Source organism: Opisthorchis viverrini (assembly GCF_000715545.1).
Source record: "Opisthorchis viverrini unplaced genomic scaffold opera_v5_653, whole genome shotgun sequence".
In the NCBI taxonomy this organism is placed as follows: Eukaryota; Metazoa; Platyhelminthes; class Trematoda; order Opisthorchiida; family Opisthorchiidae; genus Opisthorchis; species Opisthorchis viverrini.
In genome coordinates this window covers 815-72903 of record NW_008752323.1, presented here as the reverse complement: position 1 = coordinate 72903, position 72089 = coordinate 815, and the positions used below count along the sequence as shown (strand labels likewise).

At 42.5% G+C, this 72089-nt stretch overlaps 4 protein-coding genes across 4 annotated transcripts in view; 2 read left to right on the top strand and 2 right to left on the bottom strand.

Moving 5' to 3' along the window:
* The window catches only part of T265_11935 (hypothetical protein), a gene marked incomplete at both ends in the record, with an annotated part of 5329 nt that extends 1026 nt beyond the window's left edge, over positions 1-4303 (bottom strand). The window contains 5 exons of the mRNA XM_009178768.1: positions 2807-3101; positions 3484-3652; positions 3691-3841; positions 3891-4186; positions 4222-4303. Coding sequence (XP_009177032.1) covers positions 2807-3101; positions 3484-3652; positions 3691-3841; positions 3891-4186; positions 4222-4303 — 993 coding nt within the window. The remainder of the gene's footprint in view (positions 1-2806; positions 3102-3483; positions 3653-3690; positions 3842-3890; positions 4187-4221) is intronic.
* A 28390-nt stretch (positions 4304-32693) lies between these two features.
* On the bottom strand, positions 32694-70723 carry T265_11934 (hypothetical protein; the record flags this gene model as incomplete). Its single annotated transcript, XM_009178765.1, has 15 exons — positions 32694-32885; positions 33487-33632; positions 36462-36660; positions 46018-46154; positions 47776-47974; positions 48643-48785; positions 52839-53037; positions 54032-54177; positions 60458-60645; positions 62057-62236; positions 62290-62309; positions 64709-64854; positions 66654-66844; positions 67249-67385; positions 70694-70723. 15 exons carry the CDS (start codon positions 70721-70723, stop codon positions 32694-32696), a joined length of 2253 nt encoding a protein of 750 aa, XP_009177029.1.
* T265_15612 (hypothetical protein) lies at positions 34256-35292 on the top strand (the record flags this gene model as incomplete). Its single annotated transcript, XM_009178767.1, has 2 exons — positions 34256-34695; positions 34872-35292. Coding segments are annotated over 2 exons (861 nt in total), but the record flags the coding sequence as incomplete, so codon positions are not given.
* Positions 35529-47008, top strand: T265_15611 (hypothetical protein; the record flags this gene model as incomplete). The annotated part of the gene is made up of 4 exons (XM_009178766.1): positions 35529-35591; positions 35762-35843; positions 44143-44186; positions 46958-47008. Coding segments are annotated over 4 exons (240 nt in total), but the record flags the coding sequence as incomplete, so codon positions are not given.
* Positions 70724-72089: the final 1366 nt, after the last annotated feature.

Genomic DNA, 72089 nt, shown 5'->3' with positions numbered 1-72089 from the left:
TACGTCAGTCTGCGGGAACATTAGCCTCCCTTTGGTGCAGTGTTATTAACTGCTTCCCAAAAAGTATAATCTTTCAAATGGAGGTTTATCAACAAGTGTGTTACTATGAATACAATAATAAAATTATAAAATTATATAAACCTCAAAACGTGGGATTACGCCAGCTTCTATACACCGGTTGCGAAACTGCTCATTCCAAATGGGCTCTAAAATTTAACAGCGACTCAAGGCAAGGTGGTCACAAGATAACGATACCAATGTATTGATTTAAACAAGACTTGCGATAACAAGGTCAAAGGGCGGTTTGCGTCAAAACAAGAAAGGCGGCACGGGACAAAACGGAAACAACAAGGAACGGGAAATCGCGTTGAGAGGAGGAGAATCAACAGATGTCTCTTATTTCTTGTGGGAATAGCCAGTCGGGCCACGAAACATTCGGTTACAAGAGGATTTTGGCTGATATTGTAGCTCACAATGTGGGCGTAACCGATTTGTCAGCATCATTGATTGGTAGGTATTCGTAAGTGACAAATCCACACCAGAATTTGGTTAGAAAAAGAACCTCACTGTTCACGTCGAAATGAGCACGTGTGGCAGATCGATGAGGACATGTGCTACCCAGACTATCCAATGAAGTGTTACAAGACGGGATCTTATTTGCCCACAGATGAGCCCAATTGAGGATGAAAAGCTCAATGTGGCTTTGTGTTCAGTCATCCAATGAAATTCTGAGCACCCGGGCTGAATCCCATGCGAGGGTTCACGAGTTAGTTGAATGAAAGAATGGTGAAATACAGGAAGAATCAATAGATATCTCCTATTTATTATGGAAATAGCCAGTCGGGTCACGAAACACGAGGATTTTGGCTTATATTGTAGCTCACAATGTGGGCGTAACCGATTTGTCAGCATCACTGATTGGTAGGTATTCGTAAGTGACAGAGCCACACCAGAATTTGGTTAGAAAAAGAATCTCACTGTTCACGTCGAAATGAGCACTAGTGGCAGATCGTTGTGGACGTGTGCTACCCAGACTATCTAATGAAGTGTTACAAGACGGGATCCTATTTGCCCACAGATGAGCCCTATTGAAAATGAAAAGCTTAGTGTGGCTTTGTGTTCAGTCATCCAATGAAATTCTGAGCACCCGGGCTGAATCCCATGCGAGGGTCCACGAGTTAGTTGAATGAAAGAATGGTGAAATACAGGTTCATATCGGCCTGTGACTACAAAAAGTTATTAATTTTTATCAGCTTTCGGGTTTATTGAGGGAGGGACATACACCAGCGCGATAATGTCTCATTCAATGTTCCTGGAATTGCTGTAAGGGACTTTGAAGCCCTATCGGATTAAAGAGTTGACTCAAGAGTTGACAGTCTTGCAACAGAATGTACACGTGGCACCGGTAAAACAGGGATGCTGTCACAGTACTTTGCATTATGGATTTTCCGTGGGAAATAGTCTCCTGGTCATGGGTAACTTTAGGTGGTTATCCAGCATTCGTGGTTCTTTTATTGTAATAAGATGTCGGAATTACCCGCTTGACATATACCTTACAGTGTGGTGTTTTACGCATTTTCCACTTACGCCCAGATCCAGTTGTTTATTCTCGATCAAACTTGAGAGATCCTCATTAGAATTATCTCATTGATCCGTGTTAGTGATCCGCTTCAGCAATCCCAACAACTCTGCAGACTGTGGTGTCTGGACCACAAACTAAACCCCCGTGTGTGTCCGGTCTTCAATGGCGTCACGTGATTGCACAAGACTAAAATCTCAGCCATCACATTATCAGATTCGCAATAATCAAGCACCATGTCCCACCGGGGATGAGCTAATGCACATGGACCGCTGTTACACAAACAAATTGTACGCTTCTGACAGTAATTAAATTACCTAAAATCGGATCGCTCGTACGACTTTGATTTCGACAAAAATATTTTTCTGAGGTGACTGTGGCATGAACTAATCTCTTATGAAAGAGTTGTTCTAAGCAGAATGAAATGATAAGGAAGAGTTTCATGATAGGGCCTAGCTGAAAACTAATAATTGACGGTTTGATGTTTGTTATTCGCTTATTAAAGCGTGTCCTTCTATCTATACTTTTAATGAAAAACATTTAGCGGTGCTTTCCCTCAAGTGTTCTAACGAAAAAAACACGTATCAGTTTTCATAGAGGAAACTACTCACAAGGTTGCTGAAAACTCTTCGACAGCCCACGACCGGTTTTGCCCTTCTTGGGGCTCATCAGGTAGGCAAAGTTGCCGGGTTTCCGTCGACCTTATGCTGTACTTGCAGTTTGCTTCGATACATCATCCTTTCGAGAGACAGTGCACATAAATACACCAGATCACTAGAACGTTGACATTGGTTTGAGTATTCCAGACTTGCCTGTCAAGGGTTCTTAAGTGTATCGCCAAAAGCCAGGATGTAAAAGAACGAGAAATCATCTCACCAGGCTTACAACGCTACTCGTGAAAAGCTGTCAAGATCGATTGTAGCTTATACCCTGCGTTTATCAAGTTTCAATGACGTTTACAAATAACATCACAGACTGTCAGTAGGTGATCCAAGGTGCAAGGAGAGCAAAATTGAATGTTGGTACATTCTACGAAACTGTTCTGCGTGTGTAAATGTTAAATTCGGCTAGGTTTAGTTCAGCAAGGTAACACTAACTGAAATACTTGACTGGTTTAACTTGAGGTACTGGTAATGGTATGAAAGAGTGAAAGTAAATCGGCAGACAATTGTGTAGCAGCTATAGAACAAGAAAAACAAGAAAAAACATGGACAACAGATCGCTCACCTCCAAAACGCACTTGTGCAGAGCATCGGATATAAATAACTGTTCATTCGTACACATTTTCGACAGATTCGCCTTCGCAGAGTCGAATACATCGTGGATCCCACACTGAATTAACAACTCTTTGACGTCTATTGGATCGCCCTCTGAAAGCTTGAACTTAGGTAGATGTACAGCAATTTCCTGGTTCGAAAAATCCGCTTTTAGTAACGCTTCAAGATTTCCTGGTTTACGGAGATGATCAACCACTTTTCTGAGTCCTTTGTTCTCTTTGGGTAGCACAATTAGCATATGCCAGCTGAAATCGGGACAAACAATCGATGATGCTTCGTATCACGCAGTCGGATATTTATGTTCTATGCGACATCATCTGACTACTGCTAAGCTCCCCGACGTCAGAAATCCGCTTAACCACCCGCTAGATGCAATTCTCTCCACAACACATGCAAATCAGTCTTGAACACTCGCCCAATCTACATGTGAATAAGGAAAGTGGGATGATAAATACTGCCAGCTGTCGCGTGATAAAAGTTCAAGTCTCAAATACCCGATATCACGAGACTAAATGTCTATGAAGTTACTTTAAAAGTAAAATACACAAGAATAAGCACAGTTTATCTGGCATAAGCTAAGTTCCCTGTGAATAACCACTTAAATATGATTTTTTTTCGATAACTTACTCACTATCTTTGAAAGGTAAACGGATGGCGCGTGCGTCACACACATCCCAGCGTATGTAGGGGAAGTCAGCTTTCACATACATCATTTCCACCTCGAACGTCTTACCGTCCAAGCAGTAGAATTCCCAGGGATACGAACGATTATCCAGGAACTCTGAATGCCATTTGCCTGTGCAAATTCAATAAGACGTTTAGGCTGTAATTTACCTCTAAAGTATAATGCGTTGATTAGGGATAGTACTGTCTCGCCAGATACACAACCATGCGGGAGTAGATTTTTGATCTTGTCACGTGTGTTTACCGCCACCCAGTTATTAATGTGTTTTCTTTTGCTCTCAACATCTGGCATCGATGTCAGCTGCAAAGCAGGAGTGTTCAGTAGGACATTGTACGCCAAAACAACTCACCAGTTCCGTATCGGCACGATAACTCTTCTGAAGAATCTGAGAGTATTCCGCTTGAATTTGTACCGGTCGCATCACAAATAGACGATTAGCTAACGATAATTCGACCCCGGTGGGTGTTTCGAAATATTTATGTATAATGGCACGGATATGTTCATGCTGCTGGTCTGTGGCCGTTAAACCCGAGAGATGTAGTGTTTTTAAGATTTCCTGTTTGGTGTTTCCATCTGATCCGGCCATCGTCATTGCGATGGCGGTATAGATACTCAACGGGGAGAGAAACACATTGTTCAGATGCGCTTTTGCACGTATTAAAGCGTGCGATTAAACCTACCACCACCTTTATTGGCCACCTTCTCATACAAATCAACCGCAAAACGACACAGGATGCTCCTCATATCCACCTCAGCGGCCATCTTCGATTAACCTGCGCGGTGAACAATGACGGAGGCATCGGCTATCGGCGATTTTATCAGAAAGCCAACCAATAGACTAGCATGTGGTGTGGGCTGATTGGACAGAATTTTGCTATCGATCAGTTGGAGGCTAAAACCTTGAGCGTTGTCGCCACAGTCAGTGCAGTGCGACTGCAGTGCACACTTACGTGAAGATCACCTCCATAGAGGTTATTTTAGTACCTTGGTATCTTATCAAAAATTTGAAGTATTAATTCAACGTAGTGAAGTACTATCCTGTCATCCAGCGTTTTGGATACGGCAACGTATTCATGACTCACTACACAAGTAGATAGTGGAATAGGGGAAGTTAGGGAGGTGGGGACACTAGGGCGATTCTACTAAGTCCGTTCTATTTAGCAAGCTGGAGGAATTCTGAGTTTGGCTTTGGTTATGCTGTGGAGATCGAGATCAGTCAGTGTTTAGGGTGTAAACTTACTGACCGGGGGACTGGTGTGTCGAACCCAGCACGTAGATATCGACTGCCCCTGTTTATTGTTTGAACCCTCATTTTCTCCTCGGGTGGCATGGCAGCTAGGCACCGGAATAGTGTTACCACTGAACGGTGTTTTGTTTTATTGAACTGCAAAGATAGGACTCACATCTAGGGGGGTTCTTTTTAAGCAAAATAAATGCCGGCAGGGTCCAACGGCGAAATCCACAGCTGTGCTCGGCAATACTTGTAACAAAACTTGATGGAATGATGACTATAAAAATAACACTGAAGTGGTTACTGGATCAGATCTGGGGATGTTCAATGAACTCTGCTCGTCGACGTGGGATTAATCTGACATCCGCGCGGTATTTGTTTTCAAATGTTTACGGGATATTTCGATGCACCCACCACATGATGAACCAATCACGGTAATGTTCACTTAAGAGCCAAATGTAGAACAATCCGTTTGTTTCAGGTGGGTCGATTTGTATAAGGTCACTGAAGAGAGTTTGAGGGTGAAATTGACCTACGCTACAAGGCCATGACTTAATGCGAAACCCTTTCATCTCTGCGAGAAAAGGTAACCAGGGAGTATCTAATCAATACAGTCACATTCCCGATAAAGTATATGTCCAATTCGCAAGTATATTACAGCGAGATGAATCTGCATTGAAATAGAAATTGTGGCCTGTTTCATTTTGTAGTTGTGTATAATTTGCACACTGTACATATCCCGACCTAAAGCTGCAACCTGACGTGGTGGTCGGGCTTGAGTGCTGCAATGATCCCGCTGGCTACACCCGCTGGAACTCCATTCCACAGGGTGAAACCATCCAGGAGGGCCAAAATGGAGCAGCCAGACCCAGAGTAGCGAGACCCCGTACTACGAGTGATCGTGCTACGAGGCGGTCTGGGGGTAAAGTCGTATTGTCCTCTGCGACAGGAGTGTGAAGGCAGTAAGGTTTTTCCTCCAGTATGTCCATATTATTCGAACCAGCGATGCTACCTTCTTATGAGGAAGGACGGGTTGGAAAAGGTCGGGCTCAAAAACCGCACACTCCGATCACCCAACGGTTGACCGTGACCGCCGGCGCATTACCAATGCGATCGAAATACTTTTAAAACCAAAGTGCCTGGTGCTGCTCAAAAATCACCTGCCGTACGCAGCTGCATCAGGGTTAGGCAAACCCCCTGCATCTGAGAAGATCAGACTCCGGGCCCGGCTCCGGGCATGGTCTCCAAAGTAAACCCTACTCTCCGCTGCCTTGTGGGTCAGGCTTTTGAGTCAAAGGTTCAAGGTGGGATACCTCACCCAAACTTCTTTCCTCGGCCTGCGCAACCGGGAACTATAATACGCCTGCGCAGTTCAGTGTCCAGCGATATCCCTTCCTAACCCCTTCCAACCACACAATCAAAATTTGCTTGGTCATTTGACTGTTAGTTATCTGACCGTTGGGCCTTATGCTCCTTGCTGCCTACTAACAAGAAACAAAATAACATCTTTCTAAATCCACGAGATTCTATCTACATAGACCTCTCTCTATGTCAAACTGGCAAATAGGCGATGCTTGCTGAGACATTATACTACCGTTAAATGGATGTTACCTGTGTCTTTGAAACACGCATACAAGACCCGAGCGTGGTTGTTTATCTCAGAACGCCTTAATGTGCTGAACGCTAACTCCCGCAGCCGTGTGAAGGTCTATGGGAAGCTCTCACATGACTTCAGCACATCAAGTGGTGTCAGACAGGTCTGTCCGCTTCCACCTTTCTTCTTCAACTTCACCATTAGGGCGATCACGGAAGACTCACTACCAAACCAATGCCAGTGGGGTCGAAATGCTCCTGGGGCGTCCGCTCACAGATAGCGAGTACGCAGACGACATAGCTCTTAATAATTCTGCCTCCGTACTAACGCAAACTATATTAAATAATCTGAATAATTCTGCCTCATGGTCTGGCAAGCGCTTCACACCTGCACAGTGTGAATTGTTACTGCAAGACTGGGTGAGCTCGAACCCTAGCTTCATGCTTGCGGATGAACCGATTGAGGTAGTAGATAAATTTGTTCACCCGGTTGCTGTACCAGTCCAGGTTGTCTCCAAAAAGGTGATATTTTCATCCGGATCGGGAAGGCCGGAGCAGCCTTCGTGAGCCTGCGTCACCTGTGGCGTAGGCGTGACATCAGCTTCTTGTTTAGGGGTCGAGTTCACAATGCTGCGGTGCACTCCATATTACTATATGGATCAGAAAAATGGCCGCCGCTCGCCGAGGACGTCAAAAGACTTTCAGTGTTTGACCATCGACATCTTCGGAACATTGTCCGAATCTGGCGGGAACACCGGATCAGCAATGCTGAAACAATTTGAATGGTTTTCGGAGGAAGTAACGCACCGAAAGTTGAGGAATTGATCAACCTGAATCGGCTGCGCTGGCTTGGTTACGTGCTGCGTACGACAGTCGACCGACTTTCTCGAAGAGCTCTTTTCGTACAACCACGTAAAGGGTGGAAGAGAGCCAGAGGCGGTCAAACAATGACTTGGCAGAGAAGTATGAAAGCTATAACCAGCAAACTCACCTACGCTGGTCATTAGCGTCTATCCGGTCGGGGACCCGGGGACGGGCCACATCAATGTTTAGAGACATTGTCAGACGTGGCCCATTCGCCCTCAATAGCAATCATGCACCTAAGCTATTGCCATCAATGCATAGCTCACTCCCTGATTCCGTCACTTAACAGTCCACTGACAGTGCTGTATTTACGCACTAATTTATCAGCTCCCACCTCCAATGCGTAGCTACCTACCCCACCTCCCCGAATCATCGGTGAACGAAACTGTGGCAGCTACAATCACTGTACGACAAGTACGCGGTTATTACAGCTGACAGTGATGATGACACTGCAACTATAGACGGTGAAAATATTGATCACGATGTCAATGATATATTTATCATCCGTACTACATATATGTGTCGTCACACTGTTATTGTTATACTGATTTCCATCTGAACGGTACCATTACGAGAGACTGTATGCTCTTAGTTTCAGAATGAGTTGGTGGGCAATCGCCAGATTCTTTCCTTGGGCAACGTTTCGCTTTTGACACAAAGCTTCATCAGACCAAACAAGCAGGCCTTCAAGCTGATAAAATTTTAAGGCAGACGGAGAACCAATCAGTAAGGCATCTTCATAGTAGTCCGCTAGATCAGTGTTGAGTGTCAGCTAACGGCTCTCGGTTGGTGTGGTTGCCGCAATCTTGCGTTGATGGGTTGAGGGAATTCCAGATTAATTCCTTCGGTTTCTTTTGTTCTTTAATCTTTCAATTCATGGCGTTTCAGCTGGTGATTCCAGCCAGTTTCACTGGTAGATTTCGTTGGTATTTGGGAGCTGGTTGAAGTTTCGACAATTTAATTAGAGAGAGGGAAAGTGGGTGAGCTTAAGCGCAATTCGAATGATGACTACTCCTCTTTCTGCTACCCGCACACGGACGCATGTCAGCTCGACTGGTCCAAAACTGTCCACCACAAGCTCGCCAATGCATGCCTTCTATTATGTTAACACTGAAATTTTTGACTATTTTTACCGTCCCGGCCATCAATCTATGTGGCATGGACCGTAATCCTCGCCTCGAACCCTTGACATTTTTAAAGTATATTTTGTGTCCAGTGTCCAGTGCACGTTCCAACTTTGCCGAGTCCTTCAGTAACGTTCGATATTCATCTGCGTTCCTCGGCGGCCTGTTTATTTTCCTCACACGCTCTTCGATTCCGGTGTGGAGGCCCTTGCCGCCTGTCATCTACAGACATTAGTGCAGTGGTCACACATAATTCCTGGTTCTGTTTGCCGGGAGGCTATCCTTCAATCACACTAGTGCAGAGCGTGAAATGTTTCTCCTCTGAAAAGCTACTCTTATGTTAGCCAGATTTATGGTCGTTCGTTTGATTTTCAATGTGTAATAACAGCAGACCCAATCCATTCCCTGTTGGGTTTCGCTACTGACACCAACACCTTTCGCAATTGACGCCAGACGGATATCTACTACCCCGAAGTTTGTAATTTACTTCAATTGGGGCTACTTTTCTAACTGCTTCTTTTGTGCACAAGGCCCTCACACACCTAAACTTTGATGAGGCAATACTAGAGAATGCCGATTTTGCATTGGCAGACAACTACCGACCATTTGTCCGCAAATCGTTAAGCGTTTAAGCTTGATTGGCAAGGCTAAAGGCAATCTGGGTGAACCACTGCATACCTTTTCCAATGATCATTCACTTAGTACCACCTAAAGTGTGACATCTGTTTGCTTTCGTAAGCTATGGCTTGGCTTCCTTATATCCAACTGCGGATAATCGTACAGTCTGCTGTCGATCTAACGTTCTTTGTCAAGGGACCATCTACGTTTTTGCTCGCCAGTGGTTTCCAGAATAGTGCTTCTAGTGTTACAATATGGTTCCCTCGACCCTTCACTCAAAAGAGGCGTACCGTTTTAAAGCAATCATACTCCAAAAAACCGAAGGACATGCCGAGGACCTTGGACAACGTTAATTGAGTACGAACAACTTTTGCTAGGAAAGTGCATGAACTTAGAGAACGCGGCCTTCTCTGAAGAGAACTTCTTGAGTTTCCGATCTGATCATGATATTCTGTGCAATACATCAGCCATTTTCAGTGTGTCAAGAGGACACAAACTGTTTCAAAGCTGTTATACCGATGAAAATCAAGCAAGATGATCTATAGTGAGAACGGCTTGAGTTCCGCCCAAGAAGCCGGCCCAAAGATTGATCGTTGTGAAAAGCACTATAAGTAACATCTGTGGCACAACCTTTTGTGAAAACGCTTGGAGATTTCAGAGTCCCGTATTTGCGGAATCCTAGACGGGATCTTCTTGAATTTTGATGGATTCACCGGATGCTGAGGCAAAACTCTTTTGGAAGAGCGAGGAAATTCATTCTGATCTTCGGATAATTTTGGGGCGAATACGACTGAAGGCATTACTTTGGAGGAACACCTCAAGGGCAGTAAGTGCTTCAATTCCATCTTATGGGACTATATTTGAATTTTGGACACAATAAACCATGATTAATTTGGACGAAACTTCAAATTTTATATTGGCGTTTCAAAAGTCTCAACTTCAATTACAAGGTGACGGCGCGCGTAGGCAATAACAGTATTTCTGTGATCCTACCTAGTACAAGCTATCCAATTCAGAATTTTTTTGAATAAGTTCTCGCTGGAATTCGGCTGATATGAAAACAGTATATCCGAATACGCTTTGTCAGTGAGGCCCATACCTGCAGAGTTCCCCAAAATGGCCTCAGTGTTCGGGTATGCGGGGAGTCTCAATGCACACCATACCGATCGAGAGCTGGAATGAAAATTTCAAGAACAGGAAAGCCATTATGCATAGCACACTGAGGGGTTTTTATAATGTAAAACGGAGAACCGAGAGCGTGGTACAGTGGAGATCAGAAAAGTCAGTGGAACGAAATAAAAACAGCACGCTTACACCGATTGTTCTGCGCTGGTCGGTCATGCATTAGGAATGTTTACCACACAATCACTTTACGCCTACTGATTCAAGCGATGCCACCTGCAATACAAAGCCAATAACGGGTCATTTCACCATGTGATATATATCTCGCAACACACAGTAGTTGATGTACATTGTTGGTAGAAAACGTTCATCCGTGCTGTAATAAACGGAGCTACCGAGCACGCATTTGAACTACCGGAATAGAGTGGACGTGAATGCGTTTTCACTGGCATTACCCGGTTACCAGCCTCACCGAGTTTGAGTCCAATAATATACTATTTGTCTCGATGAACCTGTTGCGGACATGCGGTGAAATAGTAAGAACATTCATCATGTATTTTTGGCAAAACATAACGCGATTTTGGATGAAACTAATGTAAACTGGTGTGGATCAGAAAAGCAAGGTATTCGATAAAGGAAAAAGAGCATAGAATTTTCAGGCTACCTGCGAAAATATCTTGGACAATAAAAGGTTGGAACTTTCGTCTTCCCAGTGAAAAGAGGGTGACGGTGTACTCTACAAGTGTTATTCATTGTTTATTGTACGAAAAGTCGCTTTTCTGTGTGTCCTATCCAAATTGTTTTGTTTATGTGGTAGAGTATATTTTTTGAATTGTATCATGTTCATTGATTGCCCGAATTTCTTTACCCTAGTAGTTTACACCAACTGTGCTTCTATTCGTTGCCAGTTGCGGGCAGTCTTAATTCCTATAAACTTCTGGGCTATGAAGCAAAATTCACTTCTAACTTTTCATGTACAGTCAGAGTCTTCTCTTATAGGAAAGTACAGAGCTTAAAACAGAAACAGATTTCAGATTCCACATGGCCAAATTCCTTAATCATTACTCTGGTTGGATAGGCACTAGTGATATCACGTTTTGAGTCCCTGTAATAACCCTGAAAGTATGCGGCACTATATCAGTGCACTGATATTGCTTCGAAAGATTTTCAAGCTAACTGGCATGCTCCGCCAGTTGATCGACCACCAGTGGGCCACCAATTCTCCGATACTTGGTCAGCAGAACGATTAATTCGCACTAAAGTACGCTACGGCACCATTCATTCTCCGGTCGAGGAACGCATCTGTTGCGGTCGCGTTCTGAAGATCATTGGGGACACTAAGGGAAATTTGCGACAATCTCCAGTTGATTTGCATGAAAGGGTCGTCAGAAACCAAAGATGTTTGCCAGCTCTAACACGGTGGTGCTCACAGAAAGTACTTCTGCACAGTTTATTTATCCTACCGTTGAGTATTTATAACGTTGCATCACGGATGGATGGGGGACAAATGCCAAAGAAAATACACTAACAGCGCTGCATGTCTCTGACCCAGCGATTTCGGTGGAGTCTCTCAAACGTCACCGCCACGCCGAGATTTGGTTGCTCAATGTCTTACGTGGTGAGTACGAGAACAACCCACAGGAAAACTTCCACGTGTAATAAAACTAAGATTGACGTTACCATTGAGTAATCAAGTGTGATATTGGAAACAAGACGAATTTCAATAGCGTTATCTGATGGCCGCTGGTGCGTGGGCTGGGTAGTATCAGTGTTAGTCGATGAACTAGTATAGGATGTAGGTGTTTAAAGTTACTTTATTAAGTAACTCAACTAAATTCTGATTTGATCAAATAAATCTTGATTTCTTAATCATTATGTTTGTCCCTTCCAGCTGTTAAGTGTGCTTGCTATCCAAGGAGATTAAGGGTCTCGAGAATGTCGGTGATTAGATGAGCAAGGACGTAATCGCAGAACTATTGCTGAAGAACGGAATTTTGCAGTAGAAATCGCCCGACACTTTCCCAATTTCGAGTTTGTTGGGACTGATGCAGGGGATACCACAGACCTGTTGATGCAATGAGAAAATGAGTGCATCGATAGTGTGTGAGATTAAATGACATGCGGTATTCACTGCAGATACGTATATACTAATAGGTCAGTGCAAGAAGAAACTGTGATAATTTGCCCAAACTGCGACATCTCGTCACCATGTTTATGTGGAACCCTGGTGACTTATGTAATAGGCAGAATGATCACTCGATTAAATCTCAAGAGCAGAAGCTCTCACGTTGCAAACGGCCAGCATCCGTGGCAAAACGGCATCTGAGTCGTCATGGAAACTCCCTTCAACAGATTCACTGGTGCAGTGGGTCTCAACCTCAAGATTTCGTCACAGATACTACCGGAAGACACCGAAAAAGAGAAAATCAGCGGGTGCCCACTCGTGCAGTGCTGCTTCCGCTTGATGACTTAACAAAATATTCGCCCTGATATAAATCACTCTGTAGTAACCTACGTGTCAGCAGTCCCGCGCAGTCGGAAGCGGGAATATGGCGTGTGGGTAATCACTTCAGTCACGGTACTTGTGTCCTGGATTCTTGTTTCGGAAATGCATGATGCTCCAATGCAAAGGAGGTCCAGCGTGTGCCCAAGGGCCACTTGTTTATCCCATCGGTTAAGTCTGGGTCATTATAAGCAGCTAAGTAAACTAGCATTCTGGGCTTGAAAAATACCTTTGAACTGTCTTGGAATTTAGTTCAAGACAGACTTACAGAAACCGTAACTGAAGGTGATGGAACGAGTACAAATCAGTCCTTCCTAGTGCTTAGGTTTGTAGAGAGTGGAATGAAGAAAAGAAGGGGAGAAGGTGCAAGGAAGGGTGCAAGAAGGGCGACAATAGTAGCGTGCTACCGCTTATCCGACACGCCGAATACAGAAACCCGGCCGATGATAGCACTCGACGTTTTTTAGTTGTAAGGTTCATGTTTCTGTGAGAGTTGTGATAACCTTGGGGTGCGCACGTCTAGGCTTGAGGGTGATTGGAACCCTCCTTCGAAGCTTTTGGCTCAAACGTCTGACGCAAGGCGGCGGATGGATGCTGAACAACCAATATCATAGCATATGCTTTTTAAGGAACGTTTGGTCATGTCTGTTTCATCCACAACCAGGAGGACCAAGAAGCTATGGTTGTCAGACTTTTATACACTGACGGACACAGTATGAGGGAATTAGGGAATGTCTAAGTGAATCCAGTGAATGTAGATCAATGAACCATAGAGGTACACATACTGCCGTGTCTTGATGATTTCAAACCTTTTTCCATAAAATGAATGAACCATAGAGGTACACATAATGCCGTGTCTTGATGATTTCAAACCTTTTTGCACCGGAACGATTACTGTCAGATGGTCAGCTTATTATGTCTCACCAACCAGTCAGCATTTTGTTTCAGTGGTATTACAAATCTTATTCACGGGCTGAATTCATACGTCGACATGGCGCCAGACTTGAAACGAGACACATTGCAAATAATGCAGATGAGGACGCTTCATTCATTTAGGGTGCCTCGTGAAGAATACCGCCGCAGGTGGTGCCTTCGAATGGCTTATCAGCTGACTGGATTAAGTAGACCGAAATTCCAACGGGGAAGCATCAATTTAGCATATTTAGACCACTTTAGTGAATCGAAAATTATGAGACAAAGAAAACTTTCTTTTTGATGAGATAACTTTGATAGTGACCAATGCCGTCAATGAAATCTTGTGACAAATGATTCACCGTTCAAATACGACCGCGGACATTCTGAGGAGAGTCAAGGTACAGCGGATACTTTGGGCGGAATTTCATTCCAAACAGCAAAATACTGCAGCAAACAGCTTGACCGTGTAAAAGTGTTTTCACCTGCAGATATTTAGCTATCCAGCTTGACATTACTCTAATTCTTTTGAATTGAGAGAATCTAATCTGTTAAATGTTGAACACGAGTTGTCATAAACAATGTGCGTTATCCTTTTGAGCCAAGTTTTTCGTTCATATGGACGTTTTTGATGATAGAAACTCTGGGCACGTAGCATTCTCAATAAATTAGAAAGCTGCTAAGAGTGAATGGGCGACTTCTCCACCTGAGTGACCAATGCCACTTCTGACGTCAACTGAAGCGGCAACAGTAGCATCCTTCAGTTAATGCGCGTGAGTTGGTTGTTCTGAGGCGTGCCAAGAGTTAGATGAGTGACGATATTTGAATTGGCGCCTGTGGATGTAGGCTGCTAACAGCGTAAGGTGAGAACTTCCTTGTCGGAGCTAAACCTAGTACTATGGCCAGAAAAAAAGATGAAATGGTGTCCGAATAACCGACTGATGAAAAATAATGAGTAATTTGACTACTGGATGTTTTGTACATTTGGTCCAAGTCTGAGAACATCGCCATCCGAATAGCACCACAGGATTTTGGCATTCGTTTGTCTAATAGTTTTGCTTGGTAGCATTTTGGATGACTTACATGCTGAGCATGTAATGTGGAGCCTTATGGTGAGTAACAAATCTAAAAGCTAAGCACATTCGATTTGTGACAGCTAAAGTCGCTACACGGTGTTTCTTGTCACCGTAGTCAAGGCCCAGTTGATGGTCATACTTACCAGAAATTGAAAACAAAGTCTATAAGGAAGTAGAAAAAAAGCTAACACCAATAGACTTTGAGCTAGAAATCACAGCCTCTGATGTGCTGGACAAAAACACCGAGTATTTTGTTCATTTTATAAGGACAATAGTATTAGTGAAGCACGTGGATTGGTGTGGCCTACTTGTACCATGACATCTAGAATATTTCAAATCAGTGATGGAGCAGTTTTCACGTCATCCGTTTTTTCTATTTTTAACTTCAGCGTACAAAATGCGCGTGGATTTTAACGAAGACACATTGAACTATTGTGAATGTATAGTTGAAGGCAACCCTGTGCAAGCTCCTACATTGCTAGGAAGTGGGAAAATGCACAGGAGTAAGAAACAGACTGTAGATGAAATTCAGTCTCCAAAGTTACGCTGAGACGTGCTGTGTATTGCCCACACAGTCATATTTCAACTCCTGTCTTTTTGGCTAGCTGACCATACAATAAAATTGAACTTCCCAAGAAATTCAAACCCCGAGGTTTTCAAAGGTGTGCATTGTCATGGCCTCAAAACACTTAATTTTGACCAGTAGGACAAATAGCTCACTTGATGCAGTCTTGGGAACATGCAACAAAGAATCTTCAGTAAATCTGTCCAAAGGAAATAAAATAGTTTTTGATGCATGTCTAGCTGCACAAGTGGTGATTTGACCTAATCGATATAGACGCGGCAACCTCAGAGTCTACTTTGAAAGTACCTAGTAAACGTAATACATTACTCGCAAGGTTGCTGAAAATTCTTCGACAGCCCACGATCGGTTTTGCCCTTCTTGGGGCTCATCAAATAGGCGCAGTCCCCGAGTTTCTACTTGGAACCAAATTGCACGAAATTAACAAAATACACTCATTTGTGAACAAATTTGTTTCTTAAGGTTTGCAAGCTTACAGACACGCTGGAATACTTTCAACCGTTTATCGAATTTGCGTTATAACGTTGTGCGCTCCAAACACATGTAAACAAATATCGTATTGACCATGGTAACCACCTCATGAGTAGTGTATTATGCTTATACATGTATCGGCCTGGTGCAGCACATTCAGTTGCTTAAAAATATCCTAAATGAGAGATTCAGCTTGGATCCAGGTGAATCGCCCACAAAACCTAATTTGTTTTCAAATGAGTGTATTTCGCTACCCAGTAAACTGTTTGAATTGCTCAGGGCATGCTTTTGGTGGTGGGATTTCATTAAGTTGTTCACTTTTTAACGTGGAGGTGAATATTCATTATCTCTGTAATCAGATCGGCTTTACTTTCTGCTGTGGTGCCGTGTGAAAGAATCAAAAGTGGCGAAAGATCGGGACTTGAGATGCCAGAATTCCGTGCGACTTTCAGCTAACTGGAAGACGTTCATCATTGACTGTGATGCAACACGCGCTTACCACTTGTGAAGTGATCTGGGAAACATTATTTTCTATGACAAGTATAAGCATAGCTGGTGGCAAAAACAAGGATAATTGAAGAAAATAAGTTGATTTTATGTCCGAATACGGAGCCAGCAAGGCTTACAGTACCTGCTCTGTGTATGCATACAAAAAATCCCCTACAGTTTTGTAACCAACTTGAAGCATTGGTGTGAAACATTATCCGATGTTGTTTGCTCGGTAAATATTTACTTAGGTGTGCTGACAGTAATCCCGGATGAATGTTTGTACGCGGTTTTTGACAAAGTGCCATTAAAATGACGTACTTACAGTCAGCTAAAGCTGGATTATCGGCCTGAGTTTTGCGGATCCAAAGATTTAGATAGAGAATCCAGTTTCCGTGTCTCCAATAGTGAAAGTACAGCACGTTAGAATTTGCGCCCCAACGAGAGCCACCTTACGCAGCCTTAGACGGAAAGGGAAAAATTTCATATGACACACTACTCATAGGGTTGCTGAGAATCCTTCGACAGCCCACGAACGTTTGCACCCTTGTTGTGGCTCGTCAGATAGGTGCAGTACCCTAGTGTCCGTCAACCTTATGTTCTACCTGAAACCAAACCTTACGAAGGGAGCCAACCACAATCATTTGCAATCAAATTTGGTTTTGAGAGACTCACCTAGAATTAAGTGATTTCATTTACTTCGACTTCAATGAAGCCTTTGTCTTTATTGTCCAAGACAACCTGGTTGCTGTGCTTGTGGGCCGAGATTCCAAAGCACTTAGTTGAGCGAATAGGGGAGTTCCTCCGTAAGCGATACTCACCTATACTTTTATAGCGTCTGGCGACGGAAGGCAGTAGCTGTTTTGAGTCCAGGCGAGTCTCTCGCAAAACCAAATTTTTTTTGCAAATGAATGTGTTTTGCTAATTTCGTGCAATTCGGGTACAGTTAAGAGACAAGTTTGACGGAAACTCGAGGACTGCGCCTAACTGATGAGCCACAGCAAAGGCGGAACCGTTTGTGGGTTGTCGAAGAATTCTCAGCAACATTATGAGTAGTGCGTTACCTGTATACATTTATCGCGATATCTGGAATATCATAGCAAAAAGCATGAGGCAGCACACTTACTCGCCTGGAAATATCACAAACGAGAGATTCAGCTGGGTTCCAGGTGAGTATCTCGCGAAACCAAATTTGTTTGCAAATGAGTGTGATTCGGAAATTTTATATTGGTTGTGATAATTTGTGACAACCGTGAATCATTGAATGTGCAGTGACGAATACGAAACCCAAGATTTAACCTTCCATTGTCAGAATACCAGCACGGTTACCATGAAAATTTTTTGGTTTCCTAACTCGCATGGCAAACGTCCTAACCACTGTACCCCCTACAAAGAAAGGGTGGGTGATTTACCACAGCATTTGGAGTTCTACCAACCTCCAGAAAGTTTCACCTGCTTTGATCAAATTGGATTTGAAGAAAACCGGAAAACATGTGGTTCTTAGAGTGAATTGGTAGTGCCCGAATTTGGACATAACGACAGTGTATGACAATCAACAATTTTGTTCAGGAAAACTTGGATATATCCAAAGCCTTTGATCGAGTAGACCAGAGATCACCGTGGAATATTTGGGACAGCAGCGAATTTGTTGAGAGGCGTTCTCTCGGCATTGAGATGCACATGATATCCCTTTACTGGCTACCCTGTGCTTTGCAAAGGCATTATCCATTTCAGTATAGCAATGGCTTCTGCATAGTTTCAGTCAGCTCCGCCCGTTTGAGTTTTCTTTCCTTGCAGGAAGATCAAGTTGTTCAATGTTCGGTTTTCTCTTGGTCCGATCCCTCGGAATAATTGTACTTGTCTAGCTCCGTTTTCACTGCACCGAGAAACAAGCAATCTGGAGATAGTGAGCTAGATCTTGGAGGTCATAAATGGTGTATATGAAACTTCCTTTATACAGCACCACATTTAAGCACATTGAATTCTCAGTTTGGCCATTTATGCCATCCAGTTACATTCATTTTCTTGTACACTGCTAATACTCATATGGTAGAAAACTTTCAAAAACTAGCAAACTTCCTCCGTGAGAGTCTCTGGGCTCCTACAAGGTTTCTTTTCTTTTGATAACAGTCAGTTTTAATGAAGAGCCTACAAACATAGCAAGTGTACTGAAGTCACAGTGAAGATCCCTTTCAGGAGATCTGTGTGGATTGTTCAACAGACTTCTGCGGTACAACCCGTAGGGGCATATAAAGGGCTTCCCTGTTTAAAACGGAACTTCACAACGTCAAAACCCCGCTATGTATGCATCACATTACTTTGTACTCAATAATATTTAAGATTTCTGTTCAGGGAACAAAATGACTTAGAATAAAGTAGTAGTTGTCCGGGAATTCCTTTTACAGTTGGAATCATTTGCTCTGCAAAATTTTCTCTCCACGATACAATTTGATCGGGCTTAAAGTCAGTCTGACGTGGGGAATGTAATTCCTGACCGAATATTTCTTGTGAACGTTTGTTGAACTCTTTTTGAGACCTAAATACGGTTTTTCACTACTTTTTAAGATAAATGTGCGTACTCCCCAAATTTCTAGTGACCTTGTTCTCTACTTTAACAAGGAGTGATACAAAACTGGTGGGATACACTCGGCTGCGTCGATAAAAGACTCAAGGGAATATTTCGTTCATGGTAAACCTCAATTTCGTTTGCCGGATAGAGACGCCCATCTCAATAATTGGTTGGTGTGATCCTTTAGATGCTAAAGTTATTACTTTCTACTAGTGTAACGGCGGATACTACTGATGAGGCACGCGAATAGTATGTCGTTTCCTTGAAACTCCGCCTCGACGAATTTGGGCATAACGACAGTGTATAACAATCAACAATTTTGTTCAGGAAAACAGCGTCATCGAAGTGAAACTGCTCGAAGTTGGATGCAGTTGTTTTATAACAAGAGACCAGAGATCACCGTGGAATATTTGGGACAGCAGCGAATTTGTTGAGAGGCGTTCTCTCGGCATTGAGATGCACATGATATCCCTTTACTGGCTACCCTGTGCTTTGCAAAGGCATTATCCATTTCAGTATAGCAATGGCTTCTGCATAGTTTCAGTCAGCTCCGCCCGTTTGAGTTTTCTTTCCTTGTAGGAAGATCAATTTGTTCAATGTTCGGTTTTCTCTTGGTCCGATCCCTCGGAATAATTGTACTAGTCTAGCTCCGTTTTCACTGCACCGAGAAACAAGCAATCTGGAGATAGTGAGCTAGATCTTGGAGGTCATAAATGGTGTATATGAAACTTTCTTTATACAGCACCACATTTAAGCACATTGAATTCTCAGTTTGGCCATTTATGCCATCCAGTTACGTTCATTTTCCTGTACACTGCTGATACTCATAGAGTAGACAACTTTCAAAAACTAGCAAACTTCCTCCATGAGAGTCTGTGGGGTTCTACAAGGTTTCTTTCCTTTTGATAACAGTCAGTTTTAATGAAGAGCCTACAAGCATAGCAAGTGTACTGAAGTCACAGTGACGATCCCTTTCAGGAGATCTGTGTGGATTGTTCAACAGACTTCTGCCCCGTAGGGGCATCTAAAGGGCTCCCCTGTTTAAAACGGAACTTTACAACGTCAAAACCCCGCTATGTATGCATCACATTACTTTGTACTCAATAATATTTAAAATTTCTGTTCTGGGAACAAAATGACCTAGAATGGAGTAGTAGTTGTCCGGGAATTCCCTTTACAGTTGGAATCATTTGCTCTGCAAAATTTTCTCTCCACGAAACAATTTGATCGGGCTCAAAGTCAGTCTGATATGGGGAATGTAATTCCTGACCGAATATTTCTTGTGAACGTTTGCTGAACTCTTTTTGAGACCTAAATACGGTTTTTCACTACTTTTTAAGATAAATGTGCGTACTCCCCAAATTTCTAGTGACCTTGTTCTCTACTTTAACAAGGAGTGATACAAAACTGGTGGGATACACTCGGCTGCGTCGATAAAAGACTCAAGGGAATATTTCGTTCATGGTAAACCTCAATTTCGTTTGCCGGATAGAGACGCCCATCTCAATAATTGGTTGGTGTGATCCTTTAGATGCTAAAGTTATTACTTTCTACTAGTGTAACGGCGGATACTACTGATGAGGCACGCGAATAGTATGTCGTTTCCTTGAAACTCCGCCTCGCGTCTTACTACAAAATCTATGGAACTAATTTAGAGGGGTCGTTTACAATTGTGTGATGGTCAGTGAATATCCACGAAAGTTCAAGAAGGCGTGTGAAGATGTTCAGTTTATAAAATCAAGGAGCATATGCCTTTTCGCTTTCATGTCCATTAGCTTGTAACTGGTTGGTTAGTGTTTGCTAATAAACCAGTCAGCTGAGAATGGCTTTCGTTATTACGCTAGGATTAATTATAATCCTTATACGTTTCTAGTCTGTCCTGTAAAAATATACTGTCGCATTACTCATGAACGCGTTATGTTCAGGATTTCTTTGATAGGTGTGAATATCACGACCACTTGAGCAACGTCTGTTCATTGGCTGATTATTGTAACTGAAAGACAACAGAGTGAAACAACCAATAAAATATTTTATTGTAAAAGGGGTGAACTGTAGTGCGGGATCGTAGTATTCCGAGTAAATTCGTTCCATCCAACAGTCCATTCATGGCCTCTCCTCAGGAGGCAACGAAACATCCGAAGGTAAGGTACCAAACTTATCAACGGATCAACAGTCACCTTACCAACTACTAACTGCTGAGCGCAAGCTTTCAATATTCCAGTCATTGCCAGTGACCATTTTATTTCTGTAACTCACGTGTAATACACAGTAATTTGGCATAGCACATAGAACGCAAGTGATCCACAAAGTTACAAAACGGGTGTCCAGTTTGCACGAAATCTACGAAACATATAGTATACACTGAGAATAATATTGACACAGTGCAGATTTACGTCACAACACCCGCACAGCCCCAATTTCATCATTACCTCGAGTTTTGGATCGCCTTAAGGTAAATGGATCAGCCCTTCAAGGTGTGATAGAAAATCCGCTCCAAAATATCCTACCAATAGCGTGCCCATCTGCCGAGTCTATGCCTCGACATTTGCAGAGGGCTCTACGTAGGAGACTTTCAACTACTTGTCGTTGTGTAAGCGGACAGCCACTGAATAAAAATAAGTGGTGACATTCATCTTCACGTTCTTTTTTCTACAGCGAAAACAACACTACGCTACTTCAAACAGAAGACAGAGATCTTCTCCCGAACGAGTCTTCGTAAAAATTTGTCGCCTCCACTAATTCGTCGGTCAAATCCAAGCAAATGTTACAAGGTGGCTCCACGGATTCCGCAACAGATCTCCCTTTTTCAATAGACGCAAAGCGACATTCTGTGAACAGCACATACTACTCGCATGCCTCCCCGCCAGTAGTATCACCGTTACATCCATAGCGTGTCCATCTGCCGAGTCTATGCCTCGACATTTGCAGAAGGCTCTACTTAGGAGACTTTCAACTATTTGTCTTTGTGGAAGTGGACAGCCACTGAATAAAAATAAGTGGTGACATTCATCTTCACGTTCTTTTTTCTACAGCGAAAACAACACTACGCTACTTCAAACAGAATGATTTTTGTTTGTCACCTTGAAATTTTCTTGTAAGGCTGATGGAATGACTTTGAACCGTTGTGATTGGAATGATTCAGTAACATGAGTACCTGTTTCTTCCTTAAGGGAAAGAAAAAACAGTAACGAGTATTCAGCAAATTCAGAGGTACTTGTCAGTTTGAGATACCCTCTACAATGGAACTTGCTGCATCCTAAGCACTGGTCGGACAGATGTAGAGAATGACACTATTCCCGGAAACGCACAATGGCTTCCGCAGAAGGATGACAGCCTGTTTACGTATGAAGTAAAACTCTACCCAAAGCAGCGTCTAGTTTCCAGAGATCCTGTAGATAACATTTTCTATGTTTGTAAATGTAAATCCCTGATATCGTCGGCGAAACCCACCTCCCTTGCATTCTGCGCCGTGTATAGGAAGCTGTACTGTGTCAGTCACTAGAAATTCTCCCTCATTTTTTGTCAGGTGACAAAAGTTTTACAGTACAAGGACTCTAAGATTTCAAGGGAGATATTCAAACTGAAAGGTCTTGATGCTCAAATTTTTCACGCAACTCTTTGGATACCCAACCTAAGTATTCACTTCTTGTATTCCTAATATTAACCTGTATGTTAGCTGTGTCACCGACAGATCTACAAGATTTTCTCTGCTGTGAGTTCAACAGTGAAAACTGCAGTCGTTTAAGTACTCTTTCTGACCTCAAAACCGTTGTCAGTGCGCATAGTACGGACCACTAGACGAGAGGATATTCGACTGAGGTTGAGTAAATCATAAACTAAGACATCTTGGGCAACCAGCATTTCAATGACTGAAGGCCACCTCTGCCTGGTTACTTCATTCTGCTGATCCAAGAAAAACAGTATCATTTTTTCATTGGTTACTCATAGCTCACAAGTTTTGGGGTGTGCACATACCCACTAAAGCTATGCAGCAGTTTTTGGAGAGCGCTATTCAGTTCACCCACCGATCAGGGTTGCATGAGTTTACATTTCCACAGTGGTTCGTAAGATTCACAAGGGTGACTTTTTACAACTGCTACCGCATAGAAACTCTCGGCGGCTCTGCGATGACTGAAATGGTCTGAGGAATAATATATCATGACGCTAGCAAATAACTATCCGCAAATAAGGTGCTCCAACCAAATGGTATCGATGATTCGTGCAAAACTGCAGTTTTTGTCGTTTTTAGGAAAAAAACTGGGCATTAAGATCCGGTCTTCAGATGCTCATTTTTTTGCTCAATTCATACGATTGTGTCTTAGTATATTTGGCATCCTCACCATTTGTAGTCTAATGAGGGCGAGAATAGGAACGCTGACCGGTCTACACGCTGATTTGTCCTTACCAACACACCAGGTTAGCTCCATCTCACGCGGTAGTGAGTAACTTTATGACAAAGTACCCTTTTACAATAGGAGCCTGTACCATTTATACCAGAATTTGGAAAGCTGTTGAAAAGCAACTTGTGGAACACCCATGGCTGGGGCGGTATGTTTGATTTGCAGTCAGACTTTTACGATGACTTTCCACTAACTTCTTTGGCTCTCTATGGAGGTGCTCACATTAATTTTGATTAAATACCAATTGTAGTAAGATTTCCACATCCAAACTGCTTTTAACCTGAAACAATTCTTCTGCAGCCTGAATGCAAGCTTACTGCTTGCTAAAACTGGGATTTCTAGGTGAACTTTAGGCTTTTTCAACGGAAGCGTTTGAGAGATTTTGCCAAGATGTTCGAACGCGACTGCAACTCGACTAATGAGAACGCACTTGTTGCCAAATAAGGCACGGTTGAGTGGAACTTTAACATTTCCGGGGTCCTCGTTCGCCATCGTCCGTTATCTACAAATAGGAAATTCTATAACTGTCTAAATATACGTCAAGGAACCGGAATCCTTACACAGCTGTATTGAAGGCTTTCAAAAAATTTATTTCTGCCTATTGATTTATGCAACTGGTTTTGTCATAACTGTTGTGGAGTGACCTTACTGGGGAGTAACGCGGTAGCTGGGTTAGCGACATCATCGAGGTTAATAAAGGGTCCTGTCGCGATAGATCCTCGATGGTAGGTCAGTTTTTCTTTTGATGGAAAATTTAACTGAATTCCACCCAAACTGCAACGTATGCACAAAGTAGATAAATAAGCTCGACCAAAAATTTGGTCAAAGAGGTCAACTGGTGTAAAAGGATTAGTGTGTTGTTCTTGTCTGGTATTGTTAGTTTTGTTTAAAATTTCAATAAGTACCAGCAACTGATATTTAAGAATTCGGAAAATGTTTCCGATGAGCTGGTAGAGGACCTCTGATTATTTGCCGGCTCTATACGTGATGAGGCTCAACAATTCTGAAGGGCTGCAGGTGTTCACTCTGGTCTGATACCTTTTCCTATGTGTTGGTAAGGTCTCACTATTGTTCCTTCCTCAATAGGATTTTATATCTGGTTGGAGACCCGTCATTTACTAGCGACTACTTTCAATTAATATTATATTCTGAAAATGTATCAGAGTTCTACAAGGAAAGCTTTGGAAGGCCAGAACGTTTAGAATGTGTGTTATTTCGAACGATGGTAAATGGCGAGAATGCAGCCCCAATAAGTCAAGCAATTGAGGCAACAGCTCCAAATGGACTACAAGGTTTTACCGGGTCACACGGCAGTTTGAGTGAGCGTTGCATGCATACGATTCATGCCTGTGCACGGCACTTTTGAAGGGCGATGTAAAAACGACAACTGGTTGCAAAGGCAACGAAGACTGACTAACATACTGATTGAACGTGACTACGGAATTCATGTTCGAAAAATGCCAACCTGATAAGTTCGATTGGCGGGATCGGAAGAAAATAGGAGAGCCATCGCGTATTCAACAGGAGATGCTTAAAGCCACCGGAAACGTCTGTTGCCAAGTAATCCCGCAAACAAAGGATTTATATAACCAGTCGGCGATTAGTCAATATACGCCGTCACGTCATTTGACTCAGTCACGATATTCAGACCGCAATCTCACCCACCGACTTCCAGATGCTCAACACCAAGCCATAGACGTGAAGCTTAGGCAAGGCCGGCAGTGCAAGGACAGACAGATACATAAGCCAGGGCTCTACATAGGTCACAGAGGTAACGAAACCGCGCACCAATTCTTGTGGTGTAGTTAACTTGTCAGATAGACCTGTGAGTAAAGACGAAGGTTGCCTGTTGGAAAAAGACGAAAACGTCCCTGTGAGCAAAAAATTAATAGGAGTGGAGGAAATAATTCCCAGAGTCGAATCGGTGTTTCCAAAGCTTCCTTCGGGGAAAGCTGGGAAGCTAAGGGTATAGTTGGTCACGGTCCAAAAATCCGAATATTGCACCATCAGAGCGGGCAGCGTTGAGTACACTGAGATGGGTAGACAGTATCGTCATCACGAGGCTGACAAAAGTAAAGCCACAGTAGTAATGAACAAAGGCAACTATCTACGAACGGTCAGATAACACCTCACCGACGGACCCGATCAACAAATCTCCAGCTGTACTAATGCTTCAATAATAAATAAGAGCAAGGTTGAAGTCGGTAGATAGTTAAGATCCATAATAAACTATCTAGAGGACAAGGCAAGTGGCACGGGTTGTAACCAAAAAGTATGATTCAACCATGTCTCTACGGAATTCCAAAAATCCACAAGGTAGACTTCCCAGTAAGGCCAATATCGCGTGGTATAGGCTTGTCACCAAATGAGCTAGCCAGATACTTGGCTGGTGTGCTAAAACCACTCATGGGGAAATCATTAGGAATTCGTACAACACTGTCCATTAGACCGCAGGGCTTCCTTTGGAAATGGACGAAGTCCTCGTGGGTTTTGACGTAATCTCATTGTACACAAACGTCCCTAAGGCGGATGATTTGGAGGTAACTGGGCGGTTGTTCCTGGCAGGTACGACATTTAAGGAACGGACACGGCTCTCGGTAGATGAAATAGTTGAGGACATAAGTGTGTCTGAATCTCGATCAGTTTGCTTTTGAAACAACTGTCTACTAAAGAGAACAAGATATTATAGTGGAAACTTTAAAATCCCCAGTTTTAGCCAATATTTATATGGATGTTCTCAAACAAATGGTCTTGGCCGGATATCATCGTCCACCGAAAGTTTTTAGAGTTCAATTGACGATACCCTTATTGTAATCAAACGTGATGACGTGAACAGCTTTCACGACTTTTCCAGTAGTGTGAATCTTTACGTCCAATTTAGCATGAAGACAGAGTCCACCTCGTACAAGTTACGTTTCCTGGACTGCATAACACATAAGAATGGTGGAGAATTGAGTACCCACCAGGAACCAACGAAAACAGGAACCGTCTTAAACTACTCAACAGCACACTAGTAGTCCGTGTACGCTAGTTTTGTCTGGTCGATGTTTAGTTGAATCAGGGCTCTGCGCACAGAAGTGAGCGACCGAACACCAGCTCAAATCGAGATTGCCAAGAAATAGGCTATCTGGTGGTTCTAATTAGGCGACAGTTAGAAAGAATATTTGCACCGGTATCTAGACCTTGCATGGAATGAATTGACGCAGCTGTCATTCTACATAAAGAAGGAACACGGGGGATATTCGAAGACTGCTAAAATTAGCCAACATTCAATTAGCTTTCCAGAATGAGAAAACGCTACACTCAGTTTTGGTGCAACCAGAAGACCCCCATTTGGAGGATTAGGGACTTAGGGACCTTATTGAAACGATTGCACTAAGGTTTACATAGGACAAACTGCCGGAAATGGCACACCTGAATTGGTGAGCACAAAAGGAGGATAAACAGACCAAACGTTGCTCAAAGACTCAGTGATGGACATAGGAAACATTGCTCAAAGACTCAGTGATGGACATAGGATATAGAATGGATAGGATATAGAATGTGTAATGTGGAAATCTTAATATGGTGACTGAGATTCACACCATACCGGCTGATAGCATAGGCAGTGGAAATGACCAAGCGCAAAAAGAATCGAGACCGTGGAAGTGGTGAGAATATGGAAAGCGGCCTTAAATAAGCCGAGTTGGCACGTGACTGTGTGGTTGTCGAATTATTAGAATTACTAGCAAATACAGGTGAAGGGGGAAATCCCAACACAATTTCAGTTCATAGAATCCCTCTTTCTTACACAACCATCGTAGCACCAGCTTATCCACACAGACGGACGAAAAGTTCAAACGACCTTCAGGGGAGTTATCATGTGAGCCGATTCGGGCACCATTCCATGTCGCATCCCCCATCAACTAAACACTTGGTCGCCCATCCTAACACACAAAATCCCTTGGCCGACACCTAACACCAAGTTAGCTTGACTCAGCTGATTGGTTCTCCTTCCGTCCGAACTCTCGTAACCTAGTCACTTGGTTTGACGGAGCTTTTGTGTCAAAATTAAACATTGGCCTGCAATACATCTACCGATTTTTACCATACGTTTCCGAGAATAAGGACTAATGAACGCTAGTCGTTCAACATTGCCGTTCCTGTTCAGTGTTTTTCAATGCCAATTTGCTTGAGACCACGATATTATTTTGATCAGGGACCCGCTCTGCTGTAATCGTTGTGTGGGACAAAGAAAGAAGTGCAGTTACCCAGCTACGTTCCGTGCCCGTGCCAAAACGTGTCGGTAGCATGATAGAGTACCTGAAGTTTAAGAAGTAATCGTCAGATCTCATGCGGCTTCTTTGTAAGGTCTTCCAGAGAAGTTTGAAAAACGCACGGTTTCGTATACAGATGAGAAGAAAATCAAATTCCATGGTCGCACCTGGCCAGAAAAGCCCAAGTTACGATTGACAGGCATGGTGACTAGAGGATTCTTGTATGATGCGAACGGGTTGGGTATGGCGTTGCTGTTTTGTTTTGGTTAAATACACTACTTGCCTAAACGTTATACTGTAAAACGTCCCCACATTTTTTTCCAGCTGGTGAAAATTGAAGACTACTTTATGGACAGGTACTCAGCTTAGTCTCTCAGATACGGACGATCATTCATCCTATCAGGGAAAGGATATCATATTTTACGCCTATCCTTTGCAGCATAAAACTGTGTTGCAATTCATAGAGACCTGCTATGTTTGGGCAAACAAACTTACTCCACACGAGTATAAAAATGCATGTACCCATTGACCTAAGCATTCCCGAAGTTGTGTGCATTTTCTTTGTTTCTTTCGGTACCATATGACTTGCGGAATACCGACAAGGAGTAATGAAACCAATTTAATCATTTCGAGTATTTGTAGTACACTACTCATAAGGCTGATGAAAATTCGTCGACAGCCCACGACCGGTTTCGTCCTTCTTGGGGCTTGAGAAACATCACACACGGGAGACTCAGATGGGTTCCGGGTGATTTTCTCGAAGAACCAAACTTATTTGCAAATGAGTGTATTTCGCTAATTTCGAGCAATTTGGTTTCAAGTAGAACATAAGGTTGACAGAAATTTGGGGACTGCGGCGACCTGATGAGGTCCAAGAAAGGGCGAAACGGTCGTGGGCTGTCGACGAATTTTCAGCAAACTTATGAGTAGTGCTAATCTCGAGTATTTGTTGCCCGCGACATTTTTGGGAGCATTACTGGTTGAACGGCATCATGTTTTCATACCTGGGGCGTTGAAAGCGCTAAAAAGTTACCGATTCGTTGTCACAAAATTTGCTGACATATTCTCCCGATTGTCTATACTGAATCTTGCTGAAAAGACCAAAATGTACAGTTAGTCCTGATACCATAGTTATAAACTGTGGTGTGCACGTCGAGGGTCGACTTTCCAACTCACGAGGGCTCAGTAGCTTTAACTTGTCGAATAGTGAACCACTTCTTCTGACTTCACAGTCACTCCACATCCGTGCGAGATTATACTTATGTCTGTCACAATTGCTCGGCGCTCTCGAACAGCATTTAGGTCACGCTTGATGAAGGACGTCAACATGGGTAGTCTCAAGTCCATAAAGACGGTGTATCTCAAGAGACAGAGATGTTCTCGGAGTTACCTTGGTACCATATTACGGCGAGCACATCGAACACTATGAGTGATTCAGCAGAAATGCATAATATGCATCAAACTCTCCGGTTGACCCTGGTTTCCACCACAGAAGCTCGTTTGGCCATCATACTCAAGCTGAGCGTCTCTAACTCTCGTCTTCTCCGGTTGCATTAGAGCTCTTCTCACGAAGGGCAATAAATAACCTCAGTTTATTACACCTGAGTGCGTGATTGATGACCAGTTATAGATGGTCTATTAGTATTTGAGCAAATAATCCGCTAACAAATTGAGCAATCCTGATAGGGGTGTTAACTAGTCATTGCGACCAAGACACTGATGTTGCGTTTCAATAGCTGACATTTACATATCCAGTGTTATTTCTTTTTAGTGCCAACTAACCGGAATGGTTGTGCCGGAAATTGCCAGTAGTTCCCATAAAACTAGACTATGTATAATGTGGTCATCAGTACAAGACCACTTGTGGTCTTTTAATTACGAACAACTGATCGAACTTCCCGTTACAGATTCTACAGAACATGTCGATTCTGAAAACCTGACGTAGGCTTTTCTTGCCTGGATGCAACTGGGAATTCGACGCCCAAACGTCTCACTAGAGTAGCGAGTTAACTGTGGCTGGGAGTTTCTGAAGACCTTATAAGTTTATTGTTTCCCGCAGATGCGTTAATCATACAAGGACTTTAGGTGTGCTTTTAAATAGCTGAAGAATCAATCTGGTAGTTTTTGAAGATAAAATGGAATGTAAACGAACAAAAGTCGCATATGAAGTACAAGGGATGTATTTAGCTGGTTAACTAAACAGCAATATATATCTATATATATCCACATATATATACGGCTTTGCAGGATTCAACGCCCTTTAACGATAGGATATAAATTAGCTGGGATTGCGGATTATTGAAAGCGGAGTACAAGCGCGGAATCTCTGGTGCAATCAAGACCAAATATCGGACGCCGGAAACTAAGTGCAAGCAAGGGGAGAACAAATCCGATGGTGCTTTGATGAACCAACAGGGTTACACTCAGCAGGACTGGATGAATTCCACTTTGTCATAACCGTTTATTCAATCCTTCAGGGGCCTTGAACGTATAGAAAATAATGCTTGACAATCAATGGGTGCGACATTTGGTTTGTTTGCATTAACAACCATTATAAAAAATTAACGATATCACGAACCGTGTAATTTTGTGAACAACATTCGAAAGAATATGACTTCATTCAAAATACAAAACATACAACATGATTGGTTCCGTCGGCAAAAGATGAACTGTTCCTCGGTCCATCAGAATTACAACGCATTCATGCATGTCCAACGGGTAAGTTGTTTTGAACCAACGACTGCGGCTGTCACTGGTTTCAAGGACCAACATATGTAGAAGGAAATCCTCTACATTACTGATGAAAAGATAAAAAGAATCTCACTCCGTGAATCACATGCCTAATTGGTTTAAATCTTGTAGATATGCGAATTCGGTTCATCAAACACCGGTGCGTTCTGCTGAGAAACCTGAGTAATGGGATAAGATATCAGGATATTTCTCGTGCGCACATCCAAGATGAGTTTTCATTGCTGTCTTAACAACAGTTTTTGCAGGTGCCTGTATTGAAAACACCATTTGCACCAGACTGTCGGAGTTCAGCTAGTCGTTGCTTTCCTGGGATAGATGAATCTATCAATCTTCCACACTGACATAATTTATGGACAGAGAGAGATCCATGATCCATGCCGTAATATAGTTTAATGGTTCACCTCTTCATGGACAGTCATATGTTTTGAAGGCAGTCACCACTAAATCTATGATGTCACCAGTTTGAACCAAACCATATGGACAGACAATGAGTGGGGCCAAATTTTGTTGGAACCAGTTTAAAATTGTCAATATCATGTTTGTGCCATCTGCTATGGTATCCCACCTTCTAAGGTGTCGTGGGTCATAATGGGCCATTCTTATTTGTTTCGTTTACTAGGTGGGAGCCTTCGTTACTTTTTTCATGGCAAAAATAACTCGATGCGAAGTGATGACACCAATTTCTACCATAAATAGGAATAATTGCAGTGAAACAGTGGAAATAAGCCAGTCATATCGTGAGTGTATAAGATTCATTCGTCAGTGTCCAAGATCAGCTTGCTTCTTGTAAACAGTTGTCTTATTTACGGTGAGAAAATTATTTTGAGACGCTTCGCGTAAGTTCATACGTGTTCAACTAATGCGTAATTCAACGCAAACGTTTGTGAATTAGCCAAATAGATCATTCATTCATCGGTAACATCCTTTCAGGGCTTAACACATCCGAAAAAGCGCGGGGGCTTTGATACTGCCCCCAAGCCCAGACAGGGGCAGTCGAGTTGCTGAGGCTGAGTTCGAACTATGGACCTTCCGGTCAGTAAATTCGTTTCTCAAACGCTGATCTATCTCGAGAACACAAATTGAGTGAAGAAGACTGGTTACAATAGGCGGCGCGCATTAGGGAGTGGTTACGATGTGAACGGGATTATTTTTGCGGCCAGTTACTTACGACTGACCAGTGCATTCCGTTTTTGAGGCATGGCTGTGGTTAGGTAATCTACCTTAAACATCAGTCTAAAAAAAAACACCTTATGACATGACGTACTATGTCGTACTACCATGGCGTATTTTGTAAATTTCACACACTTCACACTCCTCTGCCAAGTCAAGGGTTGGCCACCTCTCTGTTTACACCACTCCGAATTGGGCATGGAAAACAGTACTCTCTTCGGCAAACGATGGTTCGGCATACGTAACACATGTCCCAACCAACTCAGCTTCTGGTGCTTGACACGTTTTTCAATGGAAGTACCCGTTACACAACCGAAAACACGCTTTCTAACTGCCCATCACGGATTCGCTGAAACCAATCCACACGAGGTATGGTTCTGTCGAACATTTAAAACGTCTCAGTTCCGCTGCTCGAATAGGTCAAGTCTCACAGCCATACAACAAAACAGCCCGTACTGTAGCTTGATGCACACGTCCCTTGAGATTCAGGGATAAACCGTTCTGACGCCACTGGTGTCTCAAATTAGCAAACACGGCCCGAGCCTTGCAGATTCGTGCATTCACCTCATCTGTCACACTACAACCAGAACTAATGCAACTTCCAATATACGTACAGCGCTCCACAACTTCGAGTACCTCTCCCTGGATCGTAAGTGGCCTGTACGTCAGTGACTGTACGTCCACAAGCATGACCTTACACTTTGTAGATGCAAAGTGCATACCAAAGGACGGGATGACTTTGGTCAGTTCATCCAAGAATACTTGCGCCTTTTCCTCCTCTTCGAACATGAGAACGATGTCGTCTGCATATTCCAGATCGACAAGGTTTTCTTCACAGGCTACTTGGAACACCAGGTTTTGGAGACCCTCTAGCGTTCGTGTGTGAATACATAGGGTTGAATACACCAACCGGAATTACGACGCCTGTCAACCAGTTGCTGGCGGCAATTTGTAGCATACCATACAAAGAACAAGACGGGATGAATTTTTGTTTATAGTGCCAGACATAACTCGGAACACAATTGGGCTGCATACGATAAATGTTATCTTAAATCGAATGGTTTTCAAGCGCAGAAGAAGAGAATTGGTGCACAACTGCGCGTACAAAACTGAAGATTTCAAGAGCCATTGCCACTTTCAACTATACAAAATTGGTTATGAAAAAGTTTATTCTTGTGATACTGAGTTGTACAGAGGAATATATTTAATGAACGTGAGTTTTTTCCCGTGACCATGAAATCGTACTAATTAGATGTAGTAGATACTGTTTGGAGCAGTGGAAATATGAGTGTTCAATCTTATTGAAACTGCACCTGAATTTCCTGGGTTATAAAAAAGGCTTCCTTTCAGTAAGTGTTTGGAGTGGCTCACTGATTGTTGTCATTTTGCAGGGTCCCACCTCTGACAATTCATGTATATTCTACTACTTACCAATCGTGTATGTGCCTTGAAAGATGTTCGCAGGAGCTGACACACTGGTGCTCAAGTATACGGTAAGTCCCATGCCACTTGATCTAATCGTTTGATCCAGCGGCGTACCACAGTAACTGCCAACTTCATTCAATTGACCGGACGTTCCCTCGTACACCTTCACAACCCCCTGGTTACAGCCAATCTGTATGGATACAAAAGTCATAAAAACAAGGGTGAATAATTTGTCCTTACATAACCATTTATGTACTGAGGGTGACAGTGAGAAGTCAAGAAGCTCATCACTACGTTTTTATCTTACAAGACATTCATATTTTTGACCGCGTTTAATTTTAGCGCCACAACATTCAAGTGACGCCTCAACTAGGTTTCTAAATATCCGGTAGCAAAAAACTAGTAGTGATTTTGTCCTAATTGAGCAAGTACACAATACAGTTCCTGAAAATGTAAACAAAATTAGTTAACTGCTTACAGAAGACTTGCTCGCGGACAAGCAACCATCAGCGTCCATCATTTGGGGTGAACGGTTGCGCCTAGCACCAGTGACAATTTCTGAATCGACTTGCCGTAACACGATATACATCGTACCAGGAGAACTTCGCCGATGCACGCATTCTTATAATAACAAGGGACTCTTGTGACGCGTCTTGAAATCTACTGCTTTTTGCCGTCAGAAGTACATTTTTGGATTACAAAATCCTTCTAGAGTTATCATCTGTACTGTACTGCACTGTGCCCTGAACACCGCATGATATCTTTCCAACTAGACATAGGAGAAAGCTTACTTGAATGTTGGAAATGTGTAAGGACACCGACTGGCCCTCAGTTGGTATGATCTTCCATAGACATCTCAAATAAGGCGTGTGCTCGAAACCTGCTGGTGGGCCCACAAATGAGCCTGATGCCTCCGTTTCAGTAAACTGACACTCAGCTAGAAAAAAGAAAACAAACGGAATCACCACCAAGTAGTGAGCTGTCTACCTCAAATATTAGTAAAATAGAATAGCAGGTGAGAACAAGACTTTGAAGCACTGATAGAACAGCTTGACTTCTAATTGTCGTTCACAATCATATTTTGATTTTACTGCTTGGTTTACTGCTGTCTCTTCTAACTGGCTGACTAAACACTCAAGACACCTAAGAACCGTGTTACTTACTACTAATTCATTACCTATTTATTCATTATCCACCATTTACTAAGAAAGAGTCACCCGGTCTTAGTATCATTTGGAAGCCAGTAGCTAGTGTGGTAATAGCAATTTAACCGTCCTCTCCGTACCAAATAAGTATGATGCCCCTCAAAAATTAGTTCATATTTATCCTATTCGAATTTGAGAATTTTGCATATTCATCCTAAGTGGCACTCTTTTTCCAAGTGGATAAAGGACAGGCTCCACGCCTTACTTGCGTGCTTGTGGAGAACAGGCAATATTTTCCAAACGTTGAACATCTTGGATAGGAGAAGAGGTCAAGCGGTTTGCATGAAAATTCCAAACGGGTCGGATTAGAGCAAGAAATAATGAATAAGAACTAAAAGTGCACGAAATTATTAGCCTGCAAATTGGACAAGCTAACTTGCAACTTGGAAATGCATGCTGGGAATTATTCTGCTTGAAACATGAAGTTACGCCAGATGGGCGATCAAAATCACAAATGAGGATTTGGGATTATTCTTTCATGAAGACCATTTGTTCCCCGTGCTTGGAACCGACGGTCAGAGATGAAGTTCGTAATGGAACATATCGTCAGCTGTTTCACCCAAAACAATTTATCACAGGCAAAGAGGACGCAGCCAACAACTATGCACGTGGCTACTACACTGTTGGTCGCGAGATGCGTAACCTAGTACTTGATAAGTTTCAAAAGTCTGCAGACCAGTATGATTCACTTCAAGGCTTTTGGTTTTACAATGCGCTTGGCGGCGGCACTGGATCTGGTCCGAACGCATCGCTTATCGAACGACTTGTCGTAGATTATGCGAAGAAAACCAAACTGTAATTTCTGATCTACCCATCGCCTCTGATCTCCTCGGATGTGGTAGAGCCGTACTGCTCACTGATGAACACCAAAGTTTAGTTGCTACATACAGATAACTGATTTATGCTCCAGTCAGATTGCGATTGGTCCTACCAGAGCTGTTTGCTTAGGAGTTCAGGTAGCTTAAATCCAGTACGGATTCCAAGATTCTAACCCAAAATGATATTCTGCTTAAACTTGAAGTTAAGCCAGATGGGCGATCAAAATCACAAATGAGGATTTGGGATTATTCTTTCATGAAGACCATTTGTTCCCCGTGCTTGGAACCGACGGTCAGAGATGAAGTTCGTAATGGAACATATCGTCAGCTGTTTCACCCAAAACAATTTATCACAGGCAAAGAGGACGCAGCCAACAACTATGCACGTGGCTACTACACTGTTGGTCGCGAGATGCGTAACCTAGTACTTGATAAGTTTCAAAAGTCTGCAGACCAGTATGATTCACTTCAAGGCTTTTGGTTTTACAATGCGCTTGGCGGCGGCACTGGATCTGGTCCGAACGCATCGCTTATCGAACGACTTGTCGTAGATTATGCGAAGAAAACCAAACTGTAATTTCTGATCTACCCATCGCCTCTGATCTCCTCGGATGTGGTAGAGCCGTACTGCTCACTGATGAACACCAAAGTTTAGTTGCTACATACAGATAACTGATTTATACTCCAGTCAGATTGCGATTGGTCCTACCAGAGCTGTTTGCTTAGGAGTTCAGGTAGCTTAAATCCAGTACGGATTCCAAGATTCTAACCCAAAATGATCGATTTTCCCAGTATTGTATCAAACAATGAATGACAGAACGAAAACGAAAAACAGCAGCAGCATTTTTGGGTAAAAGCAATGATTCGACGATGGTGAGTGAACATATATCAGCTGATCCGCTATTATCCCGTGAACCGGATCTATCAAGGCACCACTGGGATGAAACGTCATTTATCTCTTGTCTGTGTGTCAACCATTTATTTTATTTCCTGTTTTTATTTTTATTCTGTTATTTTTATTTATCATTTTATTTTACCTCCAGCTTGGATATATTTTGCAAAGGTTCATTGAGGCGCTAGCCTTTTTTTTCAGTTTCACACATGATTTGTTACTCACTGGTCTAGGTGAGCATACGATTTAATAATTTCCGCCTGTTTGAGTAAATAGTGGTAAGAAACGGAGGCAAAATACACAAAAAAGGGTCACCGAATCGGAGGATTCTTCCGACTGAGCCATTAAACTAATAATAGATCACCAAAGATCCATGACTTTGAATCGTAAGAGTTCCTTTTTAGAAGAAGAACAACAACAGGTCGACGAACTTGTGTTCGACAAACTTCTTTTTAAGACTTATAGTTGCAGAGGGGAAAACATCAATGTGTAACCGTTTAATCAGCATGTTGAAGCAGAAAGTAGAAAGAATGAAGGCACTGGATACTTGCCAAGGAACGGTTAGTCAAGCCACCAATAAAATGAATTGAGTTTATCAGTGTAGGCAGTGCTATGGTTGTATGTTCAACGCAGGATGTATGTGTGGGGTAAGTGAGCCAGAGAAAGCAAGAGAAAATGTTTTGCTTACGAAGGGATGGGTCGCGAAAATACGTGGCGATACCTCCAGGCATTGTAATTGTGCGGTGCTGTACCGATCTGGGTAGTATTCACCGAGACCAAATTACTGTCACTGAATTAGAAAAAACAGCTGTGTGCATGAACCAAGTATCCAAAAATACGCCAAAACTTACGTGCTTCGTACTCTGCAGTAAACTGGTCTCCAAAACGATATTTCAGGTTGGACAATTTCAGCTCCATTTTGTTTTCGGAGGACAGAAAGACCAACTCCCGTGCGTGTCCACAATAGGCTTTCACCAAACAGCAACTCGTGCTTTCTCCGTTATACACTTCTAACATGTTTCCCTCACAAGTTTCCTTAGCTCTTCCCACCTGAAAGTTCAAGTATAATGAGATTTAAGTGGGTTTAATACACTCAGATTGCAGGTAGTCTCACAACAAATACGTGAATCTTGTTGTATCTCCATCGGAGTGACCTCTGTCTGCAATATTTTGCATCAGTTTAGTGCTCATCTGGACAATTCATGTGGCAACATTGAGCGATTCATCACTTTTCGAGAGAATGCTCTCCAAGTGGTGTCGCACAACAAACGCACTGTGAACAGTTGAGTTCCATCTCGCTAAGAAATTGCGTTGAAATCTATAGTTCAGTTGCAGCTTCCACATTTTCTTAGGATGGCCAAGCTACGTGGCAGAAACATAAACGAATAGTTTAGGAAAGTGGCAACCAGTTGGTTAGCAGTAAAATGAATCACATATCTGAGAGCTTTTTGTAACCTTCCTATATCCCATTCAAGTAAACTCAGTGATTCTTCTTATGTGAGTAGACGGAAGGGCCCGATTGAAATTGTTGTCCTATGCAGGAGGTCCCCCTTGCATGACCAGCACTAGTTACAAGAAGCACGCTGGTGATTCCGAAATAGTGTATTTTGTCCTTCTGAGCTTTACTCTCGCTGTGTTTCTAGTTGGTAGTCAAGGTTAAATACCTGAGCCTATCACCCAGAGTCGATGGCAACATTTCCTATAAGGACAGCGAGGTTGTGGTAGGCTTATTTGGAATTATAACTGCTTTATACATTTGCAGACCATAGATGCCTTCTAAAATCCAGCAGGTGATGATACATTTCCTGACTGCTTTACAGCCGGCAATGTGTGACTGGAACATGTTCAACGTCACCCTCTCGTCCGACGTAGTTTCTGTTGCTTAAAAGGCCCATCAAACAGACTTTGAACTTCAGATAATTTTCAAGAGTAGAACCCAAAAAGTAGGATGCATGTTAAATTGGATCTTGAGGGCACCCTAAATGTTTTTCAAGCAGTCCTGCTCATGTCCAAGTGGAACTCCCACTGAGCAGCACTGGATCGGCCTTACCTGGTTAGGCTAGTTTATTTACGACTTTTCGCTTCTTCTAGGATTCCTAGCTGAGTAAAACACTTTGTAATCCCTTGATTTGCTAGCATGGCTACCTTGTCTTGTCAGCACCAAGCTTTCCAAGTCTTTTTAAAACTTTACCAGTAACTTTTAGAAAACGTGAGTAACGAAAATAATAAGAGAGGTATGTGAAGGTACCCTCCGGTAAGAGAACGACTTCCTTTGTTCCATTTGTAACGTCTGAATCTCCTTTCCAGGAACGCCGCTCAAAACACAATGGTGAAATATATCAGTCTGTGTGGGTCAAATACATTGCTGAACTGACCACAGGCCCATGCGAAATGCAACAGCGAGCAGACATTTTATGCCGCTGCTAACAGCAAGTTTATAAAAATACCGGAATTCAACCTGAATACCCTAGACAGAACCCAATGAACCCACCTAGAGAAACGGTCCAAATTATGTTGGTTTTTCGGTAAACAATATTTTTTCAACTGACCGGTAGAATAGTGAAGACTTTGGACTTAATGTCATTCTGAAATTAGTGAATGTGGGCAGCTTCAAAACGGTATTATTTAAGCTAGGTCTGGTCAGTCGAATAAGGTTTCTTCACAAGTCAGCTGCTAGTGCTTGGTGATCAATAAAACAAAATTGTACCATAAAATTAACTCTATCTTTGGGGTGAAAAAAAGTGAGGAATGAGGTTTGAAACTTGAGAGCGCTGTGATTAGGACCACCAGCTGGCGATTTTTAATGCGCGAACGGTAAAAGCGCTCAGATAATCAGGAAACATGAAATATCAATTAACCATCCAACTAAGGGTCATGTATGGTCACTATGAAAGGAACCGAGTACCTGGGAACAGAAAATACTACGCTATCAGAATTCCAAACCCGACTATTGGCCGGAGAACCATAATCTTGTAGACGGGCAGTTCAGCAGACAGCTGTTCTTTTGAAAGCTTTCTGTTTAAATCACGTATGGAACGTATGAAACACATCTGAACTACAATTCCTGGTAGACATATCGTCCTCAGAATACACACATAAGGTAGCCGTGTAGCACCACTATTTGCACACAAAACTCCATTTGTTGGAGTGCAAAACATTTTTATTCTTTGACGGATTGTTCTAAAACATCGTAATAATGACAGAACATCTGTAGCGGTGGATTAAGGCGCCAGCCAGCGGAGTGATAATGCATCATATCGTGACCAACTATAGGGTGACAAAAACGATCCCAACCGATCAGGGGCCTTCCTTTGACAGCGAAGAGTTTCGTAATTGCTTGCAGAAGCTAGGTATCAGACGGCTAAAGACGGCACCATACCACTCACAAACAAATGGCCTAACCGTACGTAATAATCAAACGATCAAAGAGCGGCTGGCGGCCAAAGGAGGTGACTGAGAAGTGAGCTTGCCAGTGGTGCTGCTAGCTCATCGTAATTCCATACAGCCAACCACAGGGAAGTCCGCGTTTACACATACTTTTTGCTCGGTGGTTATAGATATCACTGCATTCCCCTCCGATGATCTGATCGTGGAAGTAGTCCATATGACTGATGCATGGATACACTCCAATGTGTGGACTTTCCACTTTGGAGATCAGGAATTGGGACAATATGTATTTGAGGCAACAGTTTAGATGCATGCGCGACACCGACCATGCAAGTAGGTCGTGTTGAGTCTTCTATAAATTGTCTCTGCTTTTTGCTTATTTGTGAGAAAATGGCTCTTTGAAGAAGTTGGTCGACTGACATACGTCAACAAGTGACTCAGGCAGCAGAACTTATGAGGTGTGATCTGTCCATCTATCGATTTACATATTCAAAAAGCCTTTCAAGTTATTTCAGCATTATTACTTCGTCGTTTTGACCACACGCGGATAGTGCTGGTCAAATACTGAAATTTTTTTAGCATCCTATCTGACCAGTAATACACAAATGCGTACTCCACTGGCTGCTCTTGGCTATAAATGCTGTCACTAATCGAATAGATAAACACAGTGTCCCGAGAAATAAGCTGTCCTTGAAAATTTGAAAAAATGAAACCTCGGAGGAATCTTAGCAAACGTCTGGATACCCATTTGCTGCAACCCTCTGCCAAGACAAGACCATATTTTCAACCCGTCACCTTTTTTTTAATCTTCCAAAAACAGACGTCACCTACGTCGAGTGGATGCAAAAGTTTTACATCCCATCCACAACTTGGTGTACGCAGGCCGAGGAAAACCCACCTCTAGTCGTGGCTAAAAACCACTTATACAATGTTATTTCTTGTTTAAAGTTACCACTCCATTACGCAGCGCGGCACATTAAAAATATGGTAAAAGTTGTTCAGTCACATACTGCGCCGCTATTAAAGTTCGTCTAACTTACGTAGAATGAGGACAGTCGCAGAATGACAGACTTTTTGTTTTTCGGTTGGATCATCCACGTGCATGTCGTTTGAAAGCCTGGAACTGATAGCCACTCGAACGCACCACTTAGTGCTTGAAATCTGTGACAGCTTTCCACTATAATTTCAAGAAGAATATGTGCGCATTGAAAGATTTTCTGGAAAACGCCAACTAGTACAGTTTGGTAAGGTGGAAAAATAATATTTCAGGCGAAATTCTTCGCTTGGGTGCGAAATTTCGACTTCACGGTTGCGATGATGGAAACGGTTCAACGGAGGAAGTGTCCTGAGTGAAACAAGTTATCCGTATTTACAACAGGAAAGTAGTTGTAATAGCTAGTACTGTCAGGAAGAGGTAACAAGACGTCTGTATTCTGTCGTTTAATTAGGTATGGTAATACTGTTTAACTGATGTAGGCCTGTTGTTGTGACTGCTAAACGGTTGGTTTGGAGAGTAAAACAACAATTAGTTAACAGACTGAAGCATGAACGATGTATGCGATCGGTTGATAAGCATGATATGAAATAAAACAACGTGAATGAGTAGTAGATGGTGCGTAAGTTTAAGGACTAACGGGATTCGCGTGGACAAGACAACGCACGTCACGAAGAATGGACAAAGAGGGGGATACACACAGGTAAGAATAAGTCAGGGGATATTACCTGGTACACTGGTGATCATCACAATTGTCTCCACACGACAGATTATGTTATATTGACAATGATGTTGCCACTGCCTCAAAGTATCAAACATGCTTTATTAAAACAGTGACACACTATAGATCGCCTCTGGTTTTCCAATAGGGACTGAATATACTTGAAATACACTTGGTTAGGTATTTCTAAACCTACTAACTTTGAACAGCCTTCCGCAGAAAGAAGAAAACATGTGAGAAGTCGCCAATCAAAATTTTGTTCTCAGAACTGCTGAACTGGAAGATAATGGTTCCCCCTGTTGGCCAATAAGGGTTAATGACTGCTTGCTAGCTATTTGTTGTCTTGTCTTATCACGTTATACGGCCTGCTCAGAGGTCACGGTTTCTAACCAACCCAAGGATTTGTGACGTACCCAGTAATCATGGTCACTGGTTAAAATGAAACAGTTGGGTTGTCATGCTGAATTTATCCCGTTTGTTTAACTACGTTTTAGACAATTTATCTAACCAGCGTTCGCCCGAAAGGTTGAGGATATATTTGTACATTGGTCCCTGTTTTGTTTAAACATGGCATCTGACCTTATCTTGTTTAAAGCGCAGTATTTTCAGATCTTTCAAGGTCAAAAATTTATTGTGGTAAGATCTCAATATAATGAGCAGTATTTGCGGTCTGCGATTGCTTTTCTACAGAGAAAAATTATCATCTTCATGGTCGATCGTAAGCAGTGATTAGGTGTATTTATTTTCGGTTAGAAACCACTTCAAGTAGGAACTACTCCCTTAAAAAGGGTCACAATTTCAGATTCAACTTTGTGCGCACCATATCTGAGTTAGTTACATCTTTCTGAGAGAAGGGCTTGTCCCATTGCTCTTCACAGTTTGAGTCCGAAGGATTGTTGTAGTTATAAGGTAATTTTTCGTAGGGTTACCAACACTCCTTGGAAGATCAATTGGAGGAATATTGGTCAAACGATAGGTGACGAGTTAAATATGACTGGACCTACACAGGGCTTTTGACACCTCATAAAAAGTCAGCGCACTTAAATCTTAGTTACCAAAATCCAAGAACGCATCAAGTTGAGTTAATTTATTTCTATTGACAGGTGTGTCCCACAGCACACGGAAGACCCAAAAGTGAAAATTCCGAGCAACGTAGTAAGAATGTGACTTTCGAATGAGCAAAAACACAAGATGGCCAAAATTATTAATTCCCACTCAAAAGTACTCGATTATCTTCCTGCTCAGTTAACTGTCTATCTATTCATCTATCAATCAATCAATCAATCATTCTATCTATCTATCTATCTATCTATCTATCAATCTAATCTATCTATCTATCTATCTATCTAATCTATCTATCTATCTATCTATCTAATCTATCTATCTATCTATCTATCTAATCTATCTATCTATCTATCTATCTAATCTATCTATCTATCTATCTATCTAATCTATCTATCTATCTATCTATCTAATCTATCTATCTATCTATCTATCTAATCTATCTATCTATCTATCTATCTAATCTATCTATCTATCTATCTATCTAATCTATCTATCTATCTATCTATCTACCTATCTATCTATCTATCTATCTATCTAACTACCTATCTATCTTTGTATGTATGTATGTATGTATGTATGTTTGTATGTATGTATGTATGTATGTATGTTTGTATGTATGTATGTATGTATGTATGTTTGTATGTATGTATGTATGTATGTATGTTTGTATGTATGTATGTATGTATGTATGTTTGTATGTATGTATGTATGTATGTATGTCTATATATCCAATATCTATCTATCTATTTATCTAGGAGAATACATAATTATTTCGTTTTATAGCTTTGCTCTGGTGAACAGAGACTGTTGAAGAGACTAAAGATTACAGCCACTGAAACCTGTTCAATAATCTATGCCGAACCGCTATGTGCGTGCTGGTGGGAACTAGTTCATCTTACACTGACAGGTATTTGATAAAAACGGAAAGTACTTAGTACGAATGCATCTGTTATGCATATGTTATGTGTTGACCAGGTATGTCGGCTTTGCCGATCCAAGGTGCATTTTTTTGTCTATGCACTCTGTATAGTTGATTCACATTTCGGACGTATTCACTAATTATCCCAAGGTGTAAAATTCCTTCGTAGTCTTTTGAAAACACTGACAGGTTAGAACAAAATCTGTGTCATGAGAAACTATTTTTGGGTTTCATTGACTTCAATAAAACTGAAATTTTCTACTTGTTTGAAAAGTTCATGAAACTGCAGTGCGAGCAAACGATCAACAGTGTACAACACAGAAACAGTACCTCTGACGTCATGGTAATGGCCAGTTGCGCGGATAAAATAATTTTATCTATAAGTCTTCCCAGTGTAGAGCGATCCGCATAAAAGTAAACTTGCATGATTCATAACTCGCTTCGACTTGTTGAGATGCGACCATCGGATTCGCACGGACATGAATAGTCATATCTCCAGCCGACTTTATTGACCGGGGAAAAATGTTTCCACACATTTTCTGAAGAATCGGGCTATCGACATGGCTTCCATCGTACACTTGTAAGAAGCCATTTGCACATCCATCCTCTTGATTACCCACCTGTCGTTTAGGTGAGAAGGTTTTGGAACAGAAAGTGAGCAGATGTAGCTTGAATAATTACTTTGTGAAAAAAATCACAAGATTCTTGAATCACTTCCATAGTTCAAATAAAGCATTGCCCAACAGATTTACGCAATCCACCCACGTAGGTCACAATAATGAGAGGCATCTATATCTGGAAAGCAATCTTACACAGTTTTACTGTCTTGAATCACGGTGCATCGAAATGAATCAACGGAATCCCCCAATGTGAGTCCTGACAACATTTGCGGTTGCCAAGTTTCCCAAACCTCACAACGTAAGCTTGTTTTCTTGTTATGCACACAAACAAAACAGACACCTGAATGTTAAAGGAAGGATCGAAGCTTTTATGATACCAATGAGGCCTGTTGATGAACCGTAGCTTGCAGTTTGTTCTAACTCTGAGCAAGCCCTAGCTTTCATAGAGATTTAAATGTCACTGTCACTCAGTGGATGCGACAGCATGTAGTTCCACCAACCAAAAAGTTATTCAAAGATGAGTGCCAAGTCATTTTTATCCTTTGTGTATACTTGCCTGGAAACATCACAAACGAGAGATTCAGATGGGTTCCAGGCGAGTCTCTCCAGAAAGGAAACTAGTTTGCAAATGTGTGTATTTTGCTAATTTCGTGCAATTTGACTTCAAGTAGAACATAAAGTGGACGGAAACTCGGGGACTGCGCCTACCTCATGAGCCCAAAGAAGGGCGAAACCGGTCGTGGGCTGTCGACCAAATTTCCAGAAACCTTATGAGTAGTGCATTATGCAGTTGTGGTTTTGGTTTTTTTATAGTTTTTATTTACAGTAGGCTTGCACATACAGTCCTTCTGGAATACTATGACTATTCAGGTTAGTACACATTTAGAGTTATCACGGCGATGCATATGCTTGGCCGGGCTTGAATTCCGGGATGGGAGCCATGTGTAAGTTGTCATCATCACACAGAAGCACGTTAGACAAACTAGCTACATCACAGCCGCCGCTTCAACTAAAAGATAATGCTCAGAGCTCTGCCTCTTCAGACATCGTGTTTAGGCAATTCGCGTGTAAACTTGCTTAGCGCTGATAATGCACCAAACGCGTACGCTATTTTTCCCGGATTCCAATCTCGACTGTGCCGTAGACATGCACTCTCAATGAAGTCAAAGGAGTTCTACCGCCTTTCTTCATAGGTTGGGGCCTACAAGGGAAAACAGTCGTGGAGTGGAGTCGGTGGAAACCCCTTTCGTTTGCGCTAGTTGTTCAAAACCATGCCCAAAGAGAGAATAAAATTACCCAATGATATTTGGTATCCATTTGCTTTGAATTTGTTTTGGACTAGATCCAAAGGTTTTGCAGTTCAAAATCTCTTCTTCACCTAAGCAAATTTTTTCTGTGTGATGATTTGAGGTCGATTGTGTGTGTGCCAAGTAACGTCATTGTAAACAATTGGAGGAGGAGTATTAGACTTTTTTAATTTTGCCAAACAGTTCCTTTAAACAAAATTCATGAGGTACCCAGAGAGCAGTTTTATTGATGCGAGTTTAATTATATCCTCTGTGAGGCCGCCAACAGGCAAGATAATTCCACTCATTCAGTCACCTTCTACACTTGAGTGTTCGCTGTCAGCAAAAGCCTAATGCAAAAACCCCTCTTTTAAACATGTGCCACCACTAAGGAAAAGACAAAGGATCTACTTCTTCCCTTGGTCGCTTTCACGTGGAGTCCTGTCGCTTTCAATTATCCCGACTATTCGCATGCTCACTACAATTTGCCAGATCACTCCACCTTGCTTCTTCACTCACGTTTACCTCCATTCTGCTTTTCGCAACGTCTAACAATTGTTCTATTTAGGAATACAGAACAACTGTGCTTGAAGTAAGAGTAACAAAAACCAGTTTGAAACTTTTTTCTCAGTCAGCTTGTTTAAAAGAACTATAGCCACTGAAATATGTTCGAAATGAGGGTGCTTACAGCGCGAGTACGTGTCCGCATCGTAAACAACGAGTGTGATCTCGGTGACCTTGTGAGTTTCACAGTCGAAATAAGAAGCTTTTGTTGGAAAAATCAAACTTTTCACAAGGAAGTCCCAAGGAAGTCCAGGCACAGGATATCCCTTTCTGACTTACTACCAACCGAACCACCGTTTGTTCAGAAAGTCCAAGGCAAATGTCATGAAGACTGCCGATAGACTTTCCTTCTTTAGCGGTGAGATATTACCAACTATGCTCAACCTAACTTGATGAAAATTCAGTTGCAACTAAAACAATCGCATAGACCTTTGAAACATGCTTCTCTAGATTAAGCTAAGATGTAGGAAAAGCGAATCGCGATATCTATCTATTCACAACTAATGTCGCTTTTGATACCTGTTTTTGGAACTTTGAGAAAGGTTGTCATTCACGTACTATATTCCACACAGTTATCGGAAATATTATCCATCCGAAATGACCACAGAGGAACTGTTTTGATCTTCAATATATAGGGCAACTTCGGCGAACTACTATATACGGGTATCCTTGAATCTCTGTCTCACCGACCGAAGCCAACTTACAATGCTACATACAGGCAAGAGTGAATTGCCGTTTTCCAGTCTTGCGTACCATCCTCATGTGTAGTTACTCATACGTCGAAGGACCTTTGACTTTAGGATTTGTCCTAATATCTCCAATAAATGGTTCTATGGAGAAATGTGACTCACCAGCATTTTCTGGAACCTCAAATCAATGGGTGCCTCTTCATCTGCATGCAGCTTCAAAATACATTCGGTTTCTTGTATTTCTCCGTTGGGCCAACTTATCTCTCCAGAGCTCACGGGAATTTCGTGAATGCAGTTTGCTATAAGGATATGGTATAGTGGCATGTATTAAATTTGCAATGGGGAATGTCACTCACAGGTTTGGAATTACCAACAATTACATGTGGGTGGATCTCAGGGACTCAAATCAGGAACAAAAACACTGAGACACTGAAGGCCGACGCTCTCGTCTATCGGCATGCAGCTGTTATTCGGGACTCATTATGATGTAGGATCGCTAATTCAGGTAGGCAAACCAATTGCCCATGCACTGTAACACTACACAAACTTAATTAGACAATTGTAGTCTTTTTTCGACTCTCGAATGGACGGGAAGAATAGATTTATGAATGCTCATGTATCTAGTTCCGGAGAACATAGATTTCCTTCACTAACCATTTAGGGTGGATGAGGAGCAATCTTCGTAGAAATCAACGTTGTACCACCTGTAAGACGTAGTAGAGGAAAGTACAAAGTGCCATCTTGCAACTTCCCTTTGACTTCCTCCTGAACGTTCCGTCATATTTGCAAAATGACTTTGACTTTATTCCACAGGATTACAATATTCAGGCTACTTTTTGACCTCGAGTGTCCCAACAGATTTAGAAGCTTTCACAAAGGATCACCTCTAAAATGGGTACAAATTCAGCCGATGTCGAACGTGCTCTACAGGATGCACGGTGTTGTCCCTACTTGAAAAACAGAACAGATTGAAGTTATTGCTCTCAGACAACGTGTTGAACCGGCTTGAGGAATTTCGACAAATGGGCAGTAATATCGTCTTTTTCCTCTTCAGTTAATGGTAGAGGGCTGTGTCCTGTTCTGCATTACATTCTTTCTGTAGAACCTTTTCAAAATGGACAAAGACTTCTCGAAGGAATCTACGAGTGTAAGGGTAAGTGACTCCGCTAGCTATCAGCTGGCATACTCGGCAATGTTGCTACCACATCTACCAACAAAACAAACACACAGTAGCACCAAAAATCTGATTAAATATCTCGACTTTTTGTTCTCAAGTATGCTTGTCATCGGAAGTGCTCGTTAGACTAAGGTGCAAAGGGGTCCAAACTTCCAAATATTGGCCAACATTTGGAAAACAAATCATTGAGTCATGGGTAACTGATCGGTGGCGTAAATAACTCTGTTATAACTCTGCCTACTTGTCGGTCAGTCCGACTGCTGGGAGAACTCCTTTGGCCTAATGGGCCAATGGGAAGTCGTTTACAGGAGGATAGTTTTACTGGAAAAAGCGATTAATGTTAAATGGATTGTACTATTGAAAGGGCAGGTTAACGAAACGGAAATTCCCCGCTGTATATTAACCTGAAGCCGGCAAAGATATTTGGAAAAATTTTCTAGATAACGAAATAGATGATAGCAGATGTACAAATTGAGCGAGCGATATGAAATGATTCCTCTATAGAATATATTTACTTGGCAAAGCGTATGCAATAATGACTGGTATTTTTTAAAAGTCACCCAAGAGTCACCAAAATACTGTTTTCCATACATAATCCAACAAGTACAATAATTTCGAACAAAGGTTGCTTATCTGAAAGAATTGTATAGTGCTTTGCTACCTTTGTGCCCTTGTTACCAGTAGTGTAACACGCGGATGCGTGAAGTTCCGCCGTTTATGCTGTACAATAAACAAAAACTCACATGACGTGTGGTGAGCCACAAATCGATCACTTGTAAAGACTTCTGTACGATGCAGGTGAATCAACATATGTGGACCCGATGAAGCAATCGGAATAGGTTGTATAGTCCCGCAGTACTTTCCGAGTAAGTTGGCCCCAGCCGTCTCACCATCGTACACATTCACATAATTCCTTTCGCAATCTGCAATAACCCCTCCAAGCTGAACGAAAAAAAATATCAGGCAATTTGTTTCTGTTTCTTTTACCAATCAGGCGACGACAAACTGACTAATATGGTAATATAGAAATAGCCCTGCCAAAAGATACTATTTCGAAGTAAAACCAATCTCTCGAAATGGTCCCAGCAATATTCTGTGTAATCCTCTGAGCTGAGCCAAAAATGCAAGTGTAAGCAAATGGGATCGGTTTATAGGCACTTGAGTTTGTGTTGACCCCAGAAAATAAAAGTTCTGCACCGGATCGCATGGAAAATTCATGATAACTCAAATAACCAGGGATTGATGCGGTACAGACTCAACCACAGATTTGCGAACACTGTGTCTCAACGACAAGGTTTTGTTGATATTTTTTATGTGCTTTTGCATGACACCATTGTACGAGACCGGAAGTACGCTATTGCCGTAGCAGTATACTTAAGAGTTTCCAGAGGCTGGGTTCAAATTGAGCCCTGACATCAACCTGTAAAAACATTTGGGCTAGAAAAACAAATAATTTATTCCGGGGAATCCATTTAGCACGTTTGTCAATGTCGAGAATAGCACACCTTGTCCGAGTCTGGCAATAATTGCGTCAACCTTGTTTAGTGAAACTGTAGATGATGTCGTCCTTAAAAATTACTGAAATGGTAAAAAAAGTTGACAGCACTCACTGAAATCCAATGGAATTTTAATATAACTCGCTTCCCATCCATCGGCTTCAGGATCCACTTAGCGTCTAGTACCGGAATCTTGTCTTTGCTTCCAATAAAACTGATGTCTCCAGTTGGAACTGATATAGTGCGTTGGAAATTTTCTGTCCAATAGTGAGTAGAAAACAATGACAAAGTGTAGACAAGAGAAGGAGCGCACAAGTTAAAAGTTGAGTGGGTCGGAGTTGGTATCCTCGAAGGTCATATAGCAATTGATTTCCAAACGTTCTGTCTCCACGAAAAAGGTCAGTGCGTTTGATGTCTTATGTGTGCTGATGTTTGTTCTTTGACAATAAAATATCTGCTAGCCAACTGTTAATCTTGGTATGAAGATAAACTGTCACGTGAACAAAGTCAGTTAACGCATCTGAGCCATCATTATTCTGATATACCGCTAGCACACGAGTTTGATCAAGAGCGGAACAACGGGAGCTCACTCTTCTCAACCGTATGCTTGTTCACTACTATTCTTTTGCATCTTAATTGCAGATTGTTTTGTGTGCACTAACAACTCACCATAGAATTCTGTAGATGGTTGGGGGGTTCTAGGATTCGCTTCCACGTCACTGCTAGTTGAAAAGCTGTCAACCTGTCGCGGTGCCATTATTCCGATATGCCGCCAAGAAAACGTGGTAGCACCAAACACATTTACCTCCTACCAAAGTTTGTGGAATACGAATGAGTTCCTGGCCTTTGGCTTGCTGAACCAAATTCATATAAATTTCATTCCACTAACTAACGTCCTCGTTGTGCACTAGCGGTATTCTTCAAACCAGATTTTCGTGAACACAATTTACCCAACTCAGTCTTTTGTGGGGTTCTTTTAGGGCTTCGTTTTAACTCGTTCAATTACTATTTGCGCGTTAAATGAAGCCCCGTAAATTTTGCTTAGTAGATTAGAATTATTGAATTAATCCCATCTACGTGCAAACTCCGTTTCAGAGAAATGTACAGAAAGCTCCTGCGGAAATGAATTATTATAGTAGAGTTTTGATTCACGATGCAGTCACTTCACTTTAACCCTAGAGAGGGGTCATAGGAGTGTCAGTTTGGTGACCTGTAATTCTGTGAATTCACATATTTGTTGTATATCTTTCGGAATACCAACCAAGAACACAACGTGCCATCACTTTGAGTTCATTTGAATTTGTGCGTCCACCTTAGATTTGCTAAGGGCTTGTCTGCAAACGTACAGAATGCATTTATTTCAACAGTGTCCGCAGAGTAGAACTCTTTAACAAGCATTGCACGACGGGGTCAAATTTGTCGTACATCACCCCAATGGAGACATCTGGTTGATTCCACTTGGGATCTACTACCTGCGCTTGTCAGACGCAATTAGCTACGCTCTGCCAGAGACGTGACATCAGTAGTGGGGTAAACTTCCGTCCTATTCTATTCTATTTTGATCCGGCTTTTATCAAGCTGAAGGTGGTGGGTGGTATTCTACTTTGTGGCATGTGCTTCAAATCGCAAGTTTCTGGAGCGAATCAGTCTCTACATAAATTACCCATCGCTTGTCAAACTACATTCAGGACAGCGGCCCGCGCTCATGACAATTTATCCCACAAACTTGATTCGATTGCTCACCAAGGTATGTGATATGTCTGGGTCAAAAAACTCACGCCTTCTTAAACCGATCCCTTGAGACCGCAGTTTAGGCTGGGCCGACAAACTGGGAAAGCTGCTTTCAACAGGGCAGACAGCCTTCGGATTATTGAATTTAAAATTTGCAATACGTGTTCAAAACAAGAGAACCCGAGAATGAAGACATGTCACAAATTCACGATCCAACCGAAGCGTCGCGTAAAGGAATGTCTGCAAGTGTTTTTTAGCAAATAAAGAATGTGCAGTCTGATTTCAAGAAGCCTGCATATAGACGTTTGCTAGAACTTACTGTTAGTGCGTTTTGTTCCTGTGAAAAAGTACGGAAATGAAATAGTAATATGACATATATGAGACAAATTTGTGAGCAAGTTATTCAATGCGTTGTTTCCCGGACGTTTTGGCTGTGGAGACTGCGTTAACATCAGTCAGCCTCTTATGGCACGGTGGACGGCGAAGCACATGTATAGTGAACGCTCGGGGTTCCAAATGCATTCAGTAAACAAACGCCTCAACTTGGGCAACGTGTGCCTAGGAGGACAGCTACTCAGAATCAGGTTGCAGATATTCATGGGCTTTAAAAATTCTATTGCCTATCGCGGCATCCACAGCAACCACAAACAGTTGTTGCTTGTTTTAAAAAAGTTTGTTTGGCGCAGCAGAGATTCTGCCAAAATTGAGTAAAATAACACCCAGTGAACTTTTGAGCAGTTAATGAAAGTTGGTAAATTACTCGGGACTGTGCTTGCAACATAGTGAAAAAAGGACTAAGAAAAAGTTAGCCCAACAAGTTTTGCTTGCGTCAGAACCACTAACCATGCTTTTTGCCCAAGTCGACATAGAGATTACTACAATGTACCAGTCACGACAAAACACAGATGCCATCCGCCGATAAACTTACCGATGGCTACCTTCTCTAAATGAAATTCATCTGAATGTGGGAGTGGAAGCAAAATGTACGAGCTGATTAAGTCAAGAAATCAGTACAAATATCGGTGTAAAGCACCAGATTTGATGTCTTTAAGCATACAACATAAAGAAGCAACGAAATCTGCATATCAAGGACAACCTCTAACGAGTTGTCACGGCTTTGCTACACCCGCAGTTAGCTTACAGGAATAGATCGCTCCTTCTTAGAATAAATCCACATGACGGAATATTCGGATTATATTAGAGGTTTACAAAGCCGTGCGCATTGTTAGAGTGAGAAGACGCTTCGTCAAACACATCATCGAAAAGTTTTCCGAAATGCCGCTATCACTTTTTCGTTTCCGATCTAGGTTGAAATGTATGTACCATAAGGGAGCATATTTTCAAAAAAGGACGTTTTGTCAACCAAATCAACCAGCTCATTGCGTTAACTCGAAGCATAGAAGTGTCCTGATTTTACAAAATCTCATCAGTTGCAGCAGATACGGTGCAAACAAACAATTCTTATGTAGCCCTTGTATCACCAGTGTATTTTTGATATCTTAGCCAGTTGCAGTTGGTACGTCGTCTTTACGCACAACAATAAGCAGAGACGTGAAGGCGTCAGTTGGCTTGCTTTGCAAACATTTGTGTAAATTCGACCGCAGTTATTGTGACACCATTTTACGATTACCAATATCCCATAGTAATTTGGTAAACAGCATTTAAAAAACAGTAAACAATCACGATGTGGCCACCCAGGTGAATACCTTATTATGGGCCACCATCGAGTCTTACTAAGAATTATCTACTTAAAAACTTTGCTAGTCCCCTGGTAGCAAAGATAACAACTAGTACCTTGATTGCACAAGATGCCATGCTATGTAACGAAGAGACGCGGAAATTCCGGTCGCGAAAATTGGTGGCCATTTATTGCCAGATATAGAAGATCATGATGATATCATACCAACAGTGGGAACAACATAAACAATAAACCTGTGTAAATTCTAAAATCTGTGACTGAACACGGGCATGATCGATTGCTACAAGGGCGACTGAACCTAAACAGTTGACGTGACAATTCAAGGTTAGTGTCAGACAATCATTGTATGTTAAAACAACCAACAAGTACAGCGTTATATCGAAATAAAGCTCTGGCAGATTTCGGAGTTAGCTGCAAACGGCATCGACAAAGGCAAAAAATAAAGGATGTAAACGGAACGGATAATGTGTCGAACATTCAGACAAAAGAGCCGATCTATATGGCCACCATTCAGGGACATGAAAATAGTGGATCATTGGTGAGCCTGCTTTCGCCCATCGTAAAAGCATCATTTTGGTGTGCTACTAAGCGCAAAGGAACAGAAATAGTATGCTTGGTGTATTGAGCTACTGTCATACAGTTTCATTCCAGTTAATATTGCGGGTAACTTGTTTGTAATGACTACAGGTTAGTGTGTCTTCTAGTCACCGCTCACTGCACGAGGCACCCGAAGATGCGACTTTGAATTTTGGGCAGCCGAAACTTACTAGCATCAGGTCTGATTTACCGAGAAACTTATATTGGTAGCTTGCAAACTGCGCATAGAAATGTTTAAAAAATCCCCAGAACTATGCAAATCATACATGCTTGTTCAACTCACCTGGGGCGCAAGTGGCTTTGAACATATTGTGCGTGTTTTCGGCATTTGTGTCCAGAAACAGGGTCAAATGTTTCTGTTCGAACGTAGTGTCCCACGATGTCTTGCTTCCACAAAACTCAGTGATATGAGCCAATTCACCGGACACCTCACCGAATATGTGCAAGCCATTGGTTTTGCAGTTAGTGGTACTTCCATCAACCTACAATGCGAGCGGAGGAATTGCTTCAAGTTTCTGCATTAGAAGTGAAGTGAGTATATGAAGAAACTTAGACCACAAAATTAAGTGCAGAGTTTGGGCCGATAGCTGTTACGTTCGAGATCTTGTGTGACTAAAAACGTTTAGATGACTGAATGACAAATTTGCGCATGTGGTTCCATGTGCAATTCTCATGTGTTTTGACTACTTTGCTGACATCAATGCAAGGAATAGTTATTTATTTGCCCAAATCCCATCCCCAATGCATAATGATCCATCATCAAAGATGGATAAATCAGTGTTGATAGTGGTGCTTTACCTGCCGGGAGATGCTAGGCTTTTCATTAATTTAGTCAACATGATCTGCACTTTGCCTTTGTTTCAGAAACGACACTGATACGCTCGGTGTACTTCAGACCCACAGGCTCCCCACCAAAAGTAATTCCTTCCAGGTTTAGATTAAAGAGAACAGGTCGAAAAGAATATAGACAGTGAGTAAATTCCTGTGCATGCGTTCGGGACCGGAGGTAGAGAGCCTCGCAAATCCGTTGACTGAGTAGTTTCGTCGAAACTCCCGTATCCATGCGACGATGAAGACGATAAATCGGGGGGATATCAGTGATGATGAGGATAATATTGAAAATGACCAGGATGACGATAATGAGCGCTATCTGAGTACACTGGAACACAGCCATCTGCGCTCCATTAAATCATGTTTAAACTGCCATTTTGGTATATACGACAAAAAGATCCCTGTTAAAATTGATCAGATGTGACGGCACGCACATTCGCACATCGTCACTATTCACTGGGTATACGGAAGGTAATTGTTGCTCTGAGCACAAGGGTCTTCCCCAAATGCCCCAAAATACTTTGAAACATACCACCGAGTAGAATTCATTCATAACAGGTTAAGTGGGCATTTTTGCCGCAGACCCCAAAACTCAATTTTCCCCTGATATATTCACCTATATTCTAAAGCAGAGGTTAAACTTACATTGAATTCCTGAAATTGCAACCGCAACTGGAATTTATCCGGTACCCTAATTCTCCAAAGACATTTGAGGGGTAGGTCCGTCTCAAATCCAACAGGCGGAGAGGTGAAATATTCACAGTCATTACTGAGATCAAACTGACAGGCAGCTGTAGCAATGGAAAGAGCATGAAATCTTTAGGTAGAGCAACGTGCCGACAAATGATAAACGTCACATCAAGAATAAGACTCGGTTTCCTTCAAATTCCTCAACAGTCAGAATGGCACGCACTTATCAGCTGTGATGCGAAATTAGGGTAGCACGCACAGAGTGTGTCACATTGATCTATGGTGCATGACTGCAACCGAAGTACTTCACTTAACAAACAGATAAACAGTCTATGAATTGGGTCACTCCGAATTGAATTCCACAGTCATCGGACTAAACAGTGTAGCGCGCGTAAACGATTCCCGTAAGAGTATAACTTGCGCAGCCGTTGATGACCACGTAAAGGATGGTACTGCGGCTCTAATGTGAAACTTGTATAAAACATATGAACATATATATGAACACAGAGTGACCACATCTGTGCATGCAGGCGCTGTTTTCAGCGAAAGACTACTTAGCAATTTGAAGTTCGGCTTCGCACGTTTTTGAAAATTGACGTCTCGGAGCAAACAATAATCATGGATAATTCGAGACGAACAGAAGATAATTCATCGGTGGTATACGCTCAATGGAATATCAACCCCTCACCTTGTCGACAGTGAGCTCCATGTGAAAACATTTGCCCTCAACAATGACAAATGGACAAATGGGTTGCATCATACAACAAACAAACCTCGGCAGGCTAGAAGCACTCTCGAACCGCCTCGTTCCTGCAGACTGATAACACGACGATCGTGGGAATTCTGGAAGTACACCATAAAATCCCCGTACTACTCCGCCTGATGCGGCCTCCTCCACATATCGAACTCACTCAGGCTTTTCGAATGTGTGATCACTTTGCAAAATCCACGAGCAAACTAACAAGTAGGAAAAATTCCATATCTGTTCATTCGTTTTGCGTTTTACATTACTGCGAAATGTGAAGACGATAACCCAAACTGTGATTACACAGTACAATGAGGATGGTAATTGCCCGTAGCCAGTGAACACTTACAGCAAGTTACAGCTGACCGGAACAGTTATTCGCGCTCGTACTGAGAGTGTTCTGTTTCAGAGCAGCTGGGATGATAATCAACACATAGAACTCGATGTATTTCTCGGTACACCAGACTCCGGGTGTCACATCAGTAAACGTGGGGAATCAAGGACGGGTTTCTCAAAAGCTTCCCTACTTTCCTTCCTTACGAAGTCTGTACTAACATAACGAATCTTCTCTTAGTCCGCAGATTATTTCCCATTCGAAAGGATGTAGAAGATGCCACAAGGCGTTTGAAATACTCCTATTAATACTAGACTACTCAAATGAAACCCATTCCAGATCAGGACAGAGGCGCGTTCCAGTTGGAAGTTCTTGTGGTATGAATTTCCGAGGTCTGGATGTCTGGGACCGTTGACATAATTTGAATGCACGACATTCGGTTTTCTCAGACGAAATACGTGAACCCTGAATGACCCACGGCACACTAAACAGTACACTTTCAGTGCACCTGGTATTCATTGTTGTGCGCTGTAATTGCCATTACAATTACGAAATTCAACCGCTTTTCCCCGCTCCGGTTTGTCTCCAATTTTCTAAACTGCACGCACCCACAAGTTGCCATTTTCCATCTGCGGCCTTCCACGCGAATTCACGACGCGCGAATGCAGCAGAAAGCCTCATGTGCAAACCAAACGCAGCTGAATGTCATTTGCTATAATCAAATGTTTCATGAAAATCTGAGATTATACTGGTTGTGTGAAGATTTTCAGGATGTCGGATTTGGTATGGGTGAGTAGCAGCGAAAGTATTGGAGGATCATGCACGGTAAGTATTCTCATTGGCCACTAACTTTGCAGACTTGCTCTGGAGAACCTCGGTTCTCTTCGCCTTTGTTTTGCATCCTTCCTGATTCGCACTCTATATCCACTCTATATTCAAATCCGAAAAATAATCAAAATGACGGTTCAGCGAAAATGCGTTTCACCATGCTATGGTAAAACACTCATGCGAGTCTGCTCACTAAATGCGATGTTGTTTTCAACGTAGTCATATGCTATCACCGACGACGGACAGTTTGCAAACGGGGATTTCGAAGAGCCATCCCGAACCTAGTTTTCGAAGAGTCCTTTCCCCCACGTCGAATGAGACTTGATCAGCTTCATGGTCATACGTTTTTCACAAGAGTGAATTACCTATTGGACGTCCACTAAATTCGTTTTCATCCTGCAAAGTAAACTACTTTGGTTTGTTCCGGTATTACGGAATTCGAGAATGTCTTGGAATAAATTCCTAATGCATCACAATTTGATACTGCATTTGATAGGTCACGAAAGAACCACCCGCATGTGAACAACACATTGGCCGCCTGAGTGGGTAGGTTCGGAAGTGGACACGAGTTTCGAGCTTTGCATTCGTCTTTCTGTCACTCATCTTCAACCATTCTGGTAAATGTGGCCAAATAAGTCTCCAAAAGTGGCCGAAAATCTCTCTTTGCACTACAAAATGTAATGATTGACAAAGTCAAAATCGCTTTGAGTTCACCCATGTTCAAAGTATAAAATGAGCAAGGCCTCAGTAAGTTGTATCGAATAAAGTGTAAAGTTAGCTGGACCAATCAGATTTTATGCAGAAAAGTAACCAATCAGATACCGAAGGACGATGACCGATTAATATGTAAGAGACGTCTCTGTAGGAATTTTCATCTGGACAGGGGAAACGCTAGATATGACGTGGTCGGCAATAATTATACCATGTATATCTGTACATCTACAAATCACCTCGAAAAGGAGGTTCTTTGCTGAAGGTCGTGGGGAAATTTGCTCTCTAAATAAATAATGCGGGAATTTTTGGAAAAGGAAGGTGGTTAACAGCTCTATAAAAATAGGTTAATTTCTGGACAAAATTTTATTGCAGTATAAAGGCACCTCCCTAGCCGAGGCTTTTCATGATTTATTCCGGTACGTATTAAAATTCCTGGCATCTGCCTCTGCAAGAGCTTGTCAATAGTTTCATAGCTGTCTTTTTTTCTGGCTCCCAGAATTCCTATCTCTAGGATGAAATCCCTGGGACGAAAAGCCTCTCCAGGCTGAATGGGTCCCACACATAATGGGCAGGAGAGAGTTACATGTAGAATGCTCCATCCAAGGGGCTGGCAAGAGAGTAGTTGAAGTCGTCCAGCCGTAGTACCCCTTCACCTAAGTGCCATGCCACCCGAAGGAAGCCCGAGTGACGGGATCCTCTCAAGTTGCCCAAGTCTAGGCAGGGGAAGTCGAGAGGCAGAGATTGAGTTAGAACCGGTCAGTAAATATGAACTCTAACAAGTGAGCTTTCCTGTCAGTAAACTACTATAATAGTTAAGAGAGAGCTTAATGTTAAGTGAGGGTCACGGGTGGACTGGGTACCAGTGAGGCGATGACTAGCTTACCAGGCGGAGTGGCATCCTTTGCGGGGTATCCAAGGTACGCATACATGAGATGCTACTTTTGCGCACCTTAGTGACAAGCGGTTTCTGCTAACCGTGAATTCTTTTCCCAAATTTTTAAACTTTCAATGTTGCTGTACCTTAAATTCAGTCAGATTCCTACTCAGTGTTAGCCGTAAATCCTGGATCACATGTCTTTACTAATCCGATGCAGTGTCTAAATTACCGGAAACAGTCTTTATGCAAAAGAAGTAGAAAACTGCCCGGTTGATGTCCGTTGCATTTTGATGCCCCCCCCTCACATGATCGATCATTATCGGATTAATCCTTTTCACAAATGAGAAGCCTATTTCATTCGAACCTCGTATGTGTCGTTTGATCTCGCCTAGATCAAGCACCCGAACAAAAGTAGAACTGCATCCGAGATGAAAAGTTTTGCAACTGTGAATTTTTCAGAATCCACTAACAGTCAACATAGGTAAACGCGTCAGCAAAGAAAATTGAATTCAGTGGAATTGTACCAACACTCTGACCTCACAAACTGCAAGGTGTGTACCGATGCGGAGCGGGTGGATTGAAACTACGAGGAGAGTAACGGCTACTCACTGAGATCAATCATCTGGGAAATCCACCAAGCCAACGCTTTGAGTTATATTCTCAGTACCAATCAATTTTGAGTGTTGGTCTGCGCTGACCCAAACCCAAAAACATTCGCAGTTGTGAAGTATGTCACTTCGAACGTTTTTGAACGACTGTGGAATCTACTAAGCGATTGCCTTCTTGTCCACCCTAGTACGTTCGCGCCCGCCAAATGTTATTCAACAAGCCACGTCATATGCCCTGGACGGTCGGACCTAATTGCATCATATTCAAGTTAATGTAGATGCTTATTCCAACTAAGTACTCTAGTCTATGAGGACACTGTAAACCAGATGCAGACCTACCAGATGGTGGGGTGGGAGAAGCTTTCAAACGAATGTTTAAAACGCGAGCAGTGGATTTTCTTCATTTTTTACGTGCACTCTTTCACTGTACTTTCCAAACGAAGGATGTGATTCTCGGCACACTGTGACCTAGACTGGGGCTCACTTTCAGTTCAGCCTGTGGGACACGGTCACTGCATTAGCAGAAGTCCCGAAACACTACTGAAGCTACCTCAGCTGACGGCGCATTTGAGGTGTTTGCCAAAGTCCGCTTCAAAGTACTGTGTTTTGTTTCAGCCTGTGATGTGATTGGCTTGTCACAAAACCCGTTATTTCGGTTCAAAGTCAACAAAACACAGGTTGATTGTTCTGTGGTTATCTCTAATTTACCGTCGACTGTGTGTAAGACTGCTCGTGGTGACGCACATCGAATGAGAATTATTTTGTAAGTGATCTCGTCACGTCGTTTATTGTTGGACAAATAAGATAACATGAGATTGTTCAATGTCCATAAAAAATAGTCCCTCACTAAAACGCATTCAAAACCAAAGCCATAATGAATCTCAGTACGTTTGTGTCCATCGCCTCTGAGCTTTTTTTCCTAGACGCTGAGCCTAGGTCTTTTCTGTGGAACGAATTCATTGGCCAGCTAAAATGTCCAATTTAGGCATTATTTTTGGCTCCTAATTTAGCATACAGATGAGTATGATTAGGCAAAAACTTTCTGCATGTGTGAAGATATGTTTGACTCCAACGGCAAAATGTGGATATTTTCGATCACCCCGAAATAATCACCAGACACTCAGCCAGACTAACCTACGTCAGTCCGTGATGAATTACGGAATGATCACACCCTTGTTGAAATATATTGTGACAGTGGTATCCATTGTTGTTCTATTCCCGAATACACATACATCGATTATGCGTACGGAATGTTGAACTTCATCCGTTAGTCAATCCGTGAGTTGCCTAATTCAACGATAGTGAAAACTAGGATCGAACTCTCTTACCTAGCAAGCTCTGGTTATCAATCACATAAAAAAGTGATGTTTTCAAAATTCGGCTCGCGTAGCACCTAGTCGGGTGGAAACAAAATTTCAACAAACAAGCTGATTCTGACTAACAGAACAATCGTTAAGTACATGCTAAGTGTTTTTGAATTTTGAGCGGCCGAAATTTACTAGCACCAAGTCTGATTTACCGAGCCATCGAGTTGCCCCCAACAATCACTTGAGAAACATACAATCTACAGATTCGCTTTCAAGAACCAACAATTGGAACCCATGTAGAATTACCACCACTTTTCAATGCTGGCATATTCCCACACAGGTTCACCCAAATGCATCTGCACAACTCCCGTAGTGTCCTCTCAGGACTTCTTCACTGAATTTTCACGTGTCTGTTCAATGGGCTGAGTCGGTGCACCGTTGGATTGTGTGTCGTCCCAATAGGGGACTCATTTTATGAACTTCAACAAATAGGCACAACAACAAAAGTTGACTACACCATAATTTCTGCTCTGTCTCCTGAGATACTGCACTAGCTTCAACCCATGTGATCAATCTCCTAGATAGTGCATAGTGAGTCCAAAAGTCGAGCCTAATGACCTTGGTGAAAAGGGAACAGATTCNCATTAGACCGCCTGGGTCATCAATCCAAAATAGAGTAAAATTCGATTAGAGTAAAGATTTATGCTTGTGTTTACGCTTTTCCTGGTTTGTCTGAACCAGTTAAATCCTGGTTTGCGAACCGCTTGAAACACTGTGCAGAACTTCGCGATGTGACTTGTGCACCGATAAGCAACAGATTTGGTGAGAACACTGGGACCGTGTTTACATGATGAGCATGGAAAGCTGTTCCTCTGTTTGGAACATATATTGATGCCTAGCAAACTGCATACAGAAATGTTTAAAAAACCATCTGAACTGTGCAAATCATACCTGCTTATTCAACTCACCTGGGGCGCAAGTGGCTTTGAACATCCTGTGAGTGTTTTCGGTATTTGTGTCCAGAAACAGGGTCAACTTTTTCTGTTCAAACGTGCTGTCCCATACTTCCCTGCTTTCACAAAACTCTTCAATATGAGCCAATTTACCGGACACTCCACCGAGTATGTGCAAGCCATTGGTTTTGCAGTTAGTGGTACTTCCATCAACCTACAATGCGAGCGGAGGAATTGCTTCAAGTTTCTGCATTAGAAGTGAAGTGAGTATATGAAGGAACTGAGACCACAAAATTAAGTGCCGAGTTTGAGCCGACACTTGTTATGTGCGAGATCTCGTGTGACTAAAACTTTGACTTCTTTGACTCGTTTTCTGACATCAATGCTAACAGCGGTTATTTATTTGCCCAAGTCCCGTCCACATTGCATAATCATTCATCATCAGAGATGGGAAAATCGATGTAGATAATGGTGCTTTACCTGCGTGAGTTCTCGTATTCTACGTGACATTTTCCCAAGACAAAGTTAAATATGGGGAACATTACGGAGGGAGCCACCAGGTGCTAGCATTTCACAAGCATTTTGAGGTACTAACCACTTCAAAAGCCAATTCAAGTGATTCGGAAAGAAAATGGCATGAGAATCACCATAGACAGCTCCACATCTTGCATTGCTTGCAACTAAGTGCTGGCTGTCGCTGGAATAATATCTTTGTGAACGCATCGCACTGACATCACCTACACACTTCTTAATCCCTTGCACACAATGCTGTCAAGCTGCACGCTGCCCCCTTGGTTTTTGTGCCATTCCGGATGCCCGACGATGAACCGTACGTTTGCAGACAGTCTTCTGGCATGCGCAGAACATGGCAGATTCGACGTCGTTGGCGGTGCCGAAAGTTCTGCGCAACTGAATCGCCTTCATCACAACCAAATATCCTTCCTCCAATTACCTCGTTGCAAATTCACTGACACCATCCGACTCTGACCGTATTTACGAGATATAAGTGGACAACAATTTGGAGATGGCTCACATCGTCTGCCCTCAGAAGCCACGTCTGGCAACCACACAGCAGTGCAGTCCCTAATGTAACCAAGCAAGTGCAACGTTTACGCTCAGCGATATGCCACATCTGAAGCAGATTTGTAGGCGTGGTTCGTGTACTGAGACAGACACATTTACGTCAAAGCTATTGATTGTTTCCGCAACCAGGTGGATCACTTTGAATTACGCGAAAAACCGTAGAATTCTAATCGTTCGAACTGCAGGTTTATAGACGAATATTGTCCTATGAATACAACAATAAAACAATAGAAGTGTGTAGACCTTAAATTGCGTGATTACGAAAGCATCTATGCACCAGGATTGGTAATGCTAATTCCAAATAGCATCCTGGCCACAGATTGACGAAACTCAAGCGTTTGTAAGGGATGAAGTGCGTGGTGACAAGGTCAAAGAACGGTCAGGTGAAGGAAAGAAGTGCGAACATTTTCATCGTACACAATGAAAACGGAAAAAAAAGAATCAAAAACAGCCGACACAACTGCCAAGACATGTGGAGGCCGCCACTTGAACTGCAAGGTGCATGTTCAGGGACAGTGCGTTCAGGCCCACTGTGAAGATGGAAGGCGCATGCCGCAAGATTCTATGCTTTTGACCAATTTGGTCAACATGGTCCGTGTTTTGAAGTTGTTTTTAGAGATGACAACCAGGTTATCCGTGTACTCCAGACCTACAAGTTTCCAACCAGCAATAATTCGAACGATGAGGCCTTGATGACCTTCCAGGCTTAGCCTGGAAGTCGAACAAGCATGCAAAGTGTGTGGAAGATATTATGGTGCATTCACGCGCGGTCAACTTTGTGAAGCTGACGATAGAATTATGTACACAGAATTGTGGAGCATTCGCTTTTGTGCAAGTGGTGTGGGCATCACTGACCAATCGACGGAGTCGAACGTACACTTGAGGTCAAGGTACATCAACTTAGTGGGTCATTGGTACATGGGGAATTACTGTTACACCTAATGGGGTGTCAAAATGCGTACGATCAAGTCGCTAACGGGTCCACTTTCCGGTTGTGGCTCAATCGCAAAGTCTGCGTGCCACCATAGAACAACAAAGTATCATTGACGTCAGCTACCTTGTTAGAGTGGGAGTCAAACATGCATTTATTTGGTTACTGCAATTACTGGGAGTACCCTTTTTGTTTGCGGGTTGCATCTCATGGGTTTTCTTGAATTCTGGTTCCAAAGCCTTCCCAGTGGCTAAGAGATATATGCGCTTATTGTGTACACTGTAAAAGCACACTAAAACTCTACATCGAAGTCCACGCAGGTAATCCAGAAAAGCTGGCAAACCGTGATCAAACCCAGCCACGAGTGACTGATGTCTACATGGTCGAGCGGGTTTCGGGGTGGTTGTCATCATTGTGTTAAACCGTTTCCCCGGACCCAAATGTTAATGCAGCGGATAAACCGTGTGTGAGCGGTCTACTTTTGAAGCAGGCGACCTAATTTGATTTGTCCTAGCGTCTCGTGTCTAAACCAGGACGACCGGAACCTGGAAGAGATTTGGTGAAAATCACTTCAGCTGCACTAAATACGCCCTATACCCTGGTTTCAGACACCGCGTAAAACAATACGCATGGAATCCAGCGTACCAGCAACAAATGCATGCTGTCTGTTCAACCTACTGTTCCTGCATTCAACCTGCAAGCATTATAGGTAGTTATGTGCACCGGAATTCGGGGTCTAAAGGTAGACTTCGAGGTGTTTGGACTTTACGCTGAATCCCCTGAAGACAGACGTAAAAGCGCTAATCCTGAGCGTGATGCCAAGCAAAAAAGCCAGTATGTCCTACTGTGAAGAAACGCGGATTCGAAATTTGGGTAGTGTAGGTTGGGAAAAGAAGTGTGTGAATGACACCAACAACAGTTTTCCTTATCCACGCTGTTACATGCAGAAGGTGAGACGACCCTGGTGATGCCACCAAAGGACGGCCGATACAGCAAGATAACGTCCCTATTTGTGACGTTCATAATTCTACGCGAACTGCAATATTGTCACAGAGCACACGCCTACACAGAAAGACGTTTCGAGACCAAAACCAAAACCGTAGTCTCAAATCGCCAACCGCAAACCTGCGCATCCACGCCACTGGTACAGAAACTGCAATTCCAGGATATGGTCTAGAGTCTTTATGATGGTTTCACAAACACTGTTTGATTATCGCTCTGCCAAGCTAGGCGAATTATATTCATGAGATTTAACATCTTATGAATCTTCAGACCAGGCTTGGTGTGGAATGTCGATCGCCCTATAGTCGTCGAACACCCATTTTGAAAGCAGCACTGCACAACCCGGTGATTTACAGTACGTATATCCCCATGATTTTAGATTACTACAGCTTTTTTGCTCTTGTTATTTACGGTGCCACATTAGGTGTTGAAATTCCGCGTATTCAGTGAAGTATAATATGACCTCTCCGGTTGTTTCACGTCACCGTTGGACTCGTCCTGGAGAATCTCGCAATTCAGGAGAGCAGATAGTTTGCCTGATCAGGTGTGGCTGTCAGGTGTCAGTGCAACAACACACTTACGACTGATGAAATAATGAACCATAGTTGATCCGTCTTTTGGGCTACAAACTCCTCAATGCAGAGCCGCGGATTTCTCGGAAACTGCAGGTTACAAGGCTGCGTGTACATTAGGAACGGTTTAATGGAGTTCAAGCCATGACTATCTAGATAGACACCACATACATAACAGAAAAATTCAGTAGTGTGAACAAATTCCTGTGCATGCGTTCGGGAACGGAGTTAGACCACCTCACGAATCTATAAAAGACTAGTTCGACGAATAGAATGTGAGTACACTGACAACGAGGACGACGATAAATCAAGAGAATGTTGGTGATGATGAGGATGCCGTTGAAGAGCGTATGGGTGATGATGAAGATGAACGCGATTTGAGTATTCTGGAGCACAATCACGTGCCCTCCGTGATATGGTGCCAAAAGTATCATTTTGGTGCATGGGACAAACATTCCTGTTAATATTGTTCAGGTATGCACACTCGCACATTGCTAATAGTCACTGACTATGCGGGGCTTAACTGTTGCCCTGAGCACAACGTACAGGCTTCTTTGAATCACATCACTGGGTAAACATCCTTCATAAATGATTAAGCGGTCATTTTTGCAACAGATCCTTAAGCTCGATTCGACCCTGATATATTCACCTGCATTCTAAAGGAGAGGTTAAACTTACATTGAATTCTTTAAATTGCAACCGCATTTGGAAATCCTTCGGTACCTGGATTCTCCAAAGACACTTCAGGGGTTCGTTCGACAAAAACTCATCAGGAGGGGATTTGATGTATGAACAAGAATCACTGAATTCAAACTGACAGTTAGCTGTGACAACGAGAAGAGAACAAATTCATAGGGTATTTCAATGAACCCATGTTGACCTTTGCCAACATTATCAAACATGAGTGTCAAAATCTGACATGCGACCGAAAAACTAGAGGTCAACCATTAGGAACAAGCTTTCGAACGCTACATATAGGATAGCAGTCGGTCTCATTTATCTTAGGTGGTTCCACTGAACACGATTCCGGCACTGAATAACAGACTATGTAAAGCTATTCGAAAGTAAGACGACCATGCTAAATAGAACAGCGAAAGCAGAGTAAAGGGATAAGCAGGCAGAAAAGTCAGGTGGAAAGAATTTGATATTCGCATATGATTGTATAGTGACTGCCCACTCGTTCTACGTTTAACGTTATTAGGATATCTGATGATGAGAACTCAAACTGTGATTACACAGCACAATGAGGATGATAATTACCTGTAGCTAGTAAATATTTACAGCAAGTTACAGCTGACCGGAACAGTTATTCGCGCTCGTACTGAGAGTGTTCTGTTTCAGAGCAGCTGGGATGATAATCAACACATAGGACTCGATATATTTCTCGGTACACCAGACTCCGGGTGTCACATCAGTAAACGTGGGGAATCAAGGACGGGTTTCTCAAAAGCTTCCCCTACTTTCCTTCTTTACGAAGTCTGTACCAACATAACGGATCTTCTCTTAGTCCGCAGATTATTTCCCATTCGAACGGATCTGGAAGATTCCACAAGGCGGTTGGAATACTCCTATTAATACTAGACTACTCAAATGAAACCCATTCCAGATCAGGACAAAGGCGCGTTCCAGTCGGAAGTTCTTGTGGTATAAATTTCTGACGTCTGGATTTCTGGGGCCGTCGACACAATTTGAATGCACGACATTCGGTCTTCTCAGACGAAATACGTGAACCCTGACTAACCAACAAAAATCGATCAAGTGCACCTGGTATTCATTGTTGTGCGCTGTGAGTGCAACAACGATTACGAAATTCATCCCGATTTCTCGCCTTTCCGGTATGCTTCCAGTTTTCTAAACTGCACGCACCCACAAGTTGCCATTTTCCATCTGCGGCCTTCCACGCGAATTCACGACGCGCGAATGCAGCAGAAAGCCTCATGTGCAAACCAAACGCAGCTGAATGTCATTTGCTATAATCAAATGTTTCATGAAAATCTGAGATTATACTGGTTGTGTGAAGATTTTCAGGATGTCGGATTTGGTATGGGTGAGTAGCAGTTATGCACGGTTGGTATCCCCATTGGCCACTGCCCTTTCAGGTTGGCTCTGGAGAACCTCGGTGATCCGCAAATGATGCACCATCTTGCTCATGAGCAGTAAGTTTTGTGCTTCGCCCTCTAAATCCAAGCGCCTAACGAGGAAATTTTGGTAATATACTAAGACGCTTCTTAACTGAAGCCGAAAAAATTGGGCAAACTTGTAATACAATTTTCGCCATGCACGTGAAAGTTATCTGTCAGAAATTCCGCCGACGGAGAGATTGCAACTATTCGATTTGACTAACCAATATGAAAACACAGACATCGAGGATCGTTTCCCGCGCACTCGGTACTACAAGATAAGTCACGACGAGCATACCACTATCTCGTTAAAAACAAACAGGTGCGAAGATGAGCGTCTACGTCTAGTCTCCAGTTATTCGGATTCCAGTAACCCACAAAATTCATAGAAACCCGAAAACTATGCTTACCTGATGAGAGCCAGTAATAGCAAAACCTCAAATGGGCTTCTAAAGGGCTTCCAAAACATTAACAGTAGCATGCAACGTATGGACGCGACTCACTCGACACATAAGTGGCTTCGAAATAATCGCCTTCAACCGATTCGTCAGTGCGGAGTCGAATCAACAAATTTGATCCAGTCGACATTAGCCACGCATTGTCACCTTCCGTTCCACACCATTTGCCCAACTCCGTTTCAGTGGTTCCATCCACTTCAATCACTGACACGTACTTTGCCTGACAATCGGGAATCCTGCTTACCCATGTGTCATACAGTAGACGAAATTTCCAAATGAATTTTACACAGTGAGATCTCCACTCAACGAACGCTCGAATAGAAGGCAACCACAGATAGTTTACAACAATGCCGCCCAAATGTCAAACATTTGAACAGACCAGCACAGTGCTGAACTTCATTGGAAACGACGTAAATCGTTTATCTTTCGAAACAAGCGTATTCCAAATTCTACATTAGGCGAGATGGATTGCCCGACTCATTGGCGGACATCGGGATATGTGGGTGACATACATTGTCACTTGTGCATGAGTATGTCAAGGCTTTATGGACGAGTTCAACCCAAGCGTTTTGCGCTCATTCTGTATGTACCATTGAAGTTGGATTAAAAAAATATCAATGTGTTATGTGGACAAGCTTACTTTGAATCTATTGAAGTGCAGTAAGATGGGTTTTCCGGACGGGTTTCTGATTTGCCAGTCACAATTGCGCTTCTCGTCAATCCTGCCAGTCCAAGTAATTGAGCCGTATTCGTTGTCGACCAACTCGCTGCACGCGGCTTCATGTGAGGGAATAGAAATAGATACTCTGACGCGGTGTTTAGTGCTCATGTCTCGTGTTCATATCTGTCGTATATGTATTCAATGGAGGCACTCCGTTTCCGTATTATCAATACCAATTTATCAATTTCTTTTCGCGTGGTCGGTGCCTAAACCACATAGTTATTTTTCTATCCAAAGCTGCTGTACACACAGCCAGGATTTTGCTGGCTACATGACTGTCGAGCCAGTTAGAAAATGCGGATCTTCTTTAAACAACTGCAGTTTTCGGTTGCATGGATCGTCTGTATTTGGCTAATAGTGAGTCAGTGTCCCGTTCACATCATTATAATATAGTTATTTCCACACCAGGTGAAGAATATAAGAACTGTCCCATCAAGCTCAGTTTTATCAAAAAAGTTGAAACGTACTTTTTTCTAAATAATGTGCACGATGTTACGAGTTACGTACACCTTAACTCTGTTCAACTTAATTCCGGCAACACGGTGACCTCATAATCTACGAGGTTTCCATCAGTAAATAGCATGATGATGGAATGCCGTAACCGGAAGCGTGAACCGCTTATCCTGCTGATCATTTTAGCCAAGAAATCAAACAATTAGCCCTTTGTCACACGTTTCCGGACTGCACCTTCCAACTCTCAGCTCCTTCATCCGTACGTCGGAATGAACCTGGACATTTACGACTCACAAGCTGCGCAAAATTCTTCACCCTATCTGAATGGTCAGTCATGTAGCTTCTTCTGTGAAATTAACCTTGAATATCGAAGCAATACAATCTGCTTCAAGCATCCACACTACCGATATGGTGCCGTCTCTTTTCTCGCCATGTACGAAAGTAAAATAGCAAGGATCCTGAGCCGAGTACACATAACGTAAAGAAGGTTTTTCCTTGAAATTAAACTGAACTTCAGTATGTTTGAGCACCAGCTCTGCACCCACCGATTCACACAATTGAAATCCAATCCCAACATGAAATCACCCCCTAAACTCATCTCACCCAAACGAATTTGGACACTGTTGGATGCTGTTCGAAGTTCCCGTTCACGAACACCAGCCATTTTCTGGAAGGTCGCTCACATGTGCGCGCATTCATAGCCGATATTTTCCACCAAAGAAATGTGCATACTACACTCGGGAGATTGAGAAATCGTCAACCTTACAGGTGTAGCATGAGGCAGCCTCACTAACATCGCTTTTCGCTGCGAACACTGAATATGACATACGAATTACTTGTACGCGTCTGTCACGATGATAAACAAATTGAACCCAGGGGTAAACTTACCCACTGTTAGGGCCGTTCCACTTTGAACTGATGAGGAGTTTAAATGTACAATGCATGAGTCCACCATCTAACGATAATCACTACAGCTATACGTATGAAATGCCAATGTGTGATATATTTATGGCGTAACACAAAAGAGGGTAAAGAGATCGGCACACTACTGAAAACATGCAAATACTTGCCGCATGATTCATGTCATTTTGCTTGATCCTGTTCACAAATAGGAAAGGAATCTGGCGAATATACACTCATTTGCAAACTAATTTGGTTTTTTCGAGAGACATTCAGTCGCCTGAAAACATCACAAAAGATTCAGATGGGTTCCAGGTGAGTCTCTTGAAAAACCAAATTAGTTTGCAAATGAGTGTATGTTCACTAATTCCGTGCAATTTGGTTTCAAGTAGAACATAGGGTCGACGGAAACCCGAGGACTGCGCCTACCTGATGAGCCCCAAGAAGGGCGAAACCGATCGTGGACTGTCGATAGATTTTCAACAACCTTATGAGTAGTGCATTACAAGGAAAGGAATCTCATTCGCGCCACATATTTGTCGTTTAGTCCCTCTCACACCAAGCACCCAAACAAGGATTGAACTGCACCCAACCTGGAAAGTTGTGATCTTCCCGATTTCCCAGAATCAACCAAAAGTCAACAGAAGTAAACATGTATCAGCCAATCAAAGCCAGTTCAACTGAATTGTGGCAACCGTGTAACCTCAGAAAATGCCAGTTATGTACTGACGATGAGGAAGTAAATGGCGGGGAGCAACAAGGTGCGGACACGGGCACTCATCGTGATTCTCTGTTCCGAATACTTAAGCAACTGTTGTTTCTATTTGTGGGCTCCCAATCAATCAAGTGCTAAAAACATTCGGCCCTAAGTTTTACGCTCTCTTTGACGTTAAAATCCCGGCATGTTGTTCCGCATAATCCTGGGCTTTTTAAGGTATCGTCTAATTAGCGAAAACATGGTGGACGATATAAACCAAAGAAGGCAAGCATGAACTGCAACAAAACACAGAAAATCAATCATGTTTGTTGCTCTTCAGTGGATGACGAAATTTCAAGCTCGAAATCCGATGCGCTGTGTAGCCATACATGAGAAGCATTTAACTGGCATATTTTCCTTCTCTAAGGCTCGATCTGGAATCTGCGCACACTGGAATGTTTAGGAGCACGCAGGTGGCTTGATCCAGTCCGAGCGTTGAGTTCTAACTAATTAATATCTGGGTTAATCGGTGATTTTCCATTTTTCGAGAAATTTCAACGATATTCACAGCTCTTTTCGGTTGGTTCGCTTTTGAAACCAACACAGCTATGTGTGGTGCCGCATTGATCTGAGTTGATCAACGGGCACCTTCCAAACGATACGGAAATTCGGCTGGACATCTAGCAGTGGTCCTTGTCTCTTAAATTATGAAAGACTCAGTTAGCTATCATATATTCAGTTCTGAAAACTGGCCTGATCTGTAGGGAACCTATTATTTTGGCTCGGATTAAGCCGGAAGAGAATTGGTCTGTGGGTGTCACCACTGCATTGCCCCTGGCGTGGCCCTTCAGCTGTGTGCAAACGTGCATCAACCGGCTTGGTGTGGTGCACCTCAGGCGGAAATTTTTTGTGTGATTTCGACATAAGCAGCACGTTGTTTTCATTGATGGGTTGCACAAAAATGCACGTCTCACGATAATCCAGAGCATAGTAGCCCTTTATTGAGAATATTTAGATGGGATTCCATGGAAAATTTCCTACAACCTCAAGTTTATTGTGCTCAGTGCCTCCCAGATTGACTTCTAGACCGGAATGCTGATCTACAGAGCTGAGCCAACATTCTACAATGTGTCTTCTACAACAAGCCGCTAAACATAACTCCACTCTTGAGCCCGTACAACTGTACGGCGTGAAAATATAACCTGATCGGAGCCAGTAAAATCACTTTCCACTGGGTAAACCCAACATGAATCAGGAGTTACTAACATGCACCTGTCGCGATAAAACACGAATAGAGTGCACCGACAGACTTACCGGGTGCTCTGTCCACACTAACACCATCATCTGGTGAGGAGGCTAGTTGTAAAATGTAAAGAAGTTAGTGTGAAGCTAAGCTAATATGTGATATGGTCGCGGAGTAACAAAGAGGAAACAAGATCGAAATACCATCGAAAAACTGCAGGAAGTTCTCGCAGCAGAGACAATACCCGCAGTTGACTTAAAGGTCTCGATTGCTTCAACGGCAATACGGCGCATTGTGGATGATTAAAATGCTTCAAAACCTGTCGGAACCAGCTAGGTTCGTTAAAGTGCGGTGAACGTTTGTATTCTGTGATGCGGTTCTTAAGAATTTCTCTCCTCAATCAGAAACCGAGCAAATTGAATTTAACCCTGAGATATCGTTTTGACACCGTTTTGGTTGTTTGTTTGCCACGTGAAATGAAATGGTAGGTGAAGAAAAGAATGCAGAATTATGGAAGGTCCAGTTAGCAAGACAAAAATCAGAATTTTTCTGCTCTCTTCAAACAATCAATCATTGTGTGGATCCTGCCACAACGTGAATAAATCACAAGTAGTTGCATATCAACCTGTATACTTAATCGGTAGTTTAAGGGTTAGTGTAATGGAACAGGTTTGCGTGGTTGAATTTCTGCTGCCATTTACGATTCTCTTATGCAGATTTCATTCTTGTGTTGATCGCAGCGTGAAGGGGTAAAGCGGAGCCATATCCTGCCTAGGTGAGACTTAATGACACTGCTGTTCAGCCGCTCTTGACCGGACAGTCAATCGTTCAGCCACCCGTCTGACGGCCCCGGGTTCAAAACTCTGTGAAGTTCTGTGAGATGTGCACTGTTGATGATTCCCGATAAGGTTCCTCAGAGATTTGGTCTTGTAACAACATGAGGTTCACCTAGGCCTACCAAACCATTGTAATATCCGTGAGAAGCATATATTTCTTTCGGATTAAACGAGAGTTTGCCATCTACATCTCCGAGATGTCTATCAATCATGTCCAGTTGCCATCTAGAATATTGAGTGTCGCTGGGCCACCATGATAGCAGTAGTCTCACAGAATGCGTGAGTGCTTCGTTAGTACCAGTTATGCCCTGGTTGCCCTGCAGTGGTTGGATACATCCAAAATCGTCCGTGTGACTATGTTGTGTCAGGCAACCCTTGAGTGGAATAAAACATTTAAAATTCGCGTTTCGTGCACATTTTCCGTAATGCCAATCTTTTTTACAGATTCCAAGATTGAGTTTGAATGTGTCGGATGCTGTTCAACTTGCGAAGTTTTCCATCACGAACACCATGCGTTGTCTGGAAGGTCGCTCACAAATGCGCGCAGTGACAGCCGATATTTTTCACGGAAGAAATGTGCATATTTCACTCGGGAGATCGATAAATATTGAATCGTACAGGTGTGGCCTAA